Genomic DNA, 70,777 nt, shown 5'->3' on the forward strand with positions numbered 1-70,777 from the left:
AGGGTTAGCATCAGGACAAGTAGTGTAAGCGTCAGGACAACTAGGGTTAGCGTCAGGACAACTAGCGTTAGCGTCAGGACAACTAGGGTTAGCGTCAGGACAAGTAGGGTTAGCGTCAGGACAAGTAGGGTTAGCATCAGGACAAGTAGGGTTAGCGTCAGGACAAGTAGGGTTAGCGTCAGGACAAGTAGGGTTAGCGTCAGGACAAGTAGGGTTAGCGTCAGGACAACTAGGGTTAGCTTCAGGACAAGTAGGGTTAGCGTCAGGACAACTAGGGTTAGCATCAGGACAACTAGGGTTAGCGTCAGGACAAGTAGGGTTAGCATCAGGACAAGTAGGGTTAGCGTCAGGACAACTAGGGTTAGCGTCAGGACAACTAGGGTTAGCGTCAGGACAACTAGGGTTAGCGTCAGGACAAGTAGTGTAAGCGTCAGGACAACTAGGGTTAGCGTCAGGACAACTAGCGTTAGCGTCAGGACAACTAGGGTTAGCGTCAGGACAAGTAGGGTTAGCGTCAGGACAAGTAGGGTTAGCGTCAGGACAAGTAGGGTTAGCGTCAGGACAAGTAGGGTTAGCGTCAGGACAACTAGGGTTAGCGTCAGGACAAGTAGTGTAAGCGTCAGGACAACTAGGGTTAGCGTCAGGACAACTAGCGTTAGCGTCAGGACAACTAGGGTTAGCGTCAGGACAAGTAGGGTTAGCGTCAGGACAAGTAGGGTTAGCGTCAGGACAAGTAGGGTTAGCGTCAGGACAAGTAGGGTTAGCGTCAGGACAACTAGGGTTAGCGTCAGGACAAGTAGGGTTATCGTCAGGACAACTACGGTTAGCGTCAGGACAAGTAGGGTTAGCGTCAGGACAAGTAGGGTTAGCGTCAGGACAACTAGGGTTAGCGTCAGGACAACTAGGGTTAGCGTCAGGACAACTAGGGTTGGCATCAGGACAACTAGGGTTGGCGTCAGGACAACTAGGGTTAGCGTCAGGACAACTAGGGTTAGCGTCAGGACAAGTAGTGTAAGCGTCAGGACAAGTAGTGTAAGCGTCAGCACAACTAGGGTTAGCGTCAGGACCACTAGGGTTAGCGTCAGGACAACTAGAGTTAGCGTCAGGACAACTAGGGTTAGCGTCAGGACAAGTAGGGTTAGCGTCAGGACAAGTAGGGTTAGCGTCAGGACAAGTAGGGTTGGCGTCAGGACAACTAGGGTTGGCGTCAGGACAACTAGGGTAAGCGTCAGGACAACTAGGGTTAGCGTCAGGACAAGTAGGGTTAGCATCAGGACAAGTAGGGTTAGCGTCAGGACAAGTAGGGTTAGCGTCAGGACAACTAGGGTTAGCGTCAGGACAAATAGCGTTAGCGTCAGGACAAGTAGGGTTAGCGTCAGGACAAGTAGGGTTAGCATCAGGACAACTAGGGTTAGCGTCAGGACAACTAGGGTTAGCGTCAGGACAACTAGGGTTAGCGTCAGGACAACTAGGGTTGTCGTCAGGACAACTAGGGTTGGCGTCAGGACAACTAGGGTTAGCGTCAGGACAACTAGGGTTAGCGTCAGGACATCTAGGGTTAGCGTCAGGACAAGTAGGGTTAGCGTCAGGACAACTAGGGTTAGCGTCAGGACAACTAGGGTTAGCGTCAGGACAAGTAGTGTAAGCGTCAGGACAACTAGGCTTAGCGTCAGGACAACTAGCGTTAGCGTCAGGACAACTAGGGTTAGCGTCAGGACAAGTAGGGTTAGCGTCAGGACAAGTAGGGTTAGCGTCAGGACAAGTAGGGTTAGCGTCAGGACAAGTAGGGTTAGCGTCAGGACAACTAGGGTTAGCGTCAGGACAACTAGGGTTAGCATCAGGACAACTAGTGTTAGCGTCAGGACAACTAGGGTTAGCGTCAGGACAAGTAGGGTTAGCGTCAGGACAAGTAGGGTTAGCGTCAGAACAACTAGGGTTAGCGTCAGGACAACTAGGGTTAGCGTCAGGACAAGTAGTGTAAGCGTCAGGACAACTAGCGTTAGCGTCAGAACAAGTAGGGTTAGCGTCAGGACAAGTAGGGTTAGCGTCAGGACAACTAGGGTTAGCGTCAGGACAAGTAGGGTTATCGTCAGGACAACTAGGGTTAGCGTCAGGACAAGTAGGGTTAGCGTCAGGACAAGTAGGGTTAGCGTCAGGACAGGTAGGGTTAGCGTCAGGACAAGTAGGGTTAGCGTCAGGACAACTAGGGTTGGCGTCAGGACAACTAGGGTTAGCGTCAGGACAAGTAGGGTTAGCGTCAGGACAGGTAGGGTTAGCGTCAGGACAAGTAGGGTTAGCGTCAGGACAACTAGGGTTGGCGTCAGGACAACTAGGGTTGGCGTCAGGACAACTAGGGTTAGCGTCAGGACAACTAGGGTTAGCGTCAGGACAAGTAGGGTTAGCATCAGGACAAGTAGGGTTAGCGTCAGGACAAGTAGGGTGAGCGTCAGGACAACTAGGGTTAGCGTCAGGACAACTAGGGTTAGCGTCAGGACAAGTAGCGTTAGCGTCAGGACAAGTAGGGTTAGCGTCAGGACAACTAGGGTTAGCATCAGGACAACTAGGGTTAGCGTCAGGACAAGTAGGGTTAGCGTCAGGACAACTAGGGTTAGCGTCAGGACAACTACGGTTAGCGTCAGGACAACTAGGGTTGGCGTCAGGACATCTAGGGTTAGCGTCAGGACAACTAGGGTTAGCGTCAGGACAACTAGGGTTAGCGTCAGGACAAGTAGGGTTAGCGTCAGGACAAGTAGGGTTAGCGTCAGGACAACTAGGGTTAGCGTCAGGACAACTAGGGTTAGCGTCAGGACAAGTAGTGTAAGCGTCAGGACAACTAGGCTTAGCATCAGGACAACTAGCGTTAGCGTCAGGACAACTAGTGTTAGCGTCAGGACAAGTAGGGTTAGCGTCAGGACAAGTAGGGTTAGCATCAGGACAAGTAGGGTTAGCGTCAGGACAAGTAGGGTTAGCGTCAGGAGAACTAGGGTTAGCGTCAGGACAAGTAGGGTTAGCGTCAGGACAAGTAGGGTTAGCGTCAGGACAACTAGGGTTAGCGTCAGGACAACTAGGGTTAGCGTAAGGACAACTAGGGTTAGCGTCAGGACAACTAGGGTTAGCATCAGGACAACTAGGGTTAGCGTCAGGACAAGTAGGGTTAGCGTCAGGACAAGTAGGGTTAGCGTCAGGACAACTAGGGTTAGCGTCAGGACAACTAGGGTTAGCGTCAGGACAAGTAGTGTAAGCGTCAGGACAACTAGGGTTAGCGTCAGGACAACTAGCGTTAGCGTCAGGACAACTAGGGTTAGCGTCAGGACAAGTAGGGTTAGCGTCAGGACAAGTAGGGTTAGCGTCAGGACAAGTAGGGTTAGCGTCAGGACAAGTAGGGTTAGCGTCAGGACAACTAGGGTTAGCGTCAGGACAAGTAGGGTTAGCGTCAGGACAACTAGGGTTAGCGTCAGGACAACTAGGGTTAGCGTCAGGACAACTAGGGTTGGCGTCAGGACAACTAGGGTTGGCGTCAGGACAACTAGGGTTAGCGTCAGGACAACTAGGGTTAGCGTCAGGACAAGTAGTGTAAGCGTCAGCACAGCTAGGGTTAGCGTCAGGACCACTAGGGTTAGCGTCAGGACAACTAGAGTTAGCGTCAGGACAACTAGGGTTAGCGTCAGGACAAGTAGGGTTAGCGTCAGGACAAGTAGGGTTAGCGTCAGGACAAGTAGAGTTAGCGTCAGGACAAGTAGGGTTAGCGTCAGGACAACTAGGGTTGGCGTCAGGACAACTAGGGTTGGCGTCAGGACAACTAGGCTTAGCGTCAGGACAACTAGGCTTAGCGTCAGGACAAGTAGGGTTAGCATCAGGACAAGTAGGGTTAGCGTCAGGACAAGTAGGGTTAGCGTCAGGACAACTAGGGTTAGCGTCAGGACAAGTAGGGTTAGCGTCAGGACAACTAGGGTTAGCGTCAGGACAACTAGGGTTAGCGTCAGGACAAGTAGCGTTAGCGTCAGGACAAGTAGGGTTAGCGTCAGGACAACTAGGGATAGCGTCAGGACAACTAGGGTTAGCGTCAGGACAAGTAGGGTTAGCGTCAGGACAACTAGGGTTAGCGTCAGGACAACTAGGGTTAGCGTCAGGACAACTAGGGTTAGCGTCAGGACAACTAGGGTTAGCGTCAGGACAACTAGAGTTAGCGTCAGGACAACTAGAGTTAGCGTCAGGACAACTAGGCTTAGCGTCAGTACAACTAGGGTTAGCCTCAGTACAAGTAGGGTTAGCGTCAGGACAAGTAGGGTTAGCGTCAGGACAAGTAGGGTTAGCGTCAGGACAACTAGGGTTAGCGTCAGGACAACTAGGGTTAGCGTCAGGACAACTAGGGTTAGCGTCAGGACGACTAAGGTTAGCTTCAGGACAATTAGGGTTAGCGTCAGGACGACTAGGGTTAGCGTCAGGACAACTAGGGTTAGCGTCAGGACAACTAGGGTTAGCATCAGGACAACTAGGGTTAGCGTCAGGACAACTAGGGTTAGCGTCAGGACAAGTAGGGTTAGCGTCAGGACAAGTAGGGTTAGTGTCAGGACAACTAGGGTTAGCGTCAGGACAACTAGGGTTAGCGTCAGGACAAGTAGTGTAAGCGTCAGGACAACTATGGTTAGCGTCAGGACAACTAGCGTTAGCGTCAGGACAACTAGGGTTAGCGTCAGGACAAGTAGGGTTAGCATCAGGACAAGTAGGGTTAGCGTCAGGACAAGTAGGGTTAGCGTCAGGACAACTAGGGTTAGCGTCAGGACAAGTAGGGTTAGCGTCAGGACAAGTAGGGTTAGCGTCAGGACAACTAGGGTTAGCGTCAGGACAACTAGGGTTAGCGTCAGGACAACTAGGGTTAGCATCAGGACAACTAGGGTTAGCGTCAGGACAACTAGGGTTGGCGTCAGGACAAATAGGGTTGGCGTCAGGACAACTAGGGTTAGCGTCAGGACAACTAGGGTTAGCGTCAGGACAACTAGGGTTAGCGTCAGGACAACTAGGGTTAGCGTCAGGACAACTAGGGTTAGCGTCAGGACAACTAGAGTTAGCGTCAGGACAACTAGAGTTAGCGTCAGGACAACTAGGCTTAGCGTCAGTACAACTAGGGTTAGCCTCAGTACAAGTAGGGTTAGCGTCAGGACAAGTAGGGTTAGCGTCAGGACAAGTAGGGTTAGCGTCAGGACAACTAGGGTTAGCGTCAGGACAACTAGGGTTAGCGTCAGGACAACTAGGGTTAGCGTCAGGACGACTAAGGTTAGCTTCAGGACAATTAGGGTTAGCGTCAGGACGACTAGGGTTAGCGTCAGGACAACTAGGGTTAGCGTCAGGACAACTAGGGTTAGCGTCAGGACAACTAGGGTTAGCGTCAGGACAACTAGGGTTAGCATCAGGACACGTAGCGTTAGCGTCAGGACAAGTAGGGTTAGCGTCAGCACAACTAGGGTTAGAGTCAGGACAACTAGGGTTAGCGTCAGGACAAGTAGGGTTAGCGTCAGGACAACTAGGGTTAGCGTCAGGACAACTAGCGTTAGCGTCAGGACAACTAGGGTTAGCGTCAGGACAAGTAGGGTTAGCGTCAGGACAAGTAGGGTTAGCGTCAGGACAAGTAGGGTTAGCGTCAGGACAACTAGGGTTAGCGTCAGGACAAGTAGGGTTAGCGTCAGGACAAGTAGGGTTAGCGTCAGGACAAGTAGGGTTAGCGTCAGGACAACTAGGGTTAGCGTCAGGACAAGTAGGGTTAGCATCAGGACAACTAGGGTTAGCGTCAGGACAACTAGGTATAGCGACAGGACAAGTAGGGTTAGCGTCAGGACAACTAGGGTTAGCGTCAGGACAACTAGGGTTGGCGTCAGGACAACTAGGGTTAGCGTCAGGACAACTAGGGTTGGCGTCAGGACAACTAGGGTTGGCGTCAGGACAACTAGGGTAGGCATCAGGACAACTAGGGTTAGCGTCAGGACAACTAGGGTTAGCGTCAGGACAAGTAGTGTTAGCGTCAGGACAACTAGGGTTAGCGTCAGGACAAGTAGGGTTAGCGTCAGGACAACTAGGGTTAGCGTCAGGACAACTAGGGTTAGCGTCAGGACAAGTAGGGTTAGCGTCAGGACAAGTAGGGTTAGCGTCAGGACAACTAGGGTTAGCGTCAGGACAACTAGGGTTGGCGTCAGGACAACTAGGGTTAGCGTCAGGACAACTAGGATTGGCGTCAGGACAACTAGGGTTGGCGTCAGGACAACTAGGGTAGGCGTCAGGACAACTAGGGTTAGCGTCAGGACGACTAGGGTTAGCGTCAGGACAACTAGGGTTAGCATCAGGACAACTAGGGTTAGCGTCAGGACAACTAGGGTTAGCCTCAGGACAACTAGGGTTAGCGTCAGGACAACTAGGGTTAGCGTCAGGACAACTAGGGTTAGCGTCAGGACAACTATGGTTCGCTTCAGGACAACTAGGGTTAGCATCAGGACAACTAGGGTTAGCATCAGGACAACTAGGGTTAGCGTCAGGACAAGTAGTGTAAGCGTCAGGACAACTAGGCTTAGCGTCAGGACAACTAGCGTTAGCGTCAGGACAACTAGGGTTAGCGTCAGGACAAGTAGGGTTAGCGTCAGGACAAGTAGGGTTAGCATCAGGACAAGTAGGGTTAGCGTCAGGACAAGTAGGGTTAGCGTCAGGACAACTAGGGTTAGCGTCAGGACAAGTAGGGTTAGCGTCAGGACAACTAGGGTTAGCGTCAGGACAAGTAGGGTTAGCGTCAGGACAACTAGGGTTAGCGTCAGGACAACTAGGGTTAGCGTCAGGACAACTAGGGTTAGCATCAGGACAACTAGGGTTAGCGTCAGGACAAGTAGGGTTAGCGTCAGGACAAGTAGGGTTAGCGTCAGGACAACTAGGGTTAGCGTCAGGACAACTAGGGTTAGCGTCAGGACAAGTAGTGTAAGCGTCAGGACAACTAGGGTTAGCGTCAGGACAACTAGGGTTAGCGTCAGGACAAGTAGGGTTAGCGTCAGGACAAGTAGGGTTAGCGTCAGGACAAGTAGGGTTAGCGTCAGGACAAGTAGGGTTAGCGTCAGGACAAGTAGGGTTAGCGTCAGGACAACTAGGGTTAGCGTCAGGACAAGTAGGGTTAGCGTCAGGACAACTAGGGTTAGCGTCAGGACAACTAGGGTTAGTGTCAGGACAAGTAGGGTTAGCGTCAGGACAACTAGGGTTAGCGTCAGGACAACTAGGGTTAGCGTCAGGACAACTAGGGTTGGCGTCAGGACAACTAGGGTTGGCGTCAGGACAACTAGGGTTAGCGTCAGGACAACTAGGGTTAGCGTCAGGACAAGTAGTGTAAGCGTCAGCACAACTAGGGTTAGCGTCAGGACCACTAGGGTTAGCGTCAGGACAACTAGAGTTAGCGTCAGGACAACTAGGGTTAGCGTCAGGACAAGTAGGGTTAGCGTCAGGACAAGTAGGGTTAGCGTCAGGACAAGTAGGGTTAGCGTCAGGACAAGTAGGGTTAGCGTCAGGACAACTAGGGTTGGCGTCAGGACAACTAGGGTTGGCGTCAGGACAACTAGGGTTAGCGTCAGGACAACTAGGCTTAGCGTCAGGACAAGTAGGGTTAGCATCAGGACAAGTAGGGTTAGCGTCAGGACAAGTAGGGTTAGCGTCAGGACAACTAGGGTTAGCGTCAGGACAAGTAGGGTTAGCGTCAGGACAACTAGGGTTAGCGTCAGGACAACTAGGGTTAGCGTCAGGACAAGTAGCGTTAGCGTCAGGACAAGTAGGGTTAGCGTCAGGACAACTAGGGATAGCGTCAGGACAACTAGAGTTAGCGTCAGGACAACTAGAGTTAGCGTCAGGACAACTAGGCTTAGCGTCAGGACAACTAGGGTTAGCCTCAGTACAAGTAGGGTTAGCGTCAGGACAAGTAGGGTTAGCGTCAGGACAAGTAGGGTTAGCGTCAGGACAAGTAGGGTTAGCGTCAGGACAACTAGGGTTAGCGTCAGGACAACTAGGGTTAGCGTCAGGACAACTAGGGTTAGCGTCAGGACGACTAAGGTTAGCTTCAGGACAATTAGGGTTAGCGTCAGGACGACTAGGGTTAGCGTCAGGACAACTAGGGTTAGCGTCAGGACAACTAGGGTTAGCATCAGGACAACTAGGGTTAGCGTCAGGACAAGTTGGGTGAGCGTCAGGACAAGTAGGGTTAGCGTCAGGACAAGTAGGGTTAGTGTCAGGACAACTAGGGTTAGCGTCAGGACAAGTAGGGTTAGCATCAGGACAACTAGGGTTAGCGTCAGGACAACTAGTGTTAGCGTCAGGACAACTAGGGTTAGCGTCAGGACAACTAGGGTTAGCGTCAGGACAACTAGGGTTGGCGTCATGACAACTAGGGTTGGCGTCAGGACAACTAGGGTTAGCGTCAGGACAACTAGGATTGGCATCAGGACAACTAGGGTTGACGTCAGGACAACTAGGGTTGGCGTCAGGACAACTAGGGTAGGCGTCAGGACAACTAGGGTTAGCGTCAGGACAACTAGGGTTAGCGTTAGGACAACTAGGGTTAGCGTCAGGACAACTACGGTTAGCATCAGGACAACTAGGGTTAGCGTCAGGACAAGTAGCGTTAGCGTTAGGACAACTAGGGTTAGCGTCAGGACAACTAGGGTTAGCGTCAGGACAACTAGGGTTAGCGTCAGGACAGCTAGGGTTAGCGTCAGGACAAGTAGGGTTAGCGTCAGGACAACTAGGGTTAGCGTCAGGACAACTAGGGTTAGCGTCAGGACAAGTAGGGTTAGCGTCAGGACAACTAGGGTTAGCGTCAGGACAACTAGGGTTAGCGTCAGGACAACTAGGGTTAGCGTCAGGACAACTAGGGTTAGCGTCAGGACAACTAGGGTTGGCATCAGGACAACTAGGGTTGGCGTCAGGACAACTAGGGTTAGCATCAGGACAACTAGGATTGGCGTCAGGACAACTAGGGTTGGCGTCAGGACAACTAGGGTTGGAGTCAGGACAACTAGGGTAGGCGTCAGGACAACTAGGGTTAGCGTCAGGACAACTAGGGTTAGCGTCAGGACAACTAGGGTTAGCGTCAGGACAACTAGGGTTAGCGTCAGGACAACTAGGGTTAGCATCAGGACAACTAGGGTTAGCGTCAGGACAACTAGGGTTAGCCTCAGGACAACTAGGGTTAGCGTCAGGACAACTAGGGTTAGCGTCAGGACAACTATGGTTCGCTTCAGGACAACTAGGGTTAGCATCAGGACAACTAGGGTTAGCGTAAGGACAAGTAGGTTTAGCGTCAGGACAAGTAGGGTTAGCGTCAGGACAACTAGGGTTAGCGTCAGGACAACTAGGGTTAGCGTCAGGACAACTATGGTTCGCTTCAGGACAACTAGGGTTAGCATCAGGACAACTAGGGTTAGCGTCAGGACAAGTAGGGTTAGCGTCAGGACAAGTAGGGTTAGCGTCAGGACAACTAGGGTTAGCGTCAGGACAACTAGGGTTAGCATCAGGATAACTAGGGTTAGCGTCAGGACAAGTAGGGTTAGCGTCAGGACAAGTAGGGTTAGCGTCAGGACAAGTAGGGTTAGCGTCAGGACAACTAGGGTTAGCATCAGGATAACTAGGGTTAGCGTCAGGACAAGTAGGGTTAGCGTCAGGACAACTAGGGTTAGCGTTAGGACAACTAGGGTTAGCGTCAGGACAACTAGGGTTAGCGTCAGGACAACTAGGGTTAGCGTCAGGAAAACTAGGGTTAGCGTCAGGACAACTAGGGTTAGCGTCAGGACAACTAGCGTTAGCGTCAGGACAACTAGGGTTAGCGTCAGGACAAGTAGGGTTAGCATCAGGACAAGTAGGGTTAGCGTCAGTACAAGTAAGGTTAGCGTCAGGACAACTAGGGTTAGCGTCAGGACAACTAGGGTTAGCGTCAGGACAACTAGGGTTAGCGTCAGGACAAGTAGCGTTAGCGTCAGGACAAGTAGGGTTAGCGTCAGGACAACTAGGGTTAGCATCAGGACAACTAGGGTTAGCGTCAGGACAAGTAGGGTTAGCGTCAGGACAACTAGGGTTAGCGTCAGGACAACTAGGGTTAGCGTCAGGACAGCTAGGGTTAGCGTCAGGACAAGTAGGGTTAGCGTCAGGACAACTAGGGTTAGCGTCAGGACAAGTAGGGTTAGCATCAGGACAACTAGGGTTAGCGTCAGGAAAAGTAGGGTTAGCGTCAGGACAACTAGGGTTGGCGTCATGACAACTAGGGTTGGCGTCAGGACAACTAGGGTTAGCGTCAGGACAACTAGGATTGGCATCAGGACAACTAGGGTTGACGTCAGGACAACTAGGGTTGGCGTCAGGACAACTAGGGTAGGCGTCAGGACAACTAGGGTTAGCGTCAGGACAACTAGGGTTAGCGTTAGGACAACTAGGGTTAGCGTCAGGACAACTAGGGTTAGCGTCAGGACAACTAGGGTTAGCGTCAGGACAAGTAGCGTTAGCGTCAGGACAAGTAGGGTTAGCGTCACGGCAACTAGGGTTAGCGTCAGGACAACTAGGGTTAGCGTCAGGACAAGTAGGGTTAGCGTCAGGACAACTAGGGTTAGCGTCAGGACAGCTAGGGTTAGCGTCAGGACAAGTAGGGTTAGCGTCAGGACAACTAGGGTTAGCGTCAGGACAACTAGGGTTAGCGTCAGGACAGCTAGGGTTAGCGTCAGGACAAGTAGGGTTAGCGTCAGGACAACTAGGGTTAGCGTCAGGACAACTAGGGTTAGCGTCAGGACAACTAGGGTTGGCATCAGGACAACTAGGGTTGGCGTCAGGACAACTAGGGTTAGCGTCAGGACAACTAGGATTGGCGTCAGGACAACTAGGGTTGGCGTCAGGACAACTAGGGTTGGAGTCAGGACAACTAGGGTAGGCGTCAGGACAACTAGGGTTAGCGTCAGGACAACTAGGGTTAGCGTCAGAACAACTAGGGTTAGCATCAGGACAACTAGGGTTAGCGTCAGGACAACTAGGGTTAGCCTCAGGACAACTAGGGTTAGCGTCAGGACAACTAGGGTTAGCGTCAGGACAACTATGGTTCGCTTCAGGACAACTAGGGTTAGCATCAGGACAACTAGGGTTAGCGTCAGGACAAGTAGGGTTATCGTCAGGACAAGTAGGGTTAGCGTCAGGACAAGTAGGGTTAGCGTCAGGACAACTAGGGTTAGCGTCAGGACAACTAGGGTTAGCGTCAGGACAACTATGGTTCGCTTCAGGACAACTAGGGTTAGCGTCAGGACAACTAGGGTTAGCGTCAGGACAAGTAGGGTTAGCGTCAGGACAAGTAGGGTTAGCGTCAGGACAACTAGGGTTAGCATCAGGACAACTAGGGTTAGCGTCAGGACAACTAGGGTTAGCGTCAGGACAACTCGGGTTAGCGTCAGGACAACTCGGGTTAGCGTCAGGACAACTCGGGTTTGCGTCAGGAGAAATCGGGTTAGCGTCAGTACAACTCGGGTTAGCGTCAGGACAACTCGGGTTAGCGTCGGGACAAATCGGGTTAGCGTCAGGACAACTCGGGTTAGCGTCAGGACAACTCGGGTTAGCGTCAGGACAACTAGGGTTGGCGTCAGGACAAGTAGGGTTGGCGTCAGGACAAGTAGGGTTAGCGTCAGGACAACTAGGGTTAGCGTCAGAACAACTAGGGTTAGCATCAGGACAACTAGGGTTAGCGACAGGACAACTAGGGTTAGCGTCAGGACAACTAGGGTTAGCGTCAGGACAAGTAGGGTTAGCGTCAGGACAACTAGGGTTAGCGTCAGGACAACTAGGGTTAGCGTCAGGACAAGTAGGGTTAGCGTCAGGACAACTAGGGTTAGCGTCAGGACAACTAGGATTGGCGTCAGGACAACTAGGGTTGACGTCAGGACAACTAGGGTTGGCGTCAGGACAACTAGGGTAGGCGTCAGGACAACTAGGGTTAGCGTCAGGACAACTAGGGTTAGCGTCAGGACAACTAGGGTTAGCGTCAGGACAACTAGGGTTAGCGTCAGGACAAGTAGTGATAGCGTCAGGACAACTAGGGTTAGTGTCAGGACAAGTAGCGTTAGCGTCAGGACAAGTAGGGTTAGCGTCAGGACAACTAGGGTTAGCGTCAGGACAACTAGGGTTAGCGTCAGGACAAGTAGGGTTAGCGTCAGGACAACTCGGGTTAGCGTCAGGACAACTCGGGTTAGCGTCAGGACAACTAGGGTTAGCGTCAGGACAAGTAGGGTTAGCGTCAGGACAAGTAGGGTTAGCGTCAGGACAACTAGGGTTAGCGTCAGGACAACTAGCGTTAGCGTCAGGACAACTAGGGTTAGCGTCAGGACAAGTAGGGTTAGCGTCAGGACAAGTAAGGTTAGCGTCAGGACAAGTAGGGTTAGCGTCAGGACAACTAGGGTTAGCCTCAGGACAAGTAGGGTTAGCGTCAGGACAACTAGGGTTAGCGTCAGGACAACTAGGGTTAGCGACAGGACAAGTAGGGTTAGCGTCAGGACAACTAGGGTTAGCGTCAGGAGAAGTAGGGTTAGCGTCAGGACAACTAGGGTTAGCGTCAGGACAACTAGGGTTAGCGTCAGGACAACTAGGGTTAGCGTCAGGACAACTAGGGTTGGCGTCAGGACAACTAGGGTTAGCGTCAGGACAACTAGGGTTGGCGTCAGGACAACTAGGGTTGGCGTCAGGACAACTAGGGTAGGCATCTGGACAACTAGGGTTAGCGTCAGGACAACTAGGGTTAGCGTCAGGACAAGTAGTGTTAGCGTCAGGACAACTAGGGTTAGCGTCAGGACAACTAGGGTTAGCGTCAGGACAACTTGGGTTAACGTCAGTACAACTAGGGTTAGCGTCAGGACAACTAGGATTAGCGTCAGGACAAGTAGGGTTAGCATCAGGACAAGTAGGGTTAGCGTCAGGACAAGTAGGGTTAGCGTCAGGACAACTAGGGTTAGCGTCAGGACAACTAGGGTCAGCGTCAGGACACGTAGCGTTAGCGTCAGGACAAGTAGGGTTAGCGTCAGCACAACTAGGGTTAGCGTCAGGACAACTAGGGTTAGCGTCAGGACAAGTAGGGTTAGCGTCAGGACAACTAGGGTTAGCGTCAGGACAACTAGCGTTAGCGTCAGGACAACTAGGGTTAGCGTCAGGACAAGTAGGGTTAGCGTCAGGACAAGTGGGGTTAGCGTCAGGACAACTAGGGTTAGCGTCAGGACAAGTAGGGTTAGCGTCAGGACAACTAGGGTTAGCGTCAGGACAACTAGGGTTAGCGTCAGGACAAGTAGGTTTAGCGTCAGGACAACTAGGGTTAGCGTCAGGACAACTAGGGTTAGCGTCAGGACAAGTAGGGTTAGCGTCAGGACAACTAGGGTTAGCGTCAGGACAACTAGGGTTGGCGTCTAGACAACTAGGGTTGGCGTCAGGACAACTGGGGTTAGCGTCAGGACAACTAGGGTTGGCGTCTGGACAACTAGGGTTGGCGTCAGGACAACTAGGGTAGGCATCAGGACAACTAGGGTTAGCGTCAGGACAACTAGGGTTAGCGTCAGGACAACTAGGGTTAGCGTCAGGACAAGTAGTGTTAGCGTCAGGACAACTAGGGTTAGCGTCAGGACAACAAGGGTTAGTGTCAGGACAACTAGGGTTAACGTCAGGACAACTAGGGTTAGCGTCAGGACAACTAGGGTTAGCGTCAGGACAAGTAGGGTTAGCATCAGGACAAGTAGGGTTAGCGTCAGGACAAGTAGGGTTAGCGTCAGGACAAGTAGGGTTAGCGTCAGGACAACTAGGGTTAGCGTCAGGACAACTAGGGTTAGCATCAGGACAACTAGGGTTAGCGTCAGGACATGTAGCGTTAGCGTCAGGACAAGTAGGGTTAGCGTCAGGACAACTAGGGTTAGCGTCAGGACAACTAGGGTTAGCGTCAGGACAAGTAGGGTTAGCATCAGGACAACTAGGGTTAGCCTCAGGACAACTAGGGTTAGCGTCAGGACAAGTAGGGTTAGCGTCAGGACAACTAGGGTTAGCGTCAGGACAAGTTGGGTTAGCATCAGGACAACTAGGGTTAGCGTCAGGACAACTAGGGTTAGCGTCAGGACAACTAGGGTTAGCGTCAGGACAACTAGGGTTAGCGTCAGGACAACTAGGGTTAGCGTCAGGACAACTAGGGTTGGCGTCAGGACAACTAGGGTTAGCGTCAGGACAACTAGGATTGGCATCAGGACAACTAGGGTTGACGTCAGGACAACTAGGGTTGGCGTCAGGACAACTAGGGTAGGCGTCAGGACAACTAGGGTTAGCGTCAGGACAACTAGGGTTAGCGTCAGGACAACTAGGGTTAGCGTCAGGACAACTAGGGTTAGCGTCAGGACAAGTAGTGATAGCGTCAGGACAACTAGGGTTAGTGTCAGGACAAGTAGCGTTAGCGTCAGGACAAGTAGGGTTAGCGTCAGGACAACTAGGGTTAGCGTCAGGACAACTAGGGTTAGCGTCAGGACAAGTAGGGTTAGCGTCAGGACAACTCGGGTTAGCGTCAGGACAACTCGGGTTAGCGTCAGGACAACTAGCGTTAGCGTCAGGACAAGTAGGGTTAGCGTCAGGACAAGTAGGGTTAGCGTCAGGACAACTAGGGTTAGCGTCAGGACAACTAGCGTTAGCGTCAGGACAACTAGGGTTAGCGTCAGGACAAGTAGGGTTAGCGTCAGGACAAGTAAGGTTAGCGTCAGGACAAGTAGGGTTAGCGTCAGGACAACTAGGGTTAGCCTCAGGACAACTAGGGTTAGCGACAGGACAAGTAGGGTTAGCGTCAGGACAACTAGGGTTAGCGTCAGGAGAAGTAGGGTTAGCGTCAGGACAACTAGGGTTAGCGTCAGGACAACTAGGGTTAGCGTCAGGACAACTAGGGTTAGCGTCAGGACAACTAGGGTTGGCGTCAGGACAACTAGGGTTAGCGTCAGGACAACTAGGGTTGGCGTCAGGACAACTAGGGTTGGCGTCAGGACAACTAGGGTAGGCATCTGGACAACTAGGGTTAGCGTCAGGACAACTAGGGTTAGCGTCAGGACAAGTAGTGTTAGCGTCAAGACAACTAGGGTTAGCGTCAGGACAACTAGGGTTAACGTCAGTACAACTAGGGTTAGCGTCAGGACAACTAGGGTTAGCGTCAGGACAAGTAGGGTTAGCATCAGGACAAGTAGGGTTAGCGTCAGGACAAGTAGGGTTAGCGTCAGGACAACTAGGGTTAGCGTCAGGACAACTAGGGTTAGCGTCAGGACACGTAGCGTTAGCGTCAGGACAAGTAGGGTTAGCCTCAGCACAACTAGGGTTAGCGTCAGGACAACTAGGGTTAGCGTCAGGACAAGTAGGGTTAGCGTCAGGACAACTAGGGTTAGCGTCAGGACAACTAGCGTTAGCGTCAGGACAACTAGGGTTAGCGTCAGGACAAGTAGGGTTAGCGTCAGGACAAGTAGGGTTAGCGTCAGGACAACTAGGGTTAGCGTCAGGACAAGTAGGGTTAGCGTCAGGACAACTAGGGTTAGCGTCAGGACAACTAGGGTTAGCGTCAGGACAACTAGGGTTAGCGTCAGGACAACTAGGGTTAGCGTCAGGACAACTAGGGTTAGCGTCATGACAACTAGGGTTAGCGTCAGGACAAGTAGTGATAGCGTCAGGACAACTAGGGTTAGTGTCAGGACAAGTAGCGTTTGCGTCAGGACAAGTAGGGTTAGCGTCAGGACAGCTAGGGTTAGCGTCAGGACAACTAGGGTTAGCGTCAGGACAAGTAGGGTTAGCGTCAGGACAACTCGGGTTAGCGTCAGGACAACTCGGGTTAGCGTCAGGACAACTAGGGTTAGCGTCAGGACAAGTAGGGTTAGCGTCAGGACAAGTAGGGTTAGCGTCAGGACAACTAGGGTTAGCGTCAGGACAACTAGCGTTAGCGTCAGGACAACTAGGGTTAGCGTCAGGACAAGTAGGGTTAGCGTCAGGACAAGTAAGGTTAGCGTCAGGACAAGTAGGGTTAGCGTCAGGACAACTAGGGTTAGCCTCAGGACAAGTAGGGTTAGCGTCAGGACAACTAGGGTTAGCGTCAGGACAACTAGGGTTAGCGACAGGACAAGTAGGGTTAGCGTCAGGACAACTAGGGTTAGCGTCAGGAGAAGTAGGGTTAGCGTCAGGACAACTAGGGTTAGCGTCAGGACAACTAGGGTTAGCGTCAGGACAACTAGGGTTAGCGTCAGGACAACTAGGGTTGGCGTCAGGACAACTAGGGTTAGCGTCAGGACAACTAGGGTTGGCGTCAGGACAACTAGGGTTGGCGTCAGGACAACTAGGGTAGGCATCTGGACAACTAGGGTTAGCGTCAGGACAACTAGGGTTAGCGTCAGGACAAGTAGTGTTAGCGTCAGGACAACTAGGGTTAGCGTCAGGACAACTAGGGTTAGCGTCAGGACAACTTGGGTTAACGTCAGTACAACTAGGGTTAGCGTCAGGACAACTAGGATTAGCGTCAGGACAAGTAGGGTTAGCATCAGGACAAGTAGGGTTAGCGTCAGGACAAGTAGGGTTAGCGTCAGGACAACTAGGGTTAGCGTCAGGATAACTAGGGTCAGCGTCAGGACACGTAGCGTTAGCGTCAGGACAAGTAGGGTTAGCGTCAGCACAACTAGGGTTAGCGTCAGGACAACTAGGGTTAGCGTCAGGACAAGTAGGGTTAGCGTCAGGACAACTAGGGTTAGCGTCAGGACAACTAGCGTTAGCGTCAGGACAAGTAGGGTTAGCGTCAGGACAAGTAGGGTTAGCGTCAGGACAACTAGGGTTAGCGTCAGGACAAGTAGGGTTAGCGTCAGGACAACTAGGGTTAGCGTCAGGACAACTAGGGTTAGCGTCAGGACAAGTAGGTTTAGCGTCAGGACAACTAGGGTTAGCGTCAGGACAACTAGGGTTAGCGTCAGGACAAGTAGGGTTAGCGTCAGGACAACTAGGGTTAGCGTCAGGACAACTAGGGTTGGCGTCTAGACAACTAGGGTTGGCGTCAGGACAACTAGGGTTAGCGTCAGGACAACTAGGGTTGGCGTCTGGACAACTAGGGTTGGCGTCAGGACAACTAGGGTAGGCATCAGGACAACTAGGGTTAGCGTCAGGACAACTAGGGTTAGCATCAGGACAACTAGGGTTAGCGTCAGGACACGTAGCGTTAGCGTCAGGACAAGTAGGGTTAGCGTCAGGACAACTAGGGTTAGCGTCAGGACAACTAGGGTTAGCGTCAGGACAAGTAGGGTTAGCATCAGGACAACTAGGGTTAGCCTCAGGACAACTAGGGTTAGCGTCAGGACAAGTAGGGTTAGCGTCAGGACAACTAGGGTTAGCGTCAGGACAAGTTGGGTTAGCATCAGGACAACTAGGGTTAGCGTCAGGACAACTAGGGTTAGCGTCAGGACAACTAGGGTTAGCGTCAGGACAACTAGGGTTAGCGTCAGGACAACTAGGGTTGGCGTCAGGACAACTAGGGTTGGCGTCAGGACAACTAGGGTTAGCGTCAGGACAACTAGGATTGGCATCAGGACAACTAGGGTTGACGTCAGGACAACTAGGGTTGGCGTCAGGACAACTAGGGTAGGCGTCAGGACAACTAGGGTAGGCGTCAGGACAACTAGGGTTAGCGTCAGGACAACTAGGGTTAGCGTCAGGACAACTAGGGTTAGCGTCAGGACAACTAGGGTTAGCGTCAGGACAAGTAGTGATAGCGTCAGGACAACTAGGGTTAGCGTCAGGACAACTAGGGTTGGCGTCAGGACAACTAGGGTTGGCGTCAGGACAACTAGGGTAGGCATCTGGACAACTAGGGTTAGCGTCAGGACAACTAGGGTTAGCGTCAGGACAAGTAGTGTTAGCGTCAGGACAACTAGGGTTAGCGTCAGGACAACTAGGGTTAGCGTCAGGACAACTAGGGTTAACGTCAGTACAACTAGGGTTAGCGTCAGGACAACTAGGGTTAGCGTCAGGACAAGTAGGGTTAGCATCAGGACAAGTAGGGTTAGCGTCAGGACAAGTAGGGTTAGCGTCAGGACAACTAGGGTTAGCGTCAGGACAACTAGGGTTAGCGTCAGGACACGTAGCGTTAGCGTCAGGACAAGTAGGGTTAGCGTCAGCACAACTAGGGTTAGCGTCAGGACAACTAGGGTTAGCGTCAGGACAAGTAGGGTTAGCGTCAGGACAACTAGGGTTAGCGTCAGGACAACTAGCGTTAGCGTCAGGACAAGTAGGGTTAGCGTCAGGACAAGTAGGGTTAGCGTCAGGACAACTAGGGTTAGCGTCAGGACAAGTAGGGTTAGCGTCAGGACAACTAGGGTTAGCGTCAGGACAACTAGGGTTAGCGTCAGGACAACTAGGGTTAGCGTCAGGACAAGTAGGTTTAGCGTCAGGACAACTAGGGTTAGCGTCAGGACAACTAGGGTTAGCGTCAGGACAAGTAGGGTTAGCGTCAGGACAACTAGGGTTAGCGTCAGGACAACTAGGGTTGGCGTCTAGACAACTAGGGTTGGCGTCAGGACAACTAGGGTTAGCGTCAGGACAACTAGGGTTGGCGTCTGGACAACTAGGGTTGGCGTCAGGACAACTAGGGTAGGCATCAGGACAACTAGGGTTAGCGTCAGGACAACTAGGGTTAGCATCAGGACAACTAGGGTTAGCGTCAGGACACGTAGCGTTAGCGTCAGGACAAGTAGGGTTAGCGTCAGGACAACTAGGGTTAGCGTCAGGACAACTAGGGTTAGCGTCAGGACAAGTAGGGTTAGCATCAGGACAACTAGGGTTAGCCTCAGGACAACTAGGGTTAGCGTCAGGACAAGTAGGGTTAGCGTCAGGACAACTAGGGTTAGCGTCAGGACAAGTTGGGTTAGCATCAGGACAACTAGGGTTAGCGTCAGGACAACTAGGGTTAGCGTCAGGACAACTAGGGTTAGCGTCAGGACAACTAGGGTTAGCGTCAGGACAACTAGGGTTGGCGTCAGGACAACTAGGGTTGGCGTCAGGACAACTAGGGTTAGCGTCAGGACAACTAGGATTGGCATCAGGACAACTAGGGTTGACGTCAGGACAACTAGGGTTGGCGTCAGGACAACTAGGGTAGGCGTCAGGACAACTAGGGTAGGCGTCAGGACAACTAGGGTTAGCGTCAGGACAACTAGGGTTAGCGTCAGGACAACTAGGGTTAGCGTCAGGACAACTAGGGTTAGCGTCAGGACAAGTAGTGATAGCGTCAGGACAACTAGGGTTAGCGTCAGGACAACTAGGGTTGGCGTCAGGACAACTAGGGTTGGCGTCAGGACAACTAGGGTAGGCATCTGGACAACTAGGGTTAGCGTCAGGACAACTAGGGTTAGCGTCAGGACAAGTAGTGTTAGCGTCAGGACAACTAGGGTTAGCGTCAGGACAACTAGGGTTAGCGTCAGGACAACTAGGGTTAACGTCAGTACAACTAGGGTTAGCGTCAGGACAACTAGGGTTAGCGTCAGGACAAGTAGGGTTAGCATCAGGACAAGTAGGGTTAGCGTCAGGACAAGTAGGGTTAGCGTCAGGACAACTAGGGTTAGCGTCAGGACAACTAGGGTTAGCGTCAGGACACGTAGCGTTAGCGTCAGGACAAGTAGGGTTAGCGTCAGCACAACTAGGGTTAGCGTCAGGACAACTAGGGTTAGCGTCAGGACAAGTAGGGTTAGCGTCAGGACAACTAGGGTTAGCGTCAGGACAACTAGCGTTAGCGTCAGGACAACTAGGGTTAGCGTCAGGACAAGTAGGTTTAGCGTCAGGACAAGTAGGGTTAGCGTCAGGACAACTAGGGTTAGCGTCAGGACAAGTAGGGTTAGCGTCAGGACAACTAGGGTTAGCGTCAGGACAACTAGGGTTAGCGTCAGGACAAGTAGGTTTAGCGTCAGGACAACTAGGGTTAGCGTCAGGACAACTAGGGTTAGCGTCAGGACAAGTAGGGTTAGCGTCAGGACAACTAGGGTTAGCGTCAGGACAACTAGGGTTGGCGTCTAGACAACTAGGGTTGGCGTCAGGACAACTAGGGTTAGCGTCAGGACAACTAGGGTTGGCGTCTGGACAACTAGGGTTGGCGTCAGGACAACTAGGGTAGGCATCAGGACAACTAGGGTTAGCGTCAGGACAACTAGGATTAGCATCAGGACAACTAGGGTTAGCGTCAGGACAAGTAGTGTTAGCGTCAGGACAACTAGGGTTAGCGTCAGGACAACTAGGGTTAGTGTCAGGACAACTAGGGTTAACGTCAGGACAACTAGGGTTAGCGTCAGGACAACTAGGGTTAGCGTCAGGACAAGTAGGGTTAGCATCAGGACAAGTAGGGTTAGCGTCAGGACAAGTAGGGTTAGCGTCAGGACAAGTAGGGTTAGCGTCAGGACAACTAGGGTTAGCGTCAGGACAACTAGGGTTAGCATCAGGACAACTAGGGTTAGCGTCAGGACACGTAGCGTTAGCGTCAGGACAAGTAGGGTTAGCGTCAGGACAACTAGGGTTAGCGTCAGGACAACTAGGGTTAGCGTCAGGACAAGTAGGGTTAGCATCAGGACAACTAGGGTTAGCCTCAGGACAACTAGGGTTAGCGTCAGGACAAGTAGGGTTAGCGTCAGGACAACTAGGGTTAGCGTCAGGACAAGTTAGGTTAGCATCAGGACAACTAGGGTTAGCGTCAGGACAACTAGGGTTAGCGTCAGGACAACTAGGGTTAGCGTCAGGACAACTAGGGTTAGCGTCAGGACAAGTAGGGTTAGCGTCAGGACAAGTAGGGTTAGCGTCAGGACAACTAGGGTTAGCGTCAGGACAACTAGGGTTAGCGTCAGGACAAGTAGTGTAAGCGTCAGGACAACTAGGCTTAGCGTCAGGACAACTAGCGTTAGCGTCAGGACAACTAGCGTTAGCGTCAGGACAAGTAGGGTTAGCGTCAGGACAAGTAGGGTTAGCATCAGGACAAGTAGGGTTAGCGTCAGGACAAGTAGGGTTAGCGTCAGGACAACTAGGGTTAGCGTCAGGACAAGTAGGGTTAGCATCAGGACAACTAGGGTTAGCGTCAGGACAACTAGGGTTAGCATCAGGACAACTAGGGTTAGCGTCAGGACACGTAGCGTTAGCGTCAGGACAAGTAGGGTTAGCGTCAGGACAACTAGGGTTAGCGTCAGGACAACTAGGGTTAGCGTCAGGACAAGTAGGGTTAGCATCAGGACAACTAGGGTTAGCGTCAGGACAACTAGGGTTAGCGTCAGGACAAGTAGTGTTAGCGTCAGGACAACTAGGGTTAGCGTCAGGACAACTAGGGTTAGTGTCAGGACAACTAGGGTTAACGTCAGGACAAGTAGGGTTAGCGTCAGGACAAGTAAGGTTAGCGTCAGGACAAGTAGGGTTAGCGTCAGGACAACTAGGGTTAGCCTCAGGACAAGTAGGGTTAGCGTCAGGACAACTAGGGTTAGCGTCAGGACAACTAGAGTTAGCGACAGGACAAGTAGGGTTAGCGTCAGGACAACTAGGGTTAGCGTCAGGAGAAGTAGGGTTAGCGTCAGGACAACTAGGGTTAGCGTCAGGACAACTAGGGTTAGCGTCAGGACAACTAGGGTTAGCGTCAGGACAACTAGGGTTGGCGTCAGGACAACTAGGGTTAGCGTCAGGACAACTAGGGTTGGCGTCAGGACAACTAGGGTTGGCGTCAGGACAACTAGGGTAGGCATCTGGACAACTAGGGTTAGCGTCAGGACAACTAGGGTTAGCGTCAGGACAACTAGTGTTAGCGTCAGGACAAGTAGTGTTAGCGTCAGGACAACTAGGGTTAGCGTCAGGACAACTAGGGTTAGCGTCAGGACAACTAGGGTTAACGTCAGTACAACTAGGGTTAGCGTCAGGACAACTAGGGTTAGCGTCAGGACAAGTAGGGTTAGCATCAGGACAAGTAGGGTTAGCGTCAGGACAAGTAGGGTTAGCGTCAGGACAACTAGGGTTAGCGTCAGGACAACTAGGGTTAGCGTCAGGACACGTAGCGTTAGCGTCAGGACAAGTAGGGTTAGCGTCAGCACAACTAGGGTTAGCGTCAGGACAACTAGGGTTAGCGTCAGGACAAGTAGGGTTAGCGTCAGGACAAGTAGGGTTAGCATCAGGACAACTAGGGTTAGCGTCAGGACAACTAGGGTTAGCGTCAGGACAACTAGGGTTAGCGTCAGGACAAGTAGTGTTAGCGTCAGGACAACTAGGGTTAGCGTCAGGACAACTAGGGTTAGTGTCAGGACAACTAGGGTTAACGTCAGGACAACTAGGGTTAGCGTCAGGACAACTAGGGTTAGCGTCAGGACAAGTAGGGTTAGCATCAGGACAAGTAGGGTTAGCGTCAGGACAAGTAGGGTTAGCGTCAGGACAACTAGGGTTAGCGTCAGGACAACTAGGGTTAGCATCAGGACAACTAGGGTTAGCGTCAGGACACGTAGCGTTAGCGTCAGGACAAGTAGGGTTAGCGTCAGGACAACTAGGGTTAGCGTCAGGACAACTAGGGTTAGCGTCAGGACAAGTAGGGTTAGCATCAGGACAACTAGGGTTAGCGTCAGGACAACTAGGGTTAGCGTCAGGACAAGTAGGGTTAGCGTCAGGACAACTAGGGTTAGCGTCAGGACAAGTTGGGTTAGCATCAGGACAACTAGGGTTAGCGTCAGGACAACTAGGGTTAGCGTCAGGACAACTAGGGTTAGCGTCAGGACAACTAGGGTTAGCGTCAGGACAACTAGGGTTAGCGTCAGGACAACTAGGGTTGGCGTCAGGACAACTAGGGTTGGCGTCAGGACAACTAGGGTTAGCGTCAGGACAACTAGGATTGGCATCAGGACAACTAGGGTTGACGTCAGGACAACTAGGGTTGGCGTCAGGACAACTAGGGTAGGCGTCAGGACAACTAGGGTTAGCGTCAGGACAACTAGGGTTAGCGTCAGGACAACTAGGGTTAGCGTCAGGACAACTAGGGTTAGCGTCAGGACAAGTAGTGTTAGCGTCAGGACAACTAGGGTTAGTGTCAGGACAAGTAGCGTTAGCGTCAGGACAAGTAGGGTTAGCGTCAGGACAACTAGGGTTAGCGTCAGGACAACTAGGGTTAGCGTCAGGACAAGTAGGGTTAGCGTCAGGACAACTCGGGTTAGCGTCAGGACAACTCGGGTTAGCGTCAGGACAAGTAGGGTTAGCGTCAGGACAAGTAGGGTTAGCGTCAGGACAAGTAGGGTTAGCGTCAGGACAACTAGGGTTAGCGTCAGGACAACTAGCGTTAGCGTCAGGACAACTAGGGTTAGCGTCAGGACAAGTAGGGTTAGCGTCAGGACAAGTAGGGTTAGCGTCAGGACAAGTAGGGTTAGCGTCAGGACAACTAGGGTTAGCGTCAGGACAACTAGGGTTAGCGTCAGGACAACTAGGGTTAGCGACAGGACAAGTAGGGTTAGCGTCAGGACAACTAGGGTTAGCGTCAGGACAAGTAGGGTTAGCGTCAGGACAACTAGGGTTAGCGTCAGGACAACTAGGGTTGGCGTCAGGACAACTAGGGTTGGCGTCAGGACAACTAGGGTTAGCGTCAGGACAACTAGGGTTGGCGTCAGGACAACTAGGGTTGGCGTCAGGACAACTAGGGTAGGCATCTGGACAACTAGGGTTAGCGTCAGGACAACTAGGGTTAGCGTCAGGACAACTAGGGTTAGCGTCAGGACAAGTAGTGTTAGCGTCAGGACAACTAGGGTTAGCGTCAGGACAACTAGGGTTAACGTCAGTACAACTAGGGTTAGCGTCAGGACAAGTAGGGTTAGCATCAGGACAAGTAGGGTTAGCGTCAGGACAAGTAGGGTTAGCGTCAGGACAACTAGGGTTAGCGTCAGGACAACTAGGGTTAGCGTCAGGACACGTAGCGTTAGCGTCAGGACAAGTAGGGTTAGCGTCAGCACAACTAGGGTTAGCGTCAGGACAACTAGGGTTAGCGTCAGGACAAGTAGGGTTAGCGTCAGGACAACTAGGGTTAGCGTCAGGACAACTAGCGTTAGCGTCAGGACAACTAGGGTTAGCGTCAGGACAAGTAGGGTTAGCGTCAGGACAAGTAGGGTTAGCGTCAGGACAACTAGGGTTAGCGTCAGGACAACTAGGGTTAGCGTCAGGACAAGTAGGGTTAGCGTCAGGATAAGTAGGGTTAGCGTCAGGACAAGTAGGGTTAGCGTCAGGACAACTAGGGTTAGCGTCAGGACAACTAGGGTTAGCGTCAGGACAACTAGGGTTAGCGACAGGACAAGTAGGGTTAGCGTCAGGACAACTAGGGTTAGCGTCAGGACAAGTAGGGTTAGCGTCAGGACAACTAGGGTTAGCGTCAGGACAACTAGGGTTGGCGTCAGGACAACTAGGGTTGGCGTCAGGACAACTAGGGTTAGCGTCAGGACAACTAGGGTTGGCGTCAGGACAACTAGGGTTGGCGTCAGGACAACTAGGGTAGGCATCTGGACAACTAGGGTTAGCGTCAGGACAACTAGGGTTAGCGTCAGGACAACTAGGGTTAGCGTCAGGACAAGTAGTGTTAGCGTCAGGACAACTAGGGTTAGCGTCAGGACAACTAGGGTTAACGTCAGTACAACTAGGGTTAGCGTCAGGACAACTAGGGTTAGCGTCAGGACAAGTAGGGTTAGCATCAGGACAAGTAGGGTTAGCGTCAGGACAAGTAGGGTTAGCGTCAGGACAACTAGGGTTAGCGTCAGGACAACTAGGGTTAGCGTCAGGACACGTAGCGTTAGCGTCAGGACAAGTAGGGTTAGCGTCAGCACAACTAGGGTTAGCGTCAGGACAACTAGGGTTAGCGTCAGGACAAGTAGGGTTAGCGTCAGGACAACTAGGGTTAGCGTCAGGACAACTAGCGTTAGCGTCAGGACAACTAGGGTTAGCGTCAGGACAAGTAGGGTTAGCGTCAGGACAAGTAGGGTTAGCGTCAGGACAACTAGGGTTAGCGTCAGGACAAGTAGGGTTAGCGTCAGGACAACTAGGGTTAGCGTCAGGACAACTAGGGTTAGCGTCAGGACAAGTAGGTTTAGCGTCAGGACAACTAGGGTTAGCGTCAGGACAACTAGGGTTAGCGTCAGGACAAGTAGCGTTAGCGTCAGGACAAGTAGGGTTAGCGTAAGGACAACTAGGGTTAGCGTCAGGACAACTAGGGTTAGCGTCAGGACAAGTAGGGTTAGCGTCAGGACAACTAGGGTTAGCGTCAGGACAACTAGGGTTAGCGTCAGGACAACTAGGGTTGGCGTCAGGACAACTAGGGTTAGCGTCAGGACAACTAGGGTTAGCGTCAGGACAAGTAGGGTTAGTGTCAGGACAAGTAGGGTTAGCGTCAGGACAAGTAGGGTTAGCGTCAGGACAACTAGGGTTAGCGTCAGGACAAGTAGGGTTAGCGTCAGGACAAGTAGTGTAAGCGTCAGGACAACTAGGCTTAGCGTCAGGACAACTAGCGTTAGCGTCAGGACAACTAGGGTTAGCGTCAGGACAAGTAGGGTTAGCGTCAGGACAACTAGGGTTAGCGTCAGGACAAGTTGGGTTAGCATCAGGACAACTAGGGTTAGCGTCAGGACAACTAGGGTTAGCCTCAGGACAACTAGGGTTAGCGTCAGGACAACTAGGGTTAGCGTCAGGACAACTAGGGTTAGCGTCAGGACAACTAGGGTTGGCGTCAGGACAACTAGGGTTGGCGTCAGGACAACTAGGGTTAGCGTCAGGACAACTAGGATTGGCATCAGGACAACTAGGGTTGACGTCAGGACAACTAGGGTTGGCGTCAGGACAACTAGGGTAGGCGTCAGGACAACTAGGGTTAGCGTCAGGACAAGTAGGGTTAGCGTCAGGACAAGTAGGGTTAGCGTCAGGACAACTAGGGTTAGCGTCAGGACAACTAGGGTTAGCGTCAGGACAAGTAGGGTTAGCGTCAGGACAAGTAGGGTTAGCGTCAGGACAAGTAGGGTTAGCGTCAGGACAACTAGGGTTAGCGTCAGGACAACTAGGGTTAGCGTCAGGACAACTAGGGTTAGCGACAGGACAAGTAGGGTTAGCGTCAGGACAACTAGGGTTAGCGTCAGGACAAGTAGGGTTAGCGTCAGGACAACTAGGGTTAGCGTCAGGACAACTAGGGTTGGCGTCAGGACAACTAGGGTTGGCGTCAGGACAACTAGGGTTAGCGTCAGGACAACTAGGGTTGGCGTCAGGACAACTAGGGTTGGCGTCAGGACAACTAGGGTAGGCATCTGGACAACTAGGGTTAGCGTCAGGACAACTAGGGTTAGCGTCAGGACAACTAGGGTTAGCGTCAGGACAAGTAGTGTTAGCGTCAGGACAACTAGGGTTAGCGTCAGGACAACTAGGGTTAACGTCAGTACAACTAGGGTTAGCGTCAGGACAACTAGGGTTAGCGTCAGGACAAGTAGGGTTAGCATCAGGACAAGTAGGGTTAGCGTCAGGACAAGTAGGGTTAGCGTCAGGACAACTAGGGTTAGCGTCAGGACAACTAGGGTTAGCGTCAGGACACGTAGCGTTAGCGTCAGGACAAGTAGGGTTAGCGTCAGCACAACTAGGGTTAGCGTCAGGACAACTAGGGTTAGCGTCAGGACAAGTAGGGTTAGCGTCAGGACAACTAGGGTTAGCGTCAGGACAACTAGCGTTAGCGTCAGGACAACTAGGGTTAGCGTCAGGACAAGTAGGGTTAGCGTCAGGACAAGTAGGGTTAGCGTCAGGACAACTAGGGTTAGCGTCAGGACAAGTAGGGTTAGCGTCAGGACAACTAGGGTTAGCGTCAGGACAACTAGGGTTAGCGTCAGGACAAGTAGGTTTAGCGTCAGGACAACTAGGGTTAGCGTCAGGACAACTAGGGTTAGCGTCAGGACAAGTAGCGTTAGCGTCAGGACAAGTAGGGTTAGCGTAAGGACAACTAGGGTTAGCGTCAGGACAACTAGGGTTAGCGTCAGGACAAGTAGGGTTAGCGTCAGGACAACTAGGGTTAGCGTCAGGACAACTAGGGTTAGCGTCAGGACAACTAGGGTTGGCGTCAGGACAACTAGGGTTAGCGTCAGGACAACTAGGGTTAGCGTCAGGACAAGTAGGGTTAGTGTCAGGACAAGTAGGGTTAGCGTCAGGACAAGTAGGGTTAGCGTCAGGACAACTAGGGTTAGCGTCAGGACAAGTAGGGTTAGCGTCAGGACAAGTAGTGTAAGCGTCAGGACAACTAGGCTTAGCGTCAGGACAACTAGCGTTAGCGTCAGGACAACTAGGGTTAGCGTCAGGACAAGTAGGGTTAGCGTCAGGACAACTAGGGTTAGCGTCAGGACAAGTTGGGTTAGCATCAGGACAACTAGGGTTAGCGTCAGGACAACTAGGGTTAGCCTCAGGACAACTAGGGTTAGCGTCAGGACAACTAGGGTTAGCGTCAGGACAACTAGGGTTAGCGTCAGGACAACTAGGGTTGGCGTCAGGACAACTAGGGTTGGCGTCAGGACAACTAGGGTTAGCGTCAGGACAACTAGGATTGGCATCAGGACAACTAGGGTTGACGTCAGGACAACTAGGGTTGGCGTCAGGACAACTAGGGTAGGCGTCAGGACAACTAGGGTTAGCGTCAGGACAACTAGGGTTAGCGTCAGGACAACTAGGGTTAGCGTCAGGACAACTAGGGTTAGCGTCAGGACAAGTAGTGTTAGCGTCAGGACAACTAGGGTTAGTGTCAGGACAAGTAGCGTTAGCGTCAGGACAAGTAGGGTTAGCGTCAGGACAACTAGGGTTAGCGTCAGGACAACTAGGGATAGCGTCAGGACAAGTAGGGTTAGCGTCAGGACAACTCGGGTTAGCGTCAGGACAACTCGGGTTAGCGTCAGGACAACTAGGGTTAGCGTCAGGACAAGTAGGGTTAGCGTCAGGACAAGTAGGGTTAGCGTCAGGACAACTAGGGTTAGCGTCAGGACAACTAGCGTTAGCGTCAGGACAACTAGGGTTAGCGTCAGGACAAGTAGGGTTAGCGTCAGGACAAGTAGGGTTAGCGTCAGGACAAGTAGGGTTAGCGTCAGGACAACTAGGGTTAGCGTCAGGACAACTAGGGTTAGCGTCAGGACAACTAGGGTTAGCGACAGGACAAGTAGGGTTAGCGTCAGGACAACTAGGGTTAGCGTCAGGACAAGTAGGGTTAGCGTCAGGACAACTAGGGTTAGCGTCAGGACAACTAGAGTTGGCGTCAGGACAACTAGGGTTGGCGTCAGGACAACTAGGGTTAGCGTCAGGACAACTAGGGTTGGCGTCAGGACAACTAGGGTTGGCGTCAGGACAACTAGGGTAGGCATCTGGACAACTAGGGTTAGCGTCAGGACAACTAGGGTTAGCGTCAGGACAACTAGGGTTAGCGTCAGGACAAGTAGTGTTAGCGTCAGGACAACTAGGGTTAGCGTCAGGACAACTAGGGTTAACGTCAGTACAACTAGGGTTAGCGTCAGGACAACTAGGGTTAGCGTCAGGACAAGTAGGGTTAGCATCAGGACAAGTAGGGTTAGCGTCAGGACAAGTAGGGTTAGCGTCAGGACAAGTAGGGTTAGCGTCAGGACAACTAGGGTTAGCGTCAGGACAACTAGGGTTAGCGTCAGGACACGTAGCGTTAGCGTCAGGACAAGTAGGGTTAGCGTCAGCACAACTAGGGTTAGCGTCAGGACAACTAGGGTTAGCGTCAGGACAAGTAGGGTTAGCGTCAGGACAACTAGGGTTAGCGTCAGGACAACTAGCGTTAGCGTCAGGACAACTAGGGTTAGCGTCAGGACAAGTAGGGTTAGCGTCAGGACAAGTAGGGTTAGCGTCAGGACAACTAGGGTTAGCGTCAGGACAAGTAGGGTTAGCGTCAGGACAACTAGGGTTAGCGTCAGGACAACTAGGGTTAGCGTCAGGACAAGTAGGTTTAGCGTCAGGACAACTAGGGTTAGCGTCAGGACAACTAGGGTTAGCGTCAGGACAAGTAGGGTTAGCGTCAGGACAACTAGGGTTAGCGTCAGGACAACTAGGGTTGGCGTCTAGACAACTAGGGTTGGCGTCAGGACAACTAGGGTTAGCGTCAGGACAACTAGGGTTGGCGTCAGGACAACTAGGGTTGGCGTCAGGACAACTAGGGAAGGCATCAGGACAACTAGGGTTAGCGTCAGGACAAGTAGGGTTAGCGTCAGGACAACTAGGGTTAGCGTCAGGACAAGTAGCGTTAGCGTCAGGACAAGTAGGGTTAGCGTAAGGACAACTAGGGTTAGCGTCAGGACAACTAGGGTTAGCGTCAGGACAAGTAGGGTTAGCGTCAGGACAACTAGGGTTAGCGTCAGGACAACTAGGGTTAGCGTCAGGACAACTAGGGTTGGCGTCAGGACAACTAGGGTTAGCGTCAGGACAACTAGGGTTAGCGTCAGGACAACTAGGGTTAGCGTCAGGACAAGTAGGGTTAGCGTCAGGACAAGTAGGGTTAGCGTCAGGAAAACTAGGGTTAGCGTCAGGACAACTAGGGTAAGCGTCAGGACAAGTAGTGTAAGCGTCAGGACAACTAGGCTTAGCGTCAGGACAACTAGGCTTAGCGTCAGGACAACTAGCGTTAGCGTCAGGACAACTAGGGTTAGCGTCAGGACAAGTAGGGTTAGCGTCAGGACAAGTAGGGTTAGCATCAGGACAAGTAGGGTTAGCGTCAGGACAAGTAGGGTTAGCGTCAGGACAACTAGGGTTAGCGTCAGGACAAGTAGGGTTAGCGTCAGGACAAGTAGGGTTAGCGTCAGGACAAGTAGGGTTAGCGTCAGGACAAGTAGGGTTAGCGTCAGGACAACTAGGGTTAGCGTCAGGACAACTAATGTTAGCGTGAGGACAAGTAGTGTAAGCGTCAGGACAACTAGGGTTAGCGTCAGGACAACTAGCGTTAGCGTCAGGACAACTAGGGTTAGCGTCAGGACAAGTAGGGTTAGCGTCAGGACAAGTAGGGTTAGCGTCAGGACAAGTAGGGTTAGCGTCAGGACAAGTAGGGTTAGCGTCAGGACAAGTAGGGTTAGCGTCAGGACAACTAGGGTTAGCGTCAGGACAAGTAGGGTTAGCGTCAGGACAAGTAGGGTTAGCGTCAGGACAACTAGGGTTAGCGTCAGGACAACTAGGGTTAGCATCAGGACAACTAGGGTTGGCGTCAGGACAACTAGGGTTGGCGTCAGGACAACTAGGGTTAGCATCAGGACAACTAGGGTTAGCGTCAGGACAAGTAGTGTAAGCGTCAGCACAACTAGGGTTAGCGTCAGGACCACTAGGGTTAGCGTCAGGACCACTAGGGTTAGCGTCAGGACAACTAGAGTTAGCGTCAGGACAACTAGGGTTAGCGTCAGGACAAGTAGGGTTAGCGTCAGGACAAGTAGGGTTAGCGTCAGGACAACTAGGGTTGGCGTCAGGACAACTAGGGTTGGCGTCAGGACAACTAGGGTTAGCGTCAGGACAACTAGGGTTAGCGTCAGGACAAGTAGGGTTAGCGTCAGGACAAGTAAGGTTAGCGTCAGGACAAGTAGGGTTAGCGTCAGGACAAGTAGGGTTAGCGTCAGGACAACTAGGGTTAGCGTCAGGACAACTAGGGTTGGCGTCAGGACAACTAGGGTTGGCGTCAGGACAACTAGGGTTAGCGTCAGGACAACTAGGGTTAGCGTCAGGACAAGTAGTGTAAGCGTCAGCACAACTAGGATTAGCGTCAGGACCACTAGGGTTAGCGTCAGGACAACTAGGGTTGGCGTCAGGACAACTAGGGTTGGCGTCAGGACAACTAGGGTAGGCATCAGGACAACTAGGGTTAGCGTCAGGACAACTAGGGTTAGCGTCAGGACAACTAGGGTTAGCGTCAGGACAAGTAGTGTTAGCGTCAGGACAACTAGGGTTAGCGTCAGGACAACTAGGGTTAGTGTCAGGACAACTAGGGTTAACGTCAGGACAACTAGGGTTAGCGTCAGGACAACTAGGGTTAGCGTCAGTACAAGTAGGGTTAGCATCAGGACAAGTAGGGTTTGCGTCAGGACAAGTAGGGTTAGCGTCAGGACATCTAGGGTTAGCGTCAGGACAACTAGGGTTGGCGTCAGGACAACTAGGGTTGGCGTCAGGACAACTAGGGTTAGCGTCAGGACAACTAGGGTTGGCGTCAGGACAACTAGGGTTGGCGTCAGGACAACTAGGGTAGGCATCTGGACAACTAGGGTTAGCGTCAGGACAACTAGGGTTAGCGTCAGGACAACTAGGGTTAGCGTCAGGACAAGTAGTGTTAGCGTCAGGACAACTAGGGTTAGCGTCAGGACAACTAGGGTTAACGTCAGTACAACTAGGGTTAGCGTCAGGACAACTAGGGTTAGCGTCAGGACAAGTAGGGTTAGCATCAGGACAAGTAGGGTTAGCGTCAGGACAAGTAGGGTTAGCGTCAGGACAACTAGGGTTAGCGTCAGGACAACTAGGGTTAGCGTCAGGACACGTAGCGTTAGCGTCAGGACAAGTAGGGTTAGCGTCAGCACAACTAGGGTTAGCGTCAGGACAACTAGGGTTAGCGTCAGGACAAGTAGGGTTAGCGTCAGGACAACTAGGGTTAGCGTCAGGACAACTAGCGTTAGCGTCAGGACAACTAGGGTTAGCGTCAGGACAAGTAGGGTTAGCGTCAGGACAACTAGGGTTAGCGTCAGGACAACTAGCGTTAGCGTCAGGACAACTAGGGTTAGCGTCAGGACAAGTAGGGTTAGCGTCAGGACAAGTAGGGTTAGCGTCAGGACAACTAGGGTTAGCGTCAGGACAAGTAGGGTTAGCGTCAGGACAACTAGGGTTAGCGTCAGGACAACTAGGGTTAGCGTCAGGACAAGTAGGTTTAGCGTCAGGACAACTAGGGTTAGCTTCAGGACAACTAGGGTTAGCGTCAGGACAAGTAGGGTTAGCGTCAGGACAACTAGGGTTAGCGTCAGGACAACTAGGGTTGGCGTCTAGACAACTAGGGTTGGCGTCAGGACAACTAGGGTTAGCGTCAGGACAACTAGGGTTGGCGTCAGGACAACTAGGGTTGGCGTCAGGACAACTAGGGAAGGCATCAGGACAACTAGGGTTAGCGTCAGGACAAGTAGGGTTAGCGTCAGGACAACTAGGGTTAGCGTCAGGACAAGTAGCGTTAGCGTCAGGACAAGTAGGGTTAGCGTAAGGACAACTAGGGTTAGCGTCAGGACAACTAGGGTTAGCGTCAGGACAAGTAGGGTTAGCGTCAGGACAACTAGGGTTAGCGTCAGGACAACTAGGGTTAGCGTCAGGACAACTAGGGTTGGCGTCAGGACAACTAGGGTTAGCGTCAGGACAACTAGGGTTAGCGTCAGGACAACTAGGGTTAGCGTCAGGACAAGTAGGGTTAGCGTCAGGACAAGTAGGGTTAGCGTCAGGACAACTAGGGTTAGCGTCAGGACAACTAGGGTAAGCGTCAGGAGAAGTAGTGTAAGCGTCAGGACAACTAGGCTTAGCGTCAGGACAACTAGCGTTAGCGTCAGGACAACTAGGGTTAGCGTCAGGACAAGTAGGGTTAGCGTCAGGACAAGTAGGGTTAGCATCAGGACAAGTAGGGTTAGCGTCAGGACAAGTAGGGTTAGCGTCAGGACAACTAGGGTTAGCGTCAGGACAAGTAGGGTTAGCGTCAGGACAACTAGGGTTAGCGTCAGGACAAGTAGGGTTAGCGTCAGGACAAGTAGGGTTAGCGTCAGGACAACTAGGGTTAGCGTCAGGACAACTAGGGTTAGCGTCAGGACAACTAGGGTTAGCGTCAGGACTACTAGGGTTAGCATCAGGACAACTAGGGTTAGCGTCAGGACAAGTAGGGTTAGCGTCAGGACAAGTAGGGTTAGCGTCAGGACAACTAGGGTTAGCGTCAGGACAACTAATGTTAGCGTGAGGACAAGTAGTGTAAGCGTCAGGACAACTAGGGTTAGCGTCAGGACAACTAGCGTTAGCGTCAGGACAACTAGGGTTAGCGTCAGGACAAGTAGGGTTAGCGTCAGGACAAGTAGGGTTAGCGTCAGGACAAGTAGGGTTAGCGTCAGGACAAGTAGGGTTAGCGTCAGGACAAGTAGGGTTAGCGTCAGGACAACTAGGGTTAGCGTCAGGACAAGTAGGGTTAGCGTCAGGACAAGTAGGGTTAGCGTCAGGACAACTAGGGTTAGCGTCAGGACAACTAGGGTTAGCATCAGGACAACTAGGGTTGGCGTCAGGACAACTAGGGTTGGCGTCAGGACAACTAGGGTTAGCGTCAGGACAACTAGGGTTAGCGTCAGGACAAGTAGTGTAAGCGTCAGCACAACTAGGGTTAGCGTCAGGACCACTAGGGTTAGCGTCAGGACCACTAGGGTTAGCGTCAGGACAACTAGAGTTAGCGTCAGGACAACTAGGGTTAGCGTCAGGACAAGTAGGGTTAGCGTCAGGACAAGTAGGGTTAGCGTCAGGACAACTAGGGTTGGCGTCAGGACAACTAGGGTTGGCGTCAGGACAACTAGGGTTAGCGTCAGGACAACTAGGGTTAGCGTCAGGACAAGTAGGGTTAGCGTCAGGACAAGTAAGGTTAGCGTCAGGACAAGTAGGGTTAGCGTCAGGACAAGTAGGGTTAGCGTCAGGACAACTAGGGTTAGCGTCAGGACAACTAGGGTTGGCGTCAGGACAACTAGGGTTGGCGTCAGGACAACTAGGGTTAGCGTCAGGACAACTAGGGTTAGCGTCAGGACAAGTAGTGTAAGCGTCAGCACAACTAGGATTAGCGTCAGGACCACTAGGGTTAGCGTCAGGACAACTAGGGTTGGCGTCAGGACAACTAGGGTTGGCGTCAGGACAACTAGGGTAGGCATCAGGACAACTAGGGTTAGCGTCAGGACAACTAGGGTTAGCGTCAGGACAACTAGGGTTAGCGTCAGGACAAGTAGTGTTAGCGTCAGGACAACTAGGGTTAGCGTCAGGACAACTAGGGTTAGTGTCAGGACAACTAGGGTTAACGTCAGGACAACTAGGGTTAGCGTCAGGACAACTAGGGTTAGCGTCAGTACAAGTAGGGTTAGCATCAGGACAAGTAGGGTTTGCGTCAGGACAAGTAGGGTTAGCGTCAGGACAACTAGGGTTAGCGTCAGGACAACTAGGGTTAGCATCAGGACACGTAGCGTTAGCGTCAGGACAAGTAGGGTTAGCGTCAGGACAACTAGGGTTAGCGTCAGGACAACTAGGGTTAGCGTCAGGACAAGTAGGGTTAGCATCAGGACAACTAGGGTTAGCATCAGGACAACTAGGGTTAGCGTCAGGACAAGTAGGGTTAGCGTCAGGACAACTAGGGTTAGCGTCAGGACAAGTAGGGTTAGCGTCAGGACAACTAGGGTTAGCGTCAGGACAACTAGGGTTGGCGTCAGGACAACTAGGGTTGGCATCAGGACAACTAGGGTTAGCGTCAGAACAACTAGGATTGGCGTCAGGACAACTAGGGTTGGAGTCAGGACAACTAGGGTTGGAGTCAGGACAACTAGGGTAGTCGTCAGGACAACTAGGGTTAGCGTCAGGACAACTAGGGTTAGCGTCAGGACAACTAGGGTTAGCTTCAGGACAAGTAGGGTTAGTGTCAGGACAAGTAGGGTTAGCGTCAGGACAAGTAGGGTTAGCGTCAGGACAACTAGGGTTAGCGTCAGGACAACTAGGGTTAGCGTCAGGACAACTAGGGTTAGCGTCAGGACAACTAGGGTTAGCATCAGGACAACTAGGGTTAGCGTCAGGACAAGTAGGGTTAGCGTCAGGACAAGTAGGGTTAGCGTCAGGACAACTAGGGTTAGCGTCAGGACAACTAGGGTTAGCGTCAGGACAAGTAGTGTAAGCGTCAGGACAACTAGGGTTAGCGTCAGTACAACTAGCGTTAGCGTCAGGACAACTAGGGTTAGCGTCAGGACAAGTAGGGTTAGCGTCAGGACAAGTAGGGTTAGCGTCAGGACAAGTAGGGTTAGCGTCAGGACAACTAGGGTTAGCGTCAGGACAAGTAGGGTTAGCGTCAGGACAACTAGGGTTAGCGTCAGGACAACTAGGGTTAGCGTCAGGACAACTAGGGTTAGCGTCAGGACAACTAGGGTTAGCGTCAGGACAACTAGGGTTAGCGTCAGGACAACTAGGGTTGGCGTCAGGACAACTAGGGTTGGCGTCAGGACAACTAGGGTTAGCGTCAGGACAACTAGGGTTAGCGTCAGGACAAGTAGTGTAAGCGTCAGCACAACTAGGGTTAGCGTCAGGACCGCTAGGGTTAGCGTCAGGACAACTAGAGTTAGCGTCAGGACAACTAGGGTTAGCGTCAGGACAAGTAGGGTTAGCGTCAGGACAAGTAGGGTTAGCGTCAGGACAAGTAGGGTTAGCGTCAGGACAACTAGGGTTGGCGTCAGGACAACTAGGGTTGGCGTCAGGACAACTAGGGTTAGCGTCAGGACAACTAGGGTTAGCGTCAGGACAAGTAGGGTTAGCATCAGGACAAGTAGGGTTAGCGTCAGGACAAGTAGGGTTAGCGTCAGGACAACTAGGGTTAGCGTCAGGACAACTAGGGTTAGCGTCAGGACAACTAGGGTTGGCGTCAGGACAACTAGGGTTGGCGTCAGGACAACTAGGGTTAGCGTCAGGACAACTAGGGTTAGCGTCAGGACAAGTAGTGTAAGCGTCAGCACAACTAGGGTTAGCGTCAGGACCACTAGGGTTAGCGTCAGGACAACTAGGGTTGGCGTCAGGACAACTAGGGTTGGCGTCAGGACAACTAGGGTAGGCATCAGGACAACTAGGGTTAGCATCAGGACAACTAGGGTTAGCGTCAGGACAACTAGGGTTAGCGTCAGGACAAGTAGTGTTAGCGTCAGGACAACTAGGGTTAGCGTCAGGACAACTAGGGTTAGTGTCAGGACAACTAGGGTTAACGTCAGGACAACTAGGGTTAGCGTCAGGACAACTAGGGTTAGCGTCAGGACAAGTAGGGTTAGCATCAGGACAAGTAGGGTTAGCGTCAGGACAAGTAGGGTTAGCGTCAGGACAACTAGGGTTAGCGTCAGGACAACTAGGGTTAGCATCAGGACAACTAGGGTTAGCGTCAGGACACGTAGCGTTAGCGTCAGGACAAGTAGGGTTAGCGTCAGGACAACTAGGGTTAGCGTCAGGACAACTAGGGTTAGCGTCAGGACAAGTAGGGTTAGCGTCAGGACAACTAGGGTTAGCGTCAGGACAACTAGGGTTAGCGTCAGGACAAGTAGGGTTAGCGTCAGGACAACTAGGGTTAGCGTCAGGACAAGTAGGGTTAGCATCAGGACAACTAGGGTTAGCATCAGGACAACTAGGGTTAGCGTCAGGACAACTAGGGTTAGCGTCAGGACAACTAGGGTTAGCGTCAGGACAACTAGGGTTGGCGTCAGGACAACTAGGGTTGGCGTCAGGACAACTAGGGTTAGCGTCAGAACAACTAGGATTGGCGTCAGGACAACTAGGGTTGGCGTCAGGACAACTAGGGTTAGCGTCAGGACAAGTAGTGTAAGCGTCAGCACAACTAGGGTTAGCGTCAGGACCACTAGGGTTAGCGTCAGGACAACTAGGGTTGGCGTCAGGACAACTAGGGTTGGCGTCAGGACAACTAGGGTAGGCATCAGGACAACTAGGGTTAGCATCAGGACAACTAGGGTTAGCGTCAGGACAACTAGGGTTAGCGTCAGGACAAGTAGTGTTAGCGTCAGGACAACTAGGGTTAGCGTCAGGACAACTAGGGTTAGTGTCAGGACAACTAGGGTTAACGTCAGGACAACTAGGGTTAGCGTCAGGACAACTAGGGTTAGCGTCAGGACAAGTAGGGTTAGCATCAGGACAAGTAGGGTTAGCGTCAGGACAAGTAGGGTTAGCGTCAGGACAACTAGGGTTAGCGTCAGGACAACTAGGGTTAGCATCAGGACAACTAGGGTTAGCGTCAGGACACGTAGCGTTAGCGTCAGGACAAGTAGGGTTAGCGTCAGGACAACTAGGGTTAGCGTCAGGACAACTAGGGTTAGCGTCAGGACAAGTAGGGTTAGCGTCAGGACAACTAGGGTTAGCGTCAGGACAACTAGGGTTAGCGTCAGGACAAGTAGGGTTAGCGTCAGGACAACTAGGGTTAGCGTCAGGACAAGTAGGGTTAGCATCAGGACAACTAGGGTTAGCATCAGGACAACTAGGGTTAGCGTCAGGACAACTAGGGTTAGCGTCAGGACAACTAGGGTTAGCGTCAGGACAACTAGGGTTAGCGTCAGGACAACTAGGGTTAGCGTCAGGACAACTAGGGTTGGCGTCAGGACAACTAGGGTTGGCGTCAGGACAACTAGGGTTAGCGTCAGAACAACTAGGATTGGCGTCAGGACAACTAGGGTTGGCGTCAGGACAACTAGGGTTAGCGTCAGGACAAGTAGGGTTAGCGTCAGGACAAGTAGGGTTAGCGTCAGGACAAGTAGGGTTAGCGTCAGGACAACTAGGGTTAGCATCAGGACAACTAGGGTTAGCATCAGGACAACTAGGGTTAGCGTCAGGACAACTCGGGTTAGCGTCAGGACAACTCGGGTTAGCGTCAGGACAACTCGGGTTAGCGTCAGGACAACTCGGGTTAGCGTCAGGACAAATCGGGTTAGCGTCAGGACAACTCGGGTTACCGTCAGGACAACTCGGGCTAGCGTCGGGACAAATCGGGTTAGCGTCAGGACAACTCGGGTTAGCGTCAGGACAACTCGGGTTAGCGTCAGGACAACTAGGGTTAGCGTCAGGACAAGTAGGGTTAGCGTCAGGACAAGTAGGGTTAGCGTCAGGACAACTAGGGTTAGCGTCAGAACAACTAGGGTTAGCATCAGGACAACTAGGGTTCGTGACAGGACAACTAGGGTTGGCGTCAGGACAACTAGGGTTGGCGTCAGGACAACTAGGGTTAGCGTCAGGACAACAAGGGTTGGCGTCAGGACAACTAGGGTTGGCGTCAGGACAACTAGGGTTAGCGTCAGGACAACTAGGGTTAGCGTCAGGACAACTAGGGTTAGCGTCAGGACAAGTAGTGTTAGCGTCAGGACAACTAGGGTTAACGTCAGGACAACTAGGGTTAGTGTCAGGACAAGTAGGTTTAGCGTCAGGACAAGAAGGGTTAGCGTCAGGACAAGTAGGGTTAGCGTCAGGACAACTAGGGTTAGCGTCAGGACAACTAGGGTTAGCGTCAGGACAACTAGGGTTAGCGTCAGGACAACTATGGTTCGCTTCAGGACAACTAGGGTTAGCATCCGGACAACTAGGGTTAGAGTCAGGACAAGTAGGGTTAGCGTCAGGACAAGTAGGGTTAGCGTCAGGACAAGTAGGGTTAGCGTCAGGACAACTGGGGTTAGCATCAGGACAACTAGGGTTAGCATCAGGACAACTAGGGTTAGCGTCAGGACAACTAGGGTTTGCGTCAGGACAACTCGGGTTTGCGTCAGGACAACTCGGGTTAGCGTCAGGACAACTCGGGTTAGCGTCAGGACAACTCGGGTTAGCGTCAGGACAAATCGGGTTAGCGTCAGGACAACTCGGGTTAGCGTCAGGACAACTCGGGTTACCGTCAGGACAACTCGGGTTAGCGTCGGGACAAATCGGGTTAGCGTCAGGACAACTCGGGTTAGCGTCAGGACAACTCGGGTTAGCGTCAGGATAACTAGGGTTAGCGTCAGGACAAGTAGGGTTAGCGTCAGGACAAGTAGGGTTAGCGTCAGGACAACTAGGGTTAGCGTCAGAACAACTAGGGTTAGCATCAGGACAACTAGGGTTAGCGACAGGACAACTAGGGTTGGCGTCAGGACAACTAGGGTTGGTGTCAGGACAACTAGGGTTAGCGTCAGGACAACTAGGGTTGGCGTCAGGACAACTAGGGTTGGCGTCAGGACAACTAGGGTTAGCGTCAGGACAACTAGGGTTAGCGTCAGGACAAGTAGGGTTAGCGTCAGGACAACTAGGGTTAGCGTCAGGACAACTAGGGTTAGCGTCAGGACAAGTAGGGTTAGCGTCAGGACAACTAGGGTTAGCGTCAGGACAAGTAGGGTTAGCATCAGGACAACTAGGGTTAGCATCAGGACAACTAGGGTTAGCGTCAGGACAACTAGGGTTAGCGTCAGGACAACTAGGGTTAGCGTCAGGACAACTAGGGTTAGCGTCAGGACAACTAGGGTTGGCGTCAGGACAACTAGGGTTGGCGTCAGGACAACTAGGGTTAGCGTCAGAACAACTAGGATTGGCGTCAGGACAACTAGGGTTGGCGTCAGGACAACTAGGGTTAGCGTCAGGACAAGTAGGGTTAGCGTCAGGACAAGTAGGGTTAGCGTCAGGACAAGTAGGGTTAGCGTCAGGACAACTAGGGTTAGCATCAGGACAACTAGGGTTAGCATCAGGACAACTAGGGTTAGCGTCAGGACAACTCGGGTTAGCGTCAGGACAACTCGGGTTAGCGTCAGGACAACTCGGGTTAGCGTCAGGACAAGTAGGGTTAGCGTCAGGACAACTCGGGTTACCGTCAGGACAACTCGGGCTAGCGTCGGGACAAATCGGGTTAGCGTCAGGACAACTCGGGTTAGCGTCAGGACAACTCGGGTTAGCGTCAGGACAACTAGGGTTAGCGTCAGGACAAGTAGGGTTAGCGTCAGGACAAGTAGGGTTAGCGTCAGGACAACTAGGGTTAGCGTCAGAACAACTAGGGTTAGCATCAGGACAACTAGGGTTCGTGACAGGACAACTAGGGTTGGCGTCAGGACAACTAGGGTTGGCGTCAGGACAACTAGGGTTAGCGTCAGGACAACAAGGGTTGGCGTCAGGACAACTAGGGTTGGCGTCAGGACAACTAGGGTTAGCGTCAGGACAACTAGGGTTAGCGTCAGGACAACTAGGGTTAGCGTCAGGACAAGTAGTGTTAGCGTCAGGACAACTAGGGTTAACGTCAGGACAACTAGGGTTAGTGTCAGGACAAGTAGGGTTAGCGTCAGGACAAGAAGGGTTAGCGTCAGGACAAGTAGGGTTAGCGTCAGGACAACTAGGGTTAGCGTCAGGACAACTAGGGTTAGCGTCAGGACAACTAGGGTTAGCGTCAGGACAACTATGGTTCGCTTCAGGACAACTAGGGTTAGCATCCGGACAACTAGGGTTAGAGTCAGGACAAGTAGGGTTAGCGTCAGGACAAGTAGGGTTAGCGTCAGGACAAGTAGGGTTAGCGTCAGGACAACTGGGGTTAGCATCAGGACAACTAGGGTTAGCATCAGGACAACTAGGGTTAGCGTCAGGACAACTAGGGTTTGCGTCAGGACAACTCGGGTTTGCGTCAGGACAACTCGGGTTAGCGTCAGGACAACTCGGGTTAGCGTCAGGACAACTCGGGTTAGCGTCAGGACAAATCGGGTTAGCGTCAGGACAACTCGGGTTAGCGTCAGGACAACTCGGGTTACCGTCAGGACAACTCGGGTTAGCGTCGGGACAAATCGGGTTAGCGTCAGGACAACTCGGGTTAGCGTCAGGACAACTCGGGTTAGCGTCAGGATAACTAGGGTTAGCGTCAGGACAAGTAGGGTTAGCGTCAGGACAAGTAGGGTTAGCGTCAGGACAACTAGGGTTAGCGTCAGAACAACTAGGGTTAGCATCAGGACAACTAGGGTTAGCGACAGGACAACTAGGGTTGGCGTCAGGACAACTAGGGTTGGTGTCAGGACAACTAGGGTTAGCGTCAGGACAACTAGGGTTGGCGTCAGGACAACTAGGGTTGGCGTCAGGACAACTAGGGTTAGCGTCAGGACAACTAGGGTTAGCGTCAGGACAACTAGGGTTAGCGTCAGGACAAGTAGTGTTAGCGTCAGGACAACTAGGGTTAACGTCAGGACAACTAGGGTTAGCGTCAGGACAAGTAGGGTTAGCGTCAGGACAAGAAGGGTTAGCGTCAGGACAAGTAGGGTTAGCGTCAGGACAAGTAGGGTTAGCGTCAGGACAAGTAGGGTTAGCGTCAGGACAACTAGCGTTGGCGTCAGGACAACTAGGGTTGGCGTCAGGACAACTAGGGTTAGCGTCAGGACAACTAGGGTTAGCGTCAGGACAAGTAGGGTTAGCATCAGGACAAGTAGGGTTAGCGTCAGGACAAGTAGGGTTAGCGTCAGGACAACTAGGGTTAGCGTCAGGACAACTAGGGTTAGCGTCAGGACAACTAGGGTTGGCGTCAGGACAACTAGGGTTGGCGTCAGGACAACTAGGGTTAGCGTCAGGACAACTAGGGTTAGCGTCAGGACAAGTAGTGTAAGCGTCAGCACAACTAGGGTTAGCGTCAGGACCACTAGGGTTAGCGTCAGGACAACTAGGGTTGGCGTCAGGACAACTAGGGTAGGCATCAGGACAACTAGGGTTAGCATCAGGACAACTAGGGTTAGCGTCAGGACAACTAGGGTTAGCGTCAGGACAAGTAGTGTTAGCGTCAGGACAACTAGGGTTAGCGTCAGGACAACTAGGGTTAGTGTCAGGACAACTAGGGTTAACGTCAGGACAACTAGGGTTAGCGTCAGGACAACTAGGGTTAGCGTCAGGACAAGTAGGGTTAGCATCAGGACAAGTAGGGTTAGCGTCAGGACAAGTAGGGTTAGCGTCAGGACAACTAGGGTTAGCGTCAGGACAACTAGGGTTAGCATCAGGACAACTAGGGTTAGCGTCAGGACACGTAGCGTTAGCGTCAGGACAAGTAGGGTTAGCGTCAGGACAACTAGGGTTAGCGTCAGGACAACTAGGGTTAGCGTCAGGACAAGTAGGGTTAGCGTCAGGACAACTAGGGTTAGCGTCAGGACAACTAGGGTTAGCGTCAGGACAAGTAGGGTTAGCGTCAGGACAACTAGGGTTAGCGTCAGGACAAGTAGGGTTAGCATCAGGACAACTAGGGTTAGCATCAGGACAACTAGGGTTAGCGTCAGGACAACTAGGGTTAGCGTCAGGACAACTAGGGTTAGCGTCAGGACAACTAGGGTTAGCGTCAGGACAACTAGGGTTGGCGTCAGGACAACTAGGGTTGGCGTCAGGACAACTAGGGTTAGCGTCAGAACAACTAGGATTGGCGTCAGGACAACTAGGGTTGGCGTCAGGACAACTAGGGTTAGCGTCAGGACAAGTAGTGTAAGCGTCAGCACAACTAGGGTTAGCGTCAGGACCACTAGGGTTAGCGTCAGGACAACTAGGGTTGGCGTCAGGACAACTAGGGTTGGCGTCAGGACAACTAGGGTAGGCATCAGGACAACTAGGGTTAGCATCAGGACAACTAGGGTTAGCGTCAGGACAACTAGGGTTAGCGTCAGGACAAGTAGTGTTAGCGTCAGGACAACTAGGGTTAGCGTCAGGACAACTAGGGTTAGTGTCAGGACAACTAGGGTTAACGTCAGGACAACTAGGGTTAGCGTCAGGACAACTAGGGTTAGCGTCAGGACAAGTAGGGTTAGCATCAGGACAAGTAGGGTTAGCGTCAGGACAAGTAGGGTTAGCGTCAGGACAACTAGGGTTAGCGTCAGGACAACTAGGGTTAGCATCAGGACAACTAGGGTTAGCGTCAGGACACGTAGCGTTAGCGTCAGGACAAGTAGGGTTAGCGTCAGGACAACTAGGGTTAGCGTCAGGACAACTAGGGTTAGCGTCAGGACAAGTAGGGTTAGCGTCAGGACAACTAGGGTTAGCGTCAGGACAACTAGGGTTAGCGTCAGGACAAGTAGGGTTAGCGTCAGGACAACTAGGGTTAGCGTCAGGACAAGTAGGGTTAGCATCAGGACAACTAGGGTTAGCATCAGGACAACTAGGGTTAGCGTCAGGACAACTAGGGTTAGCGTCAGGACAACTAGGGTTAGCGTCAGGACAACTAGGGTTAGCGTCAGGACAACTAGGGTTAGCGTCAGGACAACTAGGGTTGGCGTCAGGACAACTAGGGTTGGCGTCAGGACAACTAGGGTTAGCGTCAGAACAACTAGGATTGGCGTCAGGACAACTAGGGTTGGCGTCAGGACAACTAGGGTTAGCGTCAGGACAAGTAGGGTTAGCGTCAGGACAAGTAGGGTTAGCGTCAGGACAAGTAGGGTTAGCGTCAGGACAACTAGGGTTAGCATCAGGACAACTAGGGTTAGCATCAGGACAACTAGGGTTAGCGTCAGGACAACTCGGGTTAGCGTCAGGACAACTCGGGTTAGCGTCAGGACAACTCGGGTTAGCGTCAGGACAACTCGGGTTAGCGTCAGGACAAATCGGGTTAGCGTCAGGACAACTCGGGTTACCGTCAGGACAACTCGGGCTAGCGTCGGGACAAATCGGGTTAGCGTCAGGACAACTCGGGTTAGCGTCAGGACAACTCGGGTTAGCGTCAGGACAACTAGGGTTAGCGTCAGGACAAGTAGGGTTAGCGTCAGGACAAGTAGGGTTAGCGTCAGGACAACTAGGGTTAGCGTCAGAACAACTAGGGTTAGCATCAGGACAACTAGGGTTCGTGACAGGACAACTAGGGTTGGCGTCAGGACAACTAGGGTTGGCGTCAGGACAACTAGGGTTAGCGTCAGGACAACAAGGGTTGGCGTCAGGACAACTAGGGTTGGCGTCAGGACAACTAGGGTTAGCGTCAGGACAACTAGGGTTAGCGTCAGGACAACTAGGGTTAGCGTCAGGACAAGTAGTGTTAGCGTCAGGACAACTAGGGTTAACGTCAGGACAACTAGGGTTAGTGTCAGGACAAGTAGGGTTAGCGTCAGGACAAGAAGGGTTAGCGTCAGGACAAGTAGGGTTAGCGTCAGGACAACTAGGGTTAGCGTCAGGACAACTAGGGTTAGCGTCAGGACAACTAGGGTTAGCGTCAGGACAACTATGGTTCGCTTCAGGACAACTAGGGTTAGAGTCAGGACAAGTAGGGTTAGCGTCAGGACAAGTAGGGTTAGCGTCAGGACAAGTAGGGTTAGCGTCAGGACAACTGGGGTTAGCATCAGGACAACTAGGGTTAGCATCAGGACAACTAGGGTTAGCGTCAGGACAACTAGGGTTTGCGTCAGGACAACTCGGGTTTGCGTCAGGACAACTCGGGTTAGCGTCAGGACAACTCGGGTTAGCGTCAGGACAACTCGGGTTAGCGTCAGGACAAATCGGGTTAGCGTCAGGACAACTCGGGTTAGCGTCAGGACAACTCGGGTTACCGTCAGGACAACTCGGGTTAGCGTCGGGACAAATCGGGTTAGCGTCAGGACAACTCGGGTTAGCGTCAGGACAACTCGGGTTAGCGTCAGGATAACTAGGGTTAGCGTCAGGACAAGTAGGGTTAGCGTCAGGACAAGTAGGGTTAGCGTCAGGACAACTAGGGTTAGCGTCAGAACAACTAGGGTTAGCATCAGGACAACTAGGGTTAGCGACAGGACAACTAGGGTTGGCGTCAGGACAACTAGGGTTGGTGTCAGGACAACTAGGGTTAGCGTCAGGACAACTAGGGTTGGCGTCAGGACAACTAGGGTTGGCGTCAGGACAACTAGGGTTAGCGTCAGGACAACTAGGGTTAGCGTCAGGACAACTAGGGTTAGCGTCAGGACAAGTAGTGTTAGCGTCAGGACAACTAGGGTTAACGTCAGGACAACTAGGGTTAGCGTCAGGACAAGTAGGGTTAGCGTCAGGACAAGAAGGGTTAGCGTCAGGACAAGTAGGGTTAGCGTCAGGACAACTAGGGTTAGCGTCAGGACAACTAGGGTTAGCGTCAGGACAACTATGGTTCGCTTCAGGACAACTAGGGTTAGCATCAGGACAACTAGGGTTAGAGTCAGGACAAGTAGGGTTAGCGTCAGGACAAGTAGGGTTAGCGTCAGGACAAGTAGGGTTAGCGTCAGGACAACTGGGGTTAGCGTCAGGACAACTAGGGTTAGCATCAGGACAACTAGGGTTAGCGTCAGGACAACTAGGGTTAGCGTCAGGACAACTCGGGTTTGCGTCAGGACAACTCGGGTTAGCGTCAGGACAACTCGGGTTAGCGTCAGGACAACTCGGGTTAGCGTCAGGACAACTAGGGTTAGCGTCAGGATAAATCGGGTTAGCGTCAGGACAACTCGGGTTACCGTCAGGACAACTCGGGTTAGCGTCGGGACAAATCGGGTTAGCGTCAGGACAACTCGGGTTAGCGTCAGGACAACTCGGGTTAGCGTCAGGATAACTAGGGTTAGCGTCAGGACAAGTAGGGTTAGCGTCAGGACAAGTAGGGTTAGCGTCAGGACAACTAGGGTTAGCGTCAGAACAACTAGGGTTAGCATCAGGACAACTAGGGTTAGCGACAGGACAACTAGGGTTGGCGTCAGGACAACTAGGGTTGGTGTCAGGACAACTAGGGTTAGCGTCAGGACAACTAGGGTTGGCGTCAGGACAACTAGGGTTGGCGTCAGGACAACTAGGGTTAGCGTCAGGACAACTAGGGTTAGCGTCAGGACAACTAGGGTTAGCGTCAGGACAAGTAGTGTTAGCGTCAGGACAAGTAGGGTTAGCGTCAGGACAACTGGGGTTAGCATCAGGACAACTAGGGTTAGCATCAGGACAACTAGGGTTAGCGTCAGGACAACTAGGGTTTGCGTCAGGACAACTCGGGTTTGCGTCAGGACAACTCGGGTTAGCGTCAGGACAACTCGGGTTAGCGTCAGGACAACTCGGGTTAGCGTCAGGACAAATCGGGTTAGCGTCAGGACAACTCGGGTTAGCGTCAGGACAACTCGGGTTACCGTCAGGACAACTCGGGTTAGCGTCGGGACAAATCGGGTTAGCGTCAGGACAACTCGGGTTAGCGTCAGGACAACTCGGGTTAGCGTCAGGATAACTAGGGTTAGCGTCAGGACAAGTAGGGTTAGCGTCAGGACAAGTAGGGTTAGCGTCAGGACAACTAGGGTTAGCGTCAGAACAACTAGGGTTAGCATCAGGACAACTAGGGTTAGCGACAGGACAACTAGGGTTGGCGTCAGGACAACTAGGGTTGGTGTCAGGACAACTAGGGTTAGCGTCAGGACAACTAGGGTTGGCGTCAGGACAACTAGGGTTGGCGTCAGGACAACTAGGGTTAGCGTCAGGACAACTAGGGTTAGCGTCAGGACAACTAGGGTTAGCGTCAGGACAAGTAGTGTTAGCGTCAGGACAACTAGGGTTAACGTCAGGACAACTAGGGTTAGCGTCAGGACAAGTAGGGTTAGCGTCAGGACAAGAAGGGTTAGCGTCAGGACAAGTAGGGTTAGCGTCAGGACAACTAGGGTTAGCGTCAGGACAACTAGGGTTGGCGTCAGGACAACTAGGGTTGGCGTCAGGACAACTAGGGTTAGCATCAGGACAACTAGGGTTAGAGTCAGGACAAGTAGGGTTAGCGTCAGGACAAGTAGGGTTAGCGTCAGGACAACTAGGGTTAGCGTCAGGACAACTAGGGTTAGCGTCAGGACAACTATGGTTCGCTTCAGGACAACTAGGGTTAGCATCAGGACAACTAGGGTTAGAGTCAGGACAAGTAGGGTTAGCGTCAGGACAAGTAGGGTTAGCGTCAGGACAACTAGGGTTAGCGTCAGGACAACTAGGGTTAGCGTCAGGACAACTATGGTTCGCTTCAGGACAACTAGGGTTAGCATCAGGACAACTAGGGTTAGAGTCAGGACAAGTAGGGTTAGCGTCAGGACAAGTAGGGTTAGCGTCAGGACAAGTAGGGTTAGCGTCAGGACAACTGGGGTTAGCGTCAGGACAACTAGGGTTAGCATCAGGACAACTAGGGTTAGCGTCAGGACAACTAGGGTTAGCGTCAGGACAACTCGGGTTTGCGTCAGGACAACTCGGGTTAGCGTCAGGACAACTCGGGTTAGCGTCAGGACAACTCGGGTTAGCGTCAGGACAACTAGGGTTAGCGTCAGGACAAATCGGGTTAGCGTCAGGACAACTCGGGTTACCGTCAGGACAACTCGGGTTAGCGTCGGGACAAATCGGGTTAGCGTCAGGACAACTCGGGTTAGCGTCAGGACAACTCGGGTTAGCGTCAGGATAACTAGGGTTAGCGTCAGGACAAGTAGGGTTAGCGTCAGGACAAGTAGGGTTAGCGTCAGGACAACTAGGGTTAGCGTCAGAACAACTAGGGTTAGCATCAGGACAACTAGGGTTAGCGACAGGACAACTAGGGTTGGCGTCAGGACAACTAGGGTTGGTGTCAGGACAACTAGGGTTAGCGTCAGGACAACTAGGGTTGGCGTCAGGACAACTAGGGTTAGCATCAGGACAACTAGGGTTAGAGTCAGGACAAGTAGGGTTAGCGTCAGGACAAGTAGGGTTAGCGTCAGGACAAGTAGGGTTAGCGTCAGGACAACTGGGGTTAGCGTCAGGACAACTAGGGTTAGCATCAGGACAACTAGGGTTAGCGTCAGGACAACTAGGGTTAGCGTCAGGACAACTCGGGTTTGCGTCAGGACAACTCGGGTTAGCGTCAGGACAACTCGGGTTAGCGTCAGGACAACTCGGGTTAGCGTCAGGACAACTAGGGTTAGCGTCAGGACAAATCGGGTTAGCGTCAGGACAACTCGGGTTACCGTCAGGACAACTCGGGTTAGCGTCGGGACAAATCGGGTTAGCGTCAGGACAACTCGGGTTAGCGTCAGGACAACTCGGGTTAGCGTCAGGATAACTAGGGTTAGCGTCAGGACAAGTAGGGTTAGCGTCAGGACAAGTAGGGTTAGCGTCAGGACAACTAGGGTTAGCGTCAGAACAACTAGGGTTAGCATCAGGACAACTAGGGTTAGCGACAGGACAACTAGGGTTGGCGTCAGGACAACTAGGGTTGGTGTCAGGACAACTAGGGTTAGCGTCAGGACAACTAGGGTTGGCGTCAGGACAACTAGGGTTGGCGTCAGGACAACTAGGGTTAGCGTCAGGACAACTAGGGTTAGCGTCAGGACAACTAGGGTTAGCGTCAGGACAAGTAGTGTTAGCGTCAGGACAACTAGGGTTAACGTCAGGACAACTAGGGTTAGCGTCAGGACAAGTAGGGTTAGCGTCAGGACAAGAAGGGTTAGCGTCAGGACAAGTAGGGTTAGCGTCAGGACAACTAGGGTTAGCGTCAGGACAACTAGGGTTAGCGTCAGGACAACTATGGTTCGCTTCAGGACAACTAGGGTTAGCATCAGGACAACTAGGGTTAGAGTCAGGACAAGTAGGGTTAGCGTCAGGACAAGTAGGGTTAGCATCAGGACAACTAGGGTTAGAGTCAGGACAACTGGGGTTAGCGTCAGGACAACTAGGGTTAGCATCAGGACAACTAGGGTTAGCGTCAGGACAACTAGGGTTAGCGTCAGGACAACTCGGGTTTGCGTCAGGACAACTCGGGTTAGCGTCAGGACAACTCGGGTTAGCGTCAGGACAACTCGGGTTAGCGTCAGGACAACTAGGGTTAGCGTCAGGACAAATCGGGTTAGCGTCAGGACAACTCGGGTTACCGTCAGGACAACTCGGGTTAGCGTCGGGACAAATCGGGTTAGCGTCAGGACAACTCGGGTTAGCGTCAGGACAACTCGGGTTAGCGTCAGGATAACTAGGGTTAGCGTCAGGACAAGTAGGGTTAGCGTCAGGACAAGTAGGGTTAGCGTCAGGACAACTAGGGTTAGCGTCAGAACAACTAGGGTTAGCATCAGGACAACTAGGGTTAGCGACAGGACAACTAGGGTTGGCGTCAGGACAACTAGGGTTGGTGTCAGGACAACTAGGGTTAGCGTCAGGACAACTAGGGTTGGCGTCAGGACAACTAGGGTTGGCGTCAGGACAACTAGGGTTAGCGTCAGGACAACTAGGGTTAGCGTCAGGACAACTAGGGTTAGCGTCAGGACAAGTAGTGTTAGCGTCAGGACAACTAGGGTTAACGTCAGGACAACTAGGGTTAGCGTCAGGACAACTAGGGTTAACATCAGGACAACTAGGGTTAGCCTCAGGACAACTAGGGTTAGCGTCAGGACAACTAGGGTTAGCGTCAGGACAACTATGGTTCGCTTCAGGACAACTATGGTTAGCATCAGGACAACTAGGGTTAGCGTCAGGACAAGTAGGGTTAGCGTCAGGACAAGTAGGGTTAGCGTCAGGACAAGTAGGGTTAGCGCCAGGACAACTAGGGTTAGCATCAGGACAACTAGGGTTAGCGTCAGGACAACTAGGGTTAGCGTCAGGACAACTAGGGTTAGCGTCAGGACAAGTAGTGTTAGCGTCAGGACAACTAGGGTTAACGTCAGGACAACTAGGGTTAGCGTCAGGACAACTAGGGTTAACATCAGGACAACTAGGGTTAGCATCAGGACAACTAGGGTTAGCGTCAGGACAAGTAGGGTTAGCATCAGGACATGTAGGGTTAGCGTCAGTACAAGTAAGGTTAGCGTCAGGACAACTAGGGTTAGCGTCAGGACAACTAGGGTTAGCGTCAGGACAACTAGGGTTAGCATCAGGACAACTAGGGTTAGCGTCAGGACACGTAGCGTTAGCGTCAGGACAAGTAGGGTTAGCGTCAGGACAACTAGGGTTAGCGTCAGGACAACTAGGGTTAGCGTCAGGACAAGTAGGGTTAGCATCAGGACAACTAGGGTTAGCGTCAGGACAACTAGGGTTAGCGTCAGGACAAGTAGGGTTAGCGTCAGGACAACTAGGGTTAGCGTCAGGACAAGTAGGGTTAGCATCAGGACAACTAGGGTTAGCATCAGGACAACTAGGGTTAGCGTCAGGACAACTAGGGTTAGCGTCAGGACAACTAGGGTTAGCGTCAGGACAACTAGGGTTAGCGTCAGGACAACTAGGGTTAGCGTCAGGACAACTAGGGTTGGCGTCAGGACAACTAGGGTTGGCGTCAGGACAACTAGGGTTAGCGTCAGAACAACTAGGATTGGCGTCAGGACAACTAGGGTTGGCGTCAGGACAACTAGGGTTAGCGTCAGGACAACTAGGGTTAGCGTCAGGACAACTAGGGTTAGCGTCAGGACAACTAGGGTTAGCTTCAGGACAACTAGGGTTAGCGTCAGGACAACTAGGGCTAGCCTCAGGACAACTAGGGTTAGCGTCAGGACAACTAGGGTTAGCGTCAGGACAACTATGGTTCGCTTCAGGACAACTAGGGTTAGCATCAGGACAACTAGGGTTAGCGTCAGGACAAGTAATGTTAGCGTCAGGACAAGTAGGGTTAGCGTCAGGACAAGTAGGGTTAGCGTCAGGACAACTAGGGTTAGCATCAGGACAACTAGGGTTAGCGTCAGGACAACTAGGGTTAGCGTCAGGACAACTAGGGTTAGCGTCAGGACAACTATGGTTCGCTTCAGGACAACTAGGGTTAGCATCAGGACAACTAGGGTTAGCGTCAGGACAACTAGGGTTAGCGTCAGGACAAGTAGGGTTAGCGTCAGGACAACTAGGGTTAGCATCAGGACAACTAGGGTTAGCGTCAGGACAACTCGGGTTAGCGTCAGGACAACTCGGGTTAGCGTCAGGACAACTCGGGTTAGCGTCAGGACAACTCGGGTTAGCGTCAGGACAAATCGGGTTAGCGTCAGGACAACTCGGGTTACCGTCAGGACAACTCGGGTTAGCGTCGGGACAAATCGGATTAGCGTCAGGACAACTCGGGTTAGCGTCAGGACAACTCGGGTTAGCGTCAGGACAACTAGGGTTAGCGTCAGGACAAGTAGGGTTAGCGTCAGGACAAGTAGGGTTAGCGTCAGGACAACTAGGGTTAGCGTCAGAACAACTAGGGTTAGCATCAGGACAACTAGGGTTCGTGACAGGACAACTAGGGTTGGCGTCAGGACAACTAGGGTTGGCGTCAGGACAACTAGGGTTAGCGTCAGGACAACTAGGGTTGGCGTCAGGACAACTAGGGTTAGCGTCAGGACAAGTAGGGTTAGCGTCAGGACAACTAGGGTTAGCGTCAGGACAAGTAGGGTTAGCATCAGGACAACTAGGGTTAGCATCAGGACAACTAGGGTTAGCGTCAGGACAACTAGGGTTAGCGTCAGGACAACTAGGGTTAGCGTCAGGACAACTAGGGTTAGCGTCAGGACAACTAGGGTTAGCGTCAGGACAACTAGGGTTGGCGTCAGGACAACTAGGGTTGGCGTCAGGACAACTAGGGTTAGCGTCAGAACAACTAGGATTGGCGTCAGGACAACTAGGGTTGGCGTCAGGACAACTAGGGTTAGCGTCAGGACAACAAGGGTTAGCGTCAGGACAACTAGGGTTAGCGTCAGGACAACTAGGGTTAGCTTCAGGACAACTAGGGTTAGCGTCAGGACAACTAGGGCTAGCCTCAGGACAACTAGGGTTAGCGTCAGGACAACTAGGGTTAGCGTCAGGACAACTATGGTTCGCTTCAGGACAACTAGGAGTTAGCATCAGGACAACTAGGGTTAGCGTCAGGACAAGTAATGTTAGCGTCAGGACAAGTAGGGTTAGCGTCAGGACAAGTAGGGTTAGCGTCAGGACAACTAGGGTTAGCATCAGGACAACTAGGGTTAGCGTCAGGACAACTAGGGTTAGCGTCAGGACAACTAGGGTTAGCGTCAGGACAACTATGGTTCGCTTCAGGACAACTAGGGTTAGCATCAGGACAACTAGGGTTAGCGTCAGGACAACTAGGGTTAGCGTCAGGACAAGTAGGGTTAGCGTCAGGACAACTAGGGTTAGCATCAGGACAACTAGGGTTAGCGTCAGGACAACTCGGGTTAGCGTCAGGACAACTCGGGTTAGCGTCAGGACAACTCGGGTTAGCGTCAGGACAACTCGGGTTAGCGTCAGGACAAATCGGGTTAGCGTCAGGACAACTCGGGTTACCGTCAGGACAACTCGGGTTAGCGTCGGGACAAATCGGATTAGCGTCAGGACAACTCGGGTTAGCGTCAGGACAACTCGGGTTAGCGTCAGGACAACTAGGGTTAGCGTCAGGACAAGTAGGGTTAGCGTCAGGACAAGTAGGGTTAGCGTCAGGACAACTAGGGTTAGCGTCAGAACAACTAGGGTTAGCATCAGGACAACTAGGGTTCGTGACAGGACAACTAGGGTTGGCGTCAGGACAACTAGGGTTGGCGTCAGGACAACTAGGGTTAGCGTCAGGACAACTAGGGTTGGCGTCAGGACAACTAGGGTTAGCGTCAGGACAAGTAGTGTTAGCGTCAGGACAACTAGGGTTAACGTCAGGACAACTAGGGTTAGCGTCAGGACAAGTAGGGTTAGCGTCAGGACAAGAAGGGTTAGCGTCAGGACAAGTAGGGTTAGCGTCAGGACAACTAGGGTTAGCGTCAGGACAACTAGGGTTAGCGTCAGGACAACTAGGGTTAGCATCAGGACAACTATGGTTCGCTTCAGGACAACTAGGGTTAGCATCAGGACAACTAGGGTTAGAGTCAGGACAAGTAGGGTTAGCGTCAGGACAAGTAGGGTTAGCGTCAGGACAAGTAGGGTTAGCGTCAGGACAACTGGGGTTAGCGTCAGGACAACTAGGGTTAGCATCAGGACAACTAGGGTTAGCGTCAGGACAACTAGGGTTAGCGTCAGGACAACTCGGGTTTGCGTCAGGACAACTCGGGTTAGCGTCAGGACAACTCGGGTTAGCGTCAGGACAACTCGGGTTAGCGTCAGGACAACTAGGGTTAGCGTCAGGACAAATCGGGTTAGCGTCAGGACAACTCGGGTTACCGTCAGGACAACTCGGGTTAGCGTCGGGACAAATCGGGTTAGCGTCAGGACAACTCGGGTTAGCGTCAGGACAACTCGGGTTAGCGTCAGGATAACTAGGGTTAGCGTCAGGACAAGTAGGGTTAGCGTCAGGACAAGTAGGGTTAGCGTCAGGACAACTAGGGTTAGCGTCAGAACAACTAGGGTTAGCATCAGGACAACTAGGGTTAGCGACAGGACAACTAGGGTTGGCGTCAGGACAACTAGGGTTGGCGTCAGGACAACTAGGGTTAGCGTCAGGACAACTAGGGTTGGCGTCAGGACAACTAGGGTTGGCGTCAGGACAACTAGGGTTAGCGTCAGGACAACTAGGGTTAGCGTCAGGACAAGTAGTGTTAGCGTCAGGACAACTAGGGTTAACGTCAGGACAACTAGGGTTAGCGTCAGGACAACTAGGGTTAACATCAGGACAACTAGGGTTAGCGTCAGGACAACTAGGGTTAGCGTCAGGACAAGTAGGGTTAGCATCAGGACAAGTAGGGTTAGCGTCAGTACAAGTAAGGTTAGCGTCAGGACAACTAGGGTTAGCGTCAGGACAACTAGGGTTAGCGTCAGGACAACTAGGGTTAGCGTCAGGACAAGTAGGGTTAGCGTCAGTACAAGTAAGGTTAGCGTCAGGACAACTAGGGTTAGCGTCAGGACAACTAGGGTTAGCGTCAGGACAACTAGGGTTAGCGTCAGGACAAGTAGGGTTAGCGTCAGGACAAGTAGGGTTAGCGTCAGGACAACTAGGGTTAGCGTCAGGACAACTAGGGTTAGCGTCAGGACAACTAGGGTTAGCGTCAGGACAGCTAGGGTTAGCGTCAGGACAAGTAGGGTTAGCGTCAGGACAACTAGGGTTAGCGTCAGGACAAGTAGGGTTAGCATCAGGACAACTAGGGTTAGCGTTAGGACAACTAGGGTTAGCGTCAGGACAACTAGGGTTAGCATCAGGACAACTAGGGTTAGCGTCAGGACAACTAGGGTTAGCGTCAGGACAACTAGGGTTGGCGTCAGGACAACTAGGGTTAGCGTCAGGACAACTAGGATTGGCATCAGGACAACTAGGGTTGACGTCAGGACAACTAGGGTTGGCGTCAGGACAACTAGGGTAGGCGTCAGGACAACTAGGGTTAGCGTCAGGACAACTAGGGTTAGCGTTAGGACAACTAGGGTTAGCGTCAGGACAACTAGGGTTAGCGTCAGGGCAACTAGGGTTAGCGTCAGGACAAGTAGCGTTAGCGTCAGGACAAGTAGGGTTAGCGTCAGGACAACTAGGGTTAGCGTCAGGACAACTAGGGTTAGCGTCAGGACAAGTAGGGTTAGCGTCAGGACAACTAGGGTTAGCGTCAGGACAAGTAGGGTTAGCGTCAGGACAACTAGGGTTAGCGTCAGGACAACTAGGGTTAGCGTCAGGACAGCTAGGGTTAGCATCAGGACAAGTAGGGTTAGCGTCAGGACAACTAGGGTTAGCGTCAGGACAAGTAGGGTTAGCATCAGGACAACTAGGGTTAGCGTTAGGACAACTAGGGTTAGCGTCAGGACAACTAGGGTTAGCATCAGGACAACTAGGGTTAGCGTCAGGACAACTAGGGTTAGCGTCAGGACAACTAGGGTTGGCGTCAGGACAACTAGGGTTAGCGTCAGGACAACTAGGATTGGCATCAGGACAACTAGGGTTGACGTCAGGACAACTAGGGTTGGCGTCAGGACAACTAGGGTAGGCATCAGGACAACTAGGGTTAGCGTCAGGACAACTAGGGTTAGCGTTAGGACAACTAGGGTTAGCGTCAGGACAACTAGGGTTAGCGTCAGGGCAACTAGGGTTAGCATCAGGACAAGTAGCGTTAGCGTCAGGACAAGTAGGGTTAGCGTCAGGACAACTAGGGTTAGCGTCAGGACAACTAGGGTTAGCGTCAGGACAAGTAGGGTTAGCGTCAGGACAACTAGGGTTAGCGTCAGGACAAGTAGGGTTAGCGTCAGGACAACTAGGGTTAGCGTCAGGACAACTAGGGTTAGCGTCAGGACAACTAGGGTTAGCGTCAGGACAACTAGGGTTAGCGTCAGGACAACTAGGGTTAGCGTCAGGACAACTAGGGTTAGCGTCAGGACAACTAGGGTTGGCGTCAGGACAACTAGGGTTGGCGTCAGGACAACTAGGGTTAGCGTCAGGACAACTAGGGTTGGCGTCAGGACAACTAGGGTTGGAGTCAGGACAACTAGGGTAGGCGTCAGGACAACTAGGGTTAGCGTCAGGACAACTAGGGTTAGCGTCAGGACAACTAGGGTTAGCGTCAGGACAACTAGGGTTAGCTTCAGGACAACTAGGGTTAGCGTCAGGACAACTAGGGTTAGCCTCAGGACAACTAGGGTTAGCGTCAGGACAACTAGGGTTAGCGTCAGGACAAATATGGTTCGCTTCAGGACAACTAGGGTTAGCGTCAGGACAACTAGGGTTAGCGTCAGGACAAGTAGGGTTAGCGTCAGGACAAGTAGGGTTAGCGTCAGGACAAGTAGGGTTAGCATCAGGACAACTAGGGTTAGCGTCAGGACAACTAGAGTTAGCGTCAGGACAACTAGGGTTAGCGTCAGGACAACTATGGTTCGCTTCAGGACAACTAGGGTTAGCATCAGGACAACTAGGGTTAGCATCAGGACAAGTAGGGTTAGCGTCAGGACAAGTAGGGTTAGCGTCAGGACAAGTAGGGTTAGCGTCAGGACAACTAGGGTTAGCGTCAGGACAACTAGGGTTAGCATCAGGACAACTAGGTTTAGCGTCAGGACAAGTAGGGTTAGCGTCAGGACAAGTAGGGTTAGCGTCAGGACAAGTAGGGTTAGCATCAGGACAACTAGGGTTAGCGTCAGGACAACTAGGGTTAGCGTCAGGACAACTAGAGTTAGAGTCAGGACAACTATGGTTCGCTTCAGGACAACTAGGGTTAGCATCAGGACAACTAGGGTTAGCATCAGGACAAGTAGGGTTAGCGTCAGGACAAGTAGGGTTAGCGTCAGGACAAGTAGGGTTAGCGTCAGGACAACTAGGGTTAGCGTCAGGACAACTAGGGTTAGCATCAGGACAACTAGGGTTAGCGTCAGGACAACTAGGGTTAGCGTCAGGACAACTAGGGTTAGCGTCAGGACAACTCGGGTTAGCATCAGGACAACTCGGGTTAGCGTCAGGACAACTCGGGTTAGCGTCAGGACAAATCGGGTTAGCATCAGGACAACTCGGGTTAGCGTCAGGACAACTCGGGTTAGCGTCGGGACAAATCGGGTTAGCATCAGGACAACTCGGGTTAGCGTCAGGACAACTCGGGTTAGCGTCAGGACAACTAGGGTTAGCGTCAGGACAAGTAGGGTTAGCGTCAGGACAAGTAGGGTTAGCGTCAGAACAACTAGGGTTAGCATCAGGACAACTAGGGTTAGCGACAGGACAACTAGGGTTGGCGTCAGGACAACTAGGGTTGGCGTCAGGACAACTAGGGTTAGCGTCAGGACAACTAGGGTTGGCGTCAGGACAACTAGGGTTGGCGTCAGGACAACTAGGGTAGGCGTCAGGACAACTAGGGTTAGCGTCAGGACAACTAGGGTTAGCGTCAGGACAACTAGGGTTAGCGTCAGGACAAGTAGTGTTAGCGTCAGGACAACTAGGGTTAACGTCAGGACAACTAGGGTTAGCGTCAGGACAACTAGGGTTAACATCAGGACAACTAGGGTTAGCGTCAGGACAACTAGGGTTAGCGTCAGGACAAGTAGGGTTAGCATCAGGACAAGTAGGGTTAGCGTCAGTACAAGTAAGGTTAGCGTCAGGACAACTAGGGTTAGCGTCAGGACAACTAGGGTTAGCGTCAGGACAACTAGGGTTAGCGTCAGGACAAGTAGCGTTAGCGTCAGGACAAGTAGGGTTAGCGTCAGGACAACTAGGGTTAGCGTCAGGACAACTAGGGTTAGCGTCAGGACAAGTAGGGTTAGCGTCAGGACAACTAGGGTTAGCGTCAGGACAGCTAGGGTTAGCGTCAGGACAAGTAGGGTTAGCGTCAGGACAACTAGGGTTAGCGTCAGGACAAGTAGGGTTAGCATCAGGACAACTAGGGTTAGCGTCAGGACAAGTAGGGTTAGCGTCAGGACAACTAGGGTTAGCGTCAGGACAACTAGGGTTAGCGTCAGGACAACTAGGGTTAGCGTCAGGACAACTAGGGTTAGCGTCAGGACAACTAGGGTTAGCGTCAGGACAACTAGGGTTGGCGTCAGGACAACTAGGGTTGGCGTCAGGACAACTAGGGTTAGCGTCAGGACAACTAGGATTGGCATCAGGACAACTAGGGTTGACGTCAGGACAACTAGTGTTGGCGTCAGGACAACTAGGGTAGGCGTCAGGACAACTAGGGTTAGCGTCAGGACAACTAGGGTTAGCGTCAGGACAACTAGGGTTAGCGTCAGGACAAGTAGTGTTAGCGTCAGGACAACTAGGGTTAGTGTCAGGACAAGTAGCGTTAGCGTCAGGACAAGTAGGGTTAGCGTCAGGACAACTAGGGTTAGCGTCAAGACAACTAGGGTTAGCGTCAGGACAAGTAGGGTTAGCGTCAGGACAACTAGGGTTAGCGTCAGGACAGCTAAGGTTAGCGTCAGGACAAGTAGGGTTAGCGTCAGGACAACTAGGGTTAGCGTCAGGACAAGTAGGGTTAGCATCAGGACAACTAGGGTTAGCGTCAGGACAACTAGGGTTAGCGTCAGGACAAGTAGGGTTAGCGTCAGGACAACTAGGGTTAGCGTCAGGACAACTAGGGTTAGGGTCAGGACAACTAGGGTTGGCGTCAGGACAACTAGGGTTGGCGTCAGGACAACTAGGGTTAGCGTCAGGACAACTAGGATTGGCGTCAGGACAACTAGGGTTGACGTCAGGACAACTAGGGTTGGCGTCAGGACAACTAGGGTAGGCGTCAGGACAACTAGGGTTAGCGTCAGGACAACTAGGGTTAGCGTCAGGACAACTAGGGTTAGCGTCAGGACAACTAGAGTTAGCGTCAGGACAACTAGGGTTAGCGTCATGACAACTAGGGTTCGCGTCAGGACAACTAGGGTTAGCGTCAGGAAAACTAGGGTTAGCGTCAGGACAACTAGGGTTAGCGTCAGGACAAGTAGGGTTAGCGTCAGGACAAGTAGGGTTAGCTTCAGGACAACTAGGGTTAGCGTCAGGACAACTAGGGTTAGCGTCAGGACAACTAGGGTTAGCGTCAGGACAAGTAGGGTTAGCGTCAGGACAACTATGGTTAGCGTCAGGACAAGTAGGGTTAGCGTCAGGACAACTAGGGTTAGCGTCAGGACAACTAGGGTTAGCGTCAGGACAAGTAGGGTTAGCGTCAGGACAACTAGGGTTAGCGTCAGGACAACTAGGGTTAGCGTCAGGACAAGTAGGGTTAGCATCAGGACAACTAGGGTTAGCGTCAGGACAACTCGGGTTAGCGTCAGGACAACTCGGTTTAGCGTCAGGACAACTAGGGTTAGCGTCAGGACAACTAGGGTTAGCGTCAGGACAACTCAGGTTAGCGTCAGGACAACTCGGGTTAGCGTCAGGACAAGTAGGGTTAGCGTCAGGACAAGTAGGGTTAGCGTCAGGACAACTAGGGTTAGCGTCAGGACAAGTAGGGTTAGCGTCAGGACAACTAGGGTTAACGTCAGGACAACTAGGGTTAGCGTCAGGACAACTAGGGTTAGCGTCAGGACAAGTAGGGTTAGCATCAGGACAACTAGGGTTAGCGTCAGGACAACTAGGGTTAGCGTCAGGACAAGTAGGGTTAGCGTCAGGACAAGTAGGGTTAGCGTCAGGACAACTAGGGTTAGCATCAGGACAACTAGGGTTAGCGTCAGGGCAACTAGGGTTAGCGTCAGGACAAGTAGCGTTAGCGTCAGGACAAGTAGGGTTAGCGTCAGGACAACTAGGGTTAGCGTCAGGACAACTAGGGTTAGCGTCAGGACAAGTAGGGTTAGCGTCAGGACAACTAGGGTTAGCGTCAGGACAAGTAGGGTTAGCGTCAGGACAACTAGGGTTAGCGTCAGGACAACTAGGGTTAGCGTCAGGACAAGTAGGGTTAGCGTCAGGACAAGTAGGGTTAGCGTCAGAACAACTAGGGTTAGCATCAGGACAACTAGGGTTAGCGACAGGACAACTAGGGTTGGCGTCAGGACAACTAGGGTTGGCGTCAGGACAACTAGGGTTAGCGTCAGGACAACTAGGGTTGGCGTCAGGACAACTAGGGTTGGCGTCAGGACAACTAGGGTAGGCGTCAGGACAACTAGGTTTAGCGTCAGGACAACTAGGGTTAGCGTCAGGACAACTAGGGTTAGCGTCAGGACAAGTAGTGTTAGCGTCAGGACAACTAGGGTTAACGTCAGGACAACTAGGGTTAGCGTCAGGACAACTAGGGTTAACATCAGGACAACTAGGGTTAGCGTCAGGACAACTAGGGTTAGCGTCAGGACAAGTAGGGTTAGCATCAGGACAAGTAGGGTTAGCGTCAGTACAAGTAAGGTTAGCGTCAGGACAACTAGGGTTAGCGTCAGGACAACTAGGGTTAGCGTCAGGACAACTAGGGTTAGCGTCAGGACAAGTAGCGTTAGCGTCAGGACAAGTAGGGTTAGCGTCAGGACAACTAGGGTTAGCGTCAGGACAACTAGGGTTAGCGTCAGGACAAGTAGGGTTAGCGTCAGGACAACTAGGGTTAGCGTCAGGACAGCTAGGGTTAGCGTCAGGACAAGTAGGGTTAGCGTCAGGACAACTAGGGTTAGCGTCAGGACAAGTAGGGTTAGCATCAGGACAACTAGGGTTAGCGTCAGGACAAGTAGGGTTAGCGTCAGGACAACTAGGGTTAGCGTCAGGACAACTAGGGTTAGCGTCAGGACAACTAGGGTTAGCGTCAGGACAACTAGGGTTAGCGTCAGGACAACTAGGGTTAGCGTCAGGACAACTAGGGTTGGCGTCAGGACAACTAGGGTTGGCGTCAGGACAACTAGGGTTAGCGTCAGGACAACTAGGATTGGCATCAGGACAACTAGGGTTGACGTCAGGACAACTAGTGTTGGCGTCAGGACAACTAGGGTAGGCGTCAGGACAACTAGGGTTAGCGTCAGGACAACTAGGGTTAGCGTCAGGACAACTAGGGTTAGCGTCAGGACAAGTAGTGTTAGCGTCAGGACAACTAGGGTTAGTGTCAGGACAAGTAGCGTTAGCGTCAGGACAAGTAGGGTTAGCGTCAGGACAACTAGGGTTAGCGTCAAGACAACTAGGGTTAGCGTCAGGACAACTAGGGTTAGCGTCAGGACAACTAGGATTGGCGTCAGGACAACTAGGGTTGACGTCAGGACAACTAGGGTTGGCGTCAGGACAACTAGGGTAGGCGTCAGGACAACTAGGGTTAGCGTCAGGACAACTAGGGTTAGCGTCAGGACAACTAGGGTTAGCGTCAGGACAACTAGAGTTAGCGTCAGGACAACTAGGGTTAGCGTCATGACAACTAGGGTTCGCGTCAGGACAACTAGGGTTAGCGTCAGGAAAACTAGGGTTAGCGTCAGGACAACTAGGGTTAGCGTCAGGACAAGTAGGGTTAGCGTCAGGACAAGTAGGGTTAGCTTCAGGACAACTAGGGTTAGCGTCAGGACAACTAGGGTTAGCGTCAGGACAACTAGGGTTAGCGTCAGGACAAGTAGGGTTAGCGTCAGGACAACTATGGTTAGCGTCAGGACAAGTAGGGTTAGCGTCAGGACAACTAGGGTTAGCGTCAGGACAACTAGGGTTAGCGTCAGGACAAGTAGGGTTAGCGTCAGGACAACTAGGGTTAGCGTCAGGACAACTAGGGTTAGCGTCAGGACAAGTAGGGTTAGCATCAGGACAACTAGGGTTAGCGTCAGGACAACTCGGGTTAGCGTCAGGACAACTCGGTTTAGCGTCAGGACAACTAGGGTTAGCGTCAGGACAACTAGGGTTAGCGTCAGGACAACTCAGGTTAGCGTCAGGACAACTCGGGTTAGCGTCAGGACAAGTAGGGTTAGCGTCAGGACAAGTAGGGTTAGCGTCAGGACAACTAGGGTTAGCGTCAGGACAAGTAGGGTTAGCGTCAGGACAAGTAGTGTTAGCGTCAGGACAACTAGGGTTAACGTCAGGACAACTAGGGTTAGCGTCAGGACAACTAGGGTTAACATCAGGACAACTAGGGTTAGCGTCAGGACAACTAGGGTTAGCGTCAGGACAAGTAGGGTTAGCATCAGGACAAGTAGGGTTAGCGTCAGTACAAGTAAGGTTAGCGTCAGGACAACTAGGGTTAGCGTCAGGACAACTAGGGTTAGCGTCAGGACAACTAGGGTTAGCGTCAGGACAAGTAGCGTTAGCGTCAGGACAAGTAGGGTTAGCGTCAGGACAACTAGGGTTAGCGTCAGGACAACTAGGGTTAGCGTCAGGACAAGTAGGGTTAGCGTCAGGACAACTAGGGTTAGCGTCAGGACAGCTAGGGTTAGCGTCAGGACAAGTAGGGTTAGCGTCAGGACAACTAGGGTTAGCGTCAGGACAAGTAGGGTTAGCATCAGGACAACTAGGGTTAGCGTCAGGACAAGTAGGGTTAGCGTCAGGACAACTAGGGTTAGCGTCAGGACAACTAGGGTTAGCGTCAGGACAACTAGGGTTAGCGTCAGGACAACTAGGGTTAGCGTCAGGACAACTAGGGTTAGCGTCAGGACAACTAGGGTTGGCGTCAGGACAACTAGGGTTGGCGTCAGGACAACTAGGGTTAGCGTCAGGACAACTAGGATTGGCATCAGGACAACTAGGGTTGACGTCAGGACAACTAGTGTTGGCGTCAGGACAACTAGGGTAGGCGTCAGGACAACTAGGGTTAGCGTCAGGACAACTAGGGTTAGCGTCAGGACAACTAGGGTTAGCGTCAGGACAAGTAGTGTTAGCGTCAGGACAACTAGGGTTAGTGTCAGGACAAGTAGCGTTAGCGTCAGGACAAGTAGGGTTAGCGTCAGGACAACTAGGGTTAGCGTCAAGACAACTAGGGTTAGCGTCAGGACAACTAGGGTTAGCGTCAGGACAACTAGGATTGGCGTCAGGACAACTAGGGTTGACGTCAGGACAACTAGGGTTGGCGTCAGGACAACTAGGGTAGGCGTCAGGACAACTAGGGTTAGCGTCAGGACAACTAGGGTTAGCGTCAGGACAACTAGGGTTAGCGTCAGGACAACTAGAGTTAGCGTCAGGACAACTAGGGTTAGCGTCATGACAACTAGGGTTCGCGTCAGGACAACTAGGGTTAGCGTCAGGAAAACTAGGGTTAGCGTCAGGACAACTAGGGTTAGCGTCAGGACAAGTAGGGTTAGCGTCAGGACAAGTAGGGTTAGCTTCAGGACAACTAGGGTTAGCGTCAGGACAACTAGGGTTAGCGTCAGGACAACTAGGGTTAGCGTCAGGACAAGTAGGGTTAGCGTCAGGACAACTATGGTTAGCGTCAGGACAAGTAGGGTTAGCGTCAGGACAACTAGGGTTAGCGTCAGGACAACTAGGGTTAGCGTCAGGACAAGTAGGGTTAGCGTCAGGACAACTAGGGTTAGCGTCAGGACAACTAGGGTTAGCGTCAGGACAAGTAGGGTTAGCATCAGGACAACTAGGGTTAGCGTCAGGACAACTCGGGTTAGCGTCAGGACAACTCGGTTTAGCGTCAGGACAACTAGGGTTAGCGTCAGGACAACTAGGGTTAGCGTCAGGACAACTCAGGTTAGCGTCAGGACAACTCGGGTTAGCGTCAGGACAAGTAGGGTTAGCGTCAGGACAAGTAGGGTTAGCGTCAGGACAACTAGGGTTAGCGTCAGGACAAGTAGGGTTAGCGTCAGGACAACTAGGGTTAACGTCAGGACAACTAGGGTTAGCGTCAGGACAACTAGGGTTAGCGTCAGGACAAGTAGGGTTAGCATCAGGACAACTAGGGTTAGCGTCAGGACAACTAGGGTTAGCGTCAGGACAAGTAGGGTTAGCGTCAGGACAAGTAGGGTTAGCGTCAGGACAACTAGGGTTAGCGTCAGGACAACTAGGGTTAGCGTCAGGACAACTAGGGTTAGCGTCAGGACAACTAGGGTTAGCGTCATGACAACTAGGGTTCGCGTCAGGACAACTAGGGTTAGCGTCAGGACAACTAGGGTTAGCGTCAGGACAACTAGGGTTAGCGTCAGGACAAGTAGGGTTAGCGTCAGGACAAGTAGGGTTAGCGTCAGGACAACTAGGGTTAGCGTCAGGACAAGTAGGGTTAGCATCAGGACAACTAGGGTTAGCGTCAGGACAAGTAGGGTTAGCGTCAGGACAACTAGGGTTAACGTCAGGACAACTAGGGTTAGCGTCAGGACAAGTAGGGTTAGCGTCAGGACAACTAGGGTTAGCGTCAGGGCAACTAGGGTTAGCGTCAGGACAAGTAGGGTTAGCGTCAGGACAACTAGGGTTAGCGTCAGGACAACTAGGGTTAGCGTCAGGACAACTAGGGTTAGCGTCAGGACAAGTAGGGTTAGCATCAGGACAACTAGGGTTAGCGTCAGGACAACTAGGGTTAGCGTCAGGACATGTAGGGTTAGCGTCAGGACAACTAGGGTTAGCGTCAGGACAACTAGGGTTAGCGTCAGGACAACTAGGGTTAGCGTCAGGACAAGTAGGGTTAGCGTCAGGACAACTAGGGTTAGCGTCAGGACAACTAGGGTTAGCGTCAGGACAAGTAGGGTTAGCGTCAGGACAAGTAGGGTTAGCGTCAGGACAACTCGGGTTAGCGTCAGGACAACTAGGGTTAGCGTCAGGACAACTAGGGTTAGCATCAGGACAACTAGGGTTAGCGTCAGGACAACTAGGGTTAGCCTCAGGACAACTAGGGTTAGCGTCAGGACAACTAGGGTTAGCGTCAGGACAAATATGGTTCGCTTCAGGACAACTAGGGTTAGCGTCAGGACAACTAGGGTTAGCGTCAGGACAAGTAGGGTTAGCGTCAGGACAACTAGGGTTAGCGTCAGGACAGCTAGGGTTAGCGTCAGAACAAGTAGGGTTAGCGTCAGGACAACTAGGGTTAGCGTCAGGACAACTAGGGTTAGCGTCAGGACAAGTAGGGTTAGCGTCAGGACAAGTAGGGTTAGCATCAGGACAACTAGGGTTAGCGTCAGGACAACTAGGGTTAGCGTCAGGACAAGTAGGGTTAGCGTCAGGACAAGTAGGGTTAGCGTCAGGACAACTAGGGTTAGCGTCAGGACAACTAGGGTTAGCGTCAGGACAACTAGGGTTAGCGTCAGGACAACTAGGGTTAGCGTCATGACAACTAGGGTTCGCGTCAGGACAACTAGGGTTAGCGTCAGGACAACTAGGGTTAGCGTCAGGACAACTAGGGTTAGCGTCAGGACAAGTAGGGTTAGCGTCAGGACAACTAGGGTTAGCGTCAGGACAAGTAGGGTTAGCATCAGGACAACTAGGGTTAGCGTCAGGACAAGTAGGGTTAGCGTCAGGACAACTAGGGTTAACGTCAGGACAACTAGGGTTAGCGTCAGGACAAGTAGGGTTAGCGTCAGGACAACTAGGGTTAGCGTCAGGGCAACTAGGGTTAGCGTCAGGACAAGTAGGGTTAGCGTCAGGACAACTAGGGTTAGCGTCAGGACAACTAGGGTTAGCGTCAGGACAACTAGGGTTAGCGTCAGGACAAGTAGGGTTAGCATCAGGACAACTAGGGTTAGCGTCAGGACAACTAGGGTTAGCGTCAGGACATGTAGGGTTAGCGTCAGGACAACTAGGGTTAGCGTCAGGACAACTAGGGTTAGCGTCAGGACAACTAGGGTTAGCGTCAGGACAAGTAGGGTTAGCGTCAGGACAACTAGGGTTAGCGTCAGGACAACTAGGGTTAGCGTCAGGACAAGTAGGGTTAGCGTCAGGACAAGTAGGGTTAGCGTCAGGACAACTCGGGTTAGCGTCAGGACAACTAGGGTTAGCGTCAGGACAACTAGGGTTAGCATCAGGACAACTAGGGTTAGCGTCAGGACAACTAGGGTTAGCCTCAGGACAACTAGGGTTAGCGTCAGGACAACTAGGGTTAGCGTCAGGACAAATATGGTTCGCTTCAGGACAACTAGGGTTAGCGTCAGGACAACTAGGGTTAGCGTCAGGACAAGTAGGGTTAGCGTCAGGACAACTAGGGTTAGCGTCAGGACAACTAGGGTTAGCGTCAGGACAAGTAGGGTTAGCGTCAGGACAACTATGGTTAGCGTCAGGACAAGTAGGGTTAGCGTCAGGACAACTAGGGTTAGCGTCAGGACAACTAGGGTTAGCGTCAGGACAAGTAGGGTTAGCGTCAGGACAACTAGGGTTAGCGTCAGGACAACTAGGGTTAGCGTCAGGACAAGTAGGGTTAGCATCAGGACAACTAGGGTTAGCGTCAGGACAACTCGGGTTAGCGTCAGGACAACTCGGTTTAGCGTCAGGACAACTAGGGTTAGCGTCAGGACAACTAGGGTTAGCGTCAGGACAACTCAGGTTAGCGTCAGGACAACTCGGGTTAGCGTCAGGACAAGTAGGGTTAGCGTCAGGACAAGTAGGGTTAGCGTCAGGACAACTAGGGTTAGCGTCAGGACAAGTAGGGTTAGCGTCAGGACAACTAGGGTTAACGTCAGGACAACTAGGGTTAGCGTCAGGACAACTAGGGTTAGCGTCAGGACAAGTAGGGTTAGCATCAGGACAACTAGGGTTAGCGTCAGGACAACTAGGGTTAGCGTCAGGACAAGTAGGGTTAGCGTCAGGACAAGTAGGGTTAGCGTCAGGACAACTAGGGTTAGCATCAGGACAACTAGGGTTAGCGTCAGGGCAACTAGGGTTAGCGTCAGGACAAGTAGCGTTAGCGTCAGGACAAGTAGGGTTAGCGTCAGGACAACTAGGGTTAGCGTCAGGACAACTAGGGTTAGCGTCAGGACAAGTAGGGTTAGCGTCAGGACAACTAGGGTTAGCGTCAGGACAAGTAGGGTTAGCGTCAGGACAACTAGGGTTAGCGTCAGGACAACTAGGGTTAGCGTCAGGACAAGTAGGGTTAGCGTCAGGACAAGTAGGGTTAGCGTCAGAACAACTAGGGTTAGCATCAGGACAACTAGGGTTAGCGACAGGACAACTAGGGTTGGCGTCAGGACAACTAGGGTTGGCGTCAGGACAACTAGGGTTAGCGTCAGGACAACTAGGGTTGGCGTCAGGACAACTAGGGTTGGCGTCAGGACAACTAGGGTAGGCGTCAGGACAACTAGGTTTAGCGTCAGGACAACTAGGGTTAGCGTCAGGACAACTAGGGTTAGCGTCAGGACAAGTAGTGTTAGCGTCAGGACAACTAGGGTTAACGTCAGGACAACTAGGGTTAGCGTCAGGACAACTAGGGTTAACATCAGGACAACTAGGGTTAGCGTCAGGACAACTAGGGTTAGCGTCAGGACAAGTAGGGTTAGCATCAGGACAAGTAGGGTTAGCGTCAGTACAAGTAAGGTTAGCGTCAGGACAACTAGGGTTAGCGTCAGGACAACTAGGGTTAGCGTCAGGACAACTAGGGTTAGCGTCAGGACAAGTAGCGTTAGCGTCAGGACAAGTAGGGTTAGCGTCAGGACAACTAGGGTTAGCGTCAGGACAACTAGGGTTAGCGTCAGGACAAGTAGGGTTAGCGTCAGGACAACTAGGGTTAGCGTCAGGACAGCTAGGGTTAGCGTCAGGACAAGTAGGGTTAGCGTCAGGACAACTAGGGTTAGCGTCAGGACAAGTAGGGTTAGCATCAGGACAACTAGGGTTAGCGTCAGGACAAGTAGGGTTAGCGTCAGGACAACTAGGGTTAGCGTCAGGACAACTAGGGTTAGCGTCAGGACAACTAGGGTTAGCGTCAGGACAACTAGGGTTAGCGTCAGGACAACTAGGGTTAGCGTCAGGACAACTAGGGTTGGCGTCAGGACAACTAGGGTTGGCGTCAGGACAACTAGGGTTAGCGTCAGGACAACTAGGATTGGCATCAGGACAACTAGGGTTGACGTCAGGACAACTAGTGTTGGCGTCAGGACAACTAGGGTAGGCGTCAGGACAACTAGGGTTAGCGTCAGGACAACTAGGGTTAGCGTCAGGACAACTAGGGTTAGCGTCAGGACAAGTAGTGTTAGCGTCAGGACAACTAGGGTTAGTGTCAGGACAAGTAGCGTTAGCGTCAGGACAAGTAGGGTTAGCGTCAGGACAACTAGGGTTAGCGTCAAGACAACTAGGGTTAGCGTCAGGACAACTAGGGTTAGCGTCAGGACAACTAGGATTGGCGTCAGGACAACTAGGGTTGACGTCAGGACAACTAGGGTTGGCGTCAGGACAACTAGGGTAGGCGTCAGGACAACTAGGGTTAGCGTCAGGACAACTAGGGTTAGCGTCAGGACAACTAGGGTTAGCGTCAGGACAACTAGAGTTAGCGTCAGGACAACTAGGGTTAGCGTCATGACAACTAGGGTTCGCGTCAGGACAACTAGGGTTAGCGTCAGGAAAACTAGGGTTAGCGTCAGGACAACTAGGGTTAGCGTCAGGACAAGTAGGGTTAGCGTCAGGACAAGTAGGGTTAGCTTCAGGACAACTAGGGTTAGCGTCAGGACAACTAGGGTTAGCGTCAGGACAACTAGGGTTAGCGTCAGGACAAGTAGGGTTAGCGTCAGGACAACTATGGTTAGCGTCAGGACAAGTAGGGTTAGCGTCAGGACAACTAGGGTTAGCGTCAGGACAACTAGGGTTAGCGTCAGGACAAGTAGGGTTAGCGTCAGGACAACTAGGGTTAGCGTCAGGACAACTAGGGTTAGCGTCAGGACAAGTAGGGTTAGCATCAGGACAACTAGGGTTAGCGTCAGGACAACTCGGGTTAGCGTCAGGACAACTCGGTTTAGCGTCAGGACAACTAGGGTTAGCGTCAGGACAACTAGGGTTAGCGTCAGGACAACTCAGGTTAGCGTCAGGACAACTCGGGTTAGCGTCAGGACAAGTAGGGTTAGCGTCAGGACAAGTAGGGTTAGCGTCAGGACAACTAGGGTTAGCGTCAGGACAAGTAGGGTTAGCGTCAGGACAACTAGGGTTAACGTCAGGACAACTAGGGTTAGCGTCAGGACAACTAGGGTTAGCGTCAGGACAAGTAGGGTTAGCATCAGGACAACTAGGGTTAGCGTCAGGACAACTAGGGTTAGCGTCAGGACAAGTAGGGTTAGCGTCAGGACAAGTAGGGTTAGCGTCAGGACAACTAGGGTTAGCGTCAGGACAACTAGGGTTAGCGTCAGGACAACTAGGGTTAGCGTCAGGACAACTAGGGTTAGCGTCATGACAACTAGGGTTCGCGTCAGGACAACTAGGGTTAGCGTCAGGACAACTAGGGTTAGCGTCAGGACAACTAGGGTTAGCGTCAGGACAAGTAGGGTTAGCGTCAGGACAAGTAGGGTTAGCGTCAGGACAACTAGGGTTAGCGTCAGGACAAGTAGGGTTAGCATCAGGACAACTAGGGTTAGCGTCAGGACAAGTAGGGTTAGCGTCAGGACAACTAGGGTTAACGTCAGGACAACTAGGGTTAGCGTCAGGACAAGTAGGGTTAGCGTCAGGACAACTAGGGTTAGCGTCAGGGCAACTAGGGTTAGCGTCAGGACAAGTAGGGTTAGCGTCAGGACAACTAGGGTTAGCGTCAGGACAACTAGGGTTAGCGTCAGGACAACTAGGGTTAGCGTCAGGACAAGTAGGGTTAGCATCAGGACAACTAGGGTTAGCGTCAGGACAACTAGGGTTAGCGTCAGGACATGTAGGGTTAGCGTCAGGACAACTAGGGTTAGCGTCAGGACAACTAGGGTTAGCGTCAGGACAACTAGGGTTAGCGTCAGGACAAGTAGGGTTAGCGTCAGGACAACTAGGGTTAGCGTCAGGACAACTAGGGTTAGCGTCAGGACAAGTAGGGTTAGCGTCAGGACAAGTAGGGTTAGCGTCAGGACAACTCGGGTTAGCGTCAGGACAACTAGGGTTAGCGTCAGGACAACTAGGGTTAGCATCAGGACAACTAGGGTTAGCGTCAGGACAACTAGGGTTAGCCTCAGGACAACTAGGGTTAGCGTCAGGACAACTAGGGTTAGCGTCAGGACAAATATGGTTCGCTTCAGGACAACTAGGGTTAGCGTCAGGACAACTAGGGTTAGCGTCAGGACAAGTAGGGTTAGCGTCAGGACAACTAGGGTTAGCGTCAGGACAGCTAGGGTTAGCGTCAGAACAAGTAGGGTTAGCGTCAGGACAACTAGGGTTAGCGTCAGGACAACTAGGGTTAGCGTCAGGACAAGTAGGGTTAGCGTCAGGACAAGTAGGGTTAGCATCAGGACAACTAGGGTTAGCGTCAGGACAACTAGGGTTAGCGTCAGGACAAGTAGGGTTAGCGTCAGGACAAGTAGGGTTAGCGTCAGGACAACTAGGGTTAGCGTCAGGACAACTAGGGTTAGCGTCAGGACAACTAGGGTTAGCGTCAGGACAACTAGGGTTAGCGTCATGACAACTAGGGTTCGCGTCAGGACAACTAGGGTTAGCGTCAGGACAACTAGGGTTAGCGTCAGGACAACTAGGGTTAGCGTCAGGACAAGTAGGGTTAGCGTCAGGACAACTAGGGTTAGCGTCAGGACAAGTAGGGTTAGCATCAGGACAACTAGGGTTAGCGTCAGGACAAGTAGGGTTAGCGTCAGGACAACTAGGGTTAACGTCAGGACAACTAGGGTTAGCGTCAGGACAAGTAGGGTTAGCGTCAGGACAACTAGGGTTAGCGTCAGGGCAACTAGGGTTAGCGTCAGGACAAGTAGGGTTAGCGTCAGGACAACTAGGGTTAGCGTCAGGACAACTAGGGTTAGCGTCAGGACAACTAGGGTTAGCGTCAGGACAAGTAGGGTTAGCATCAGGACAACTAGGGTTAGCGTCAGGACAACTAGGGTTAGCGTCAGGACATGTAGGGTTAGCGTCAGGACAACTAGGGTTAGCGTCAGGACAACTAGGGTTAGCGTCAGGACAACTAGGGTTAGCGTCAGGACAAGTAGGGTTAGCGTCAGGACAACTAGGGTTAGCGTCAGGACAACTAGGGTTAGCGTCAGGACAAGTAGGGTTAGCGTCAGGACAAGTAGGGTTAGCGTCAGGACAACTCGGGTTAGCGTCAGGACAACTAGGGTTAGCGTCAGGACAACTAGGGTTAGCATCAGGACAACTAGGGTTAGCGTCAGGACAACTAGGGTTAGCCTCAGGACAACTAGGGTTAGCGTCAGGACAACTAGGGTTAGCGTCAGGACAAATATGGTTCGCTTCAGGACAACTAGGGTTAGCGTCAGGACAACTAGGGTTAGCGTCAGGACAAGTAGGGTTAGCGTCAGGACAACTAGGGTTAGCGTCAGGACAGCTAGGGTTAGCGTCAGGACAAGTAGGGTTAGCGTCAGGACAACTAGGGTTAGCGTCAGGACAAGTAGTGTTAGCATCAGGACAACTAGGGTTAGCGTTAGGACAACTAGGGTTAGCGTCAGGACAACTAGGGTTAGCATCAGGACAACTAGGGTTAGCGTCAGGACAACTAGGGTTAGCGTCAGGACAACTAGGGTTGGCGTCAGGACAACTAGGGTTAGCGTCAGGACAACTAGGATTGGCATCAGGACAACTAGGGTTGACGTCAGGACAACTAGGGTTGGCGTCAGGACAACTAGGGTAGGCGTCAGGACAACTAGGGTTAGCGTCAGGACAACTAGGGTTAGCGTTAGGACAACTAGGGTTAGCGTCAGGACAACTAGGGTTAGCGTCAGGGCAACTAGGGTTAGCGTCAGGACAAGTAGCGTTAGCGTCAGGACAAGTAGGGTTAGCGTCAGGACAACTAGGGTTAGCGTCAGGACAACTAGGGTTAGCGTCAGGACAAGTAGGGTT

This window comes from Phyllobates terribilis, unplaced genomic scaffold (assembly GCF_046119375.1).
Source record: "Phyllobates terribilis strain yellow unplaced genomic scaffold, ASM4611937v1 Scaffold_3__8_contigs__length_932513732, whole genome shotgun sequence".
Lineage (NCBI taxonomy): Eukaryota > Metazoa > Chordata > Amphibia > Anura > Dendrobatidae > Phyllobates > Phyllobates terribilis.